At 47.8% G+C, this 68,150-nt stretch overlaps 7 protein-coding genes across 17 annotated transcripts in view; 3 read left to right on the forward strand and 4 right to left on the reverse strand.

Annotated features, from left to right (window-relative positions):
• Positions 1-1,844: 1,844 nt before the first annotated feature.
• On the reverse strand, positions 1,845-6,688 carry EIF2B4 (eukaryotic translation initiation factor 2B subunit delta; the record flags this gene model as incomplete). Of its 4 annotated transcripts, none has more annotated exons than XM_084235731.1 (13): positions 1,845-2,092; positions 2,215-2,395; positions 2,809-2,986; positions 3,137-3,264; positions 3,516-3,618; positions 3,805-3,881; positions 4,084-4,198; positions 4,441-4,532; positions 4,745-4,827; positions 5,349-5,552; positions 5,752-5,887; positions 6,204-6,247; positions 6,658-6,688. In XM_084235731.1, 13 exons carry the CDS (start codon positions 6,686-6,688, stop codon positions 1,893-1,895), a joined length of 1,572 nt encoding a protein of 523 aa, XP_084091857.1. In that variant the 3' UTR covers positions 1,845-1,892. The 4 variants fall into 4 exon arrangements, with proteins under 4 accessions (XP_084091857.1, XP_084091856.1, XP_084091855.1 ...); XM_084235730.1 differs by having other exon boundaries at positions 5,349-5,555; XM_084235729.1 differs by lacking the exon at positions 6,658-6,688 and having other exon boundaries at positions 6,204-6,341.
• Positions 6,689-7,068: 380 nt separating this feature from the next.
• Positions 7,069-12,135, forward strand: SNX17 (sorting nexin 17; the record flags this gene model as incomplete). 3 transcript variants are annotated; one of them, XM_084235256.1, is made up of 15 exons in its annotated part: positions 7,069-7,131; positions 7,582-7,656; positions 8,629-8,746; positions 9,218-9,282; positions 9,572-9,682; positions 9,793-9,883; positions 10,035-10,122; positions 10,367-10,436; positions 10,727-10,819; positions 10,914-11,117; positions 11,228-11,353; positions 11,517-11,594; positions 11,734-11,808; positions 11,887-11,928; positions 12,022-12,135. In XM_084235256.1, 15 exons carry the CDS (start codon positions 7,069-7,071, stop codon positions 12,133-12,135), a joined length of 1,413 nt encoding a protein of 470 aa, XP_084091382.1. The 3 variants fall into 3 exon arrangements, with proteins under 3 accessions (XP_084091382.1, XP_084091383.1, XP_084091384.1); XM_084235257.1 differs by having other exon boundaries at positions 7,582-7,620; XM_084235258.1 differs by lacking the exon at positions 7,582-7,656.
• A 796-nt stretch (positions 12,136-12,931) lies between these two features.
• On the reverse strand, positions 12,932-16,178 carry ZNF513 (zinc finger protein 513; the record flags this gene model as incomplete). Of its 2 annotated transcripts, none has more annotated exons than XM_084235645.1 (4): positions 12,932-13,758; positions 13,848-14,435; positions 15,383-15,544; positions 16,079-16,178. In XM_084235645.1, 3 exons carry the CDS (start codon positions 15,405-15,407, stop codon positions 12,932-12,934), a joined length of 1,440 nt encoding a protein of 479 aa, XP_084091771.1. The 2 variants fall into 2 exon arrangements, with proteins under 2 accessions (XP_084091771.1, XP_084091770.1); XM_084235644.1 differs by lacking the exon at positions 16,079-16,178 and adding an exon at positions 15,789-15,843.
• Positions 16,179-16,924: 746 nt separating this feature from the next.
• Positions 16,925-38,985, reverse strand: PPM1G (protein phosphatase, Mg2+/Mn2+ dependent 1G; the record flags this gene model as incomplete). The annotated part of the gene is made up of 10 exons (XM_084235828.1): positions 16,925-17,131; positions 17,710-17,812; positions 18,113-18,242; positions 18,603-18,837; positions 19,132-19,266; positions 19,779-20,194; positions 20,652-20,784; positions 21,687-21,772; positions 22,204-22,273; positions 38,866-38,985. The coding sequence occupies 10 exons, from the start codon at positions 38,983-38,985 to the stop codon at positions 16,925-16,927; spliced, it is 1,635 nt and encodes a 544-aa protein (XP_084091954.1).
• A 12,058-nt stretch (positions 38,986-51,043) lies between these two features.
• NRBP1 (nuclear receptor binding protein 1) lies at positions 51,044-58,007 on the forward strand (the record flags this gene model as incomplete). Of its 4 annotated transcripts, none has more annotated exons than XM_084235021.1 (18): positions 51,044-51,268; positions 51,586-51,708; positions 51,899-52,000; positions 52,386-52,475; positions 52,620-52,660; positions 53,029-53,123; positions 53,583-53,606; positions 54,561-54,644; positions 54,854-54,912; positions 55,054-55,152; positions 56,324-56,456; positions 56,615-56,720; positions 56,837-56,887; positions 56,981-57,116; positions 57,310-57,363; positions 57,450-57,513; positions 57,764-57,819; positions 57,903-58,007. In XM_084235021.1, 18 exons carry the CDS (start codon positions 51,059-51,061, stop codon positions 58,005-58,007), a joined length of 1,632 nt encoding a protein of 543 aa, XP_084091147.1. The 4 variants fall into 4 exon arrangements, with proteins under 4 accessions (XP_084091147.1, XP_084091150.1, XP_084091148.1 ...); XM_084235024.1 differs by having other exon boundaries at positions 51,059-51,268; positions 56,327-56,456; XM_084235022.1 differs by lacking the exon at positions 53,583-53,606 and having other exon boundaries at positions 51,059-51,268.
• A 608-nt stretch (positions 58,008-58,615) lies between these two features.
• On the forward strand, positions 58,616-59,954 carry KRTCAP3 (keratinocyte associated protein 3; the record flags this gene model as incomplete). Its single annotated transcript, XM_084235185.1, has 6 exons — positions 58,616-58,643; positions 58,782-58,966; positions 59,049-59,108; positions 59,278-59,484; positions 59,607-59,741; positions 59,847-59,954. 6 exons carry the CDS (start codon positions 58,616-58,618, stop codon positions 59,952-59,954), a joined length of 723 nt encoding a protein of 240 aa, XP_084091311.1.
• Positions 59,955-60,288: 334 nt separating this feature from the next.
• The window catches only part of IFT172 (intraflagellar transport 172), a gene marked incomplete at both ends in the record, with an annotated part of 33,636 nt that continues 25,774 nt past the window's right edge, over positions 60,289-68,150 (reverse strand). For both annotated transcript variants that reach the window (XM_084234666.1, XM_084234665.1), the window contains 16 exons: positions 60,289-60,378; positions 60,582-60,673; positions 60,855-61,008; positions 61,336-61,434; positions 61,517-61,576; positions 61,786-61,881; positions 62,383-62,502; positions 62,681-62,791; positions 63,370-63,486; positions 63,765-63,851; positions 63,971-64,034; positions 64,154-64,263; positions 64,435-64,533; positions 67,290-67,419; positions 67,534-67,643; positions 67,883-68,063. In XM_084234666.1, coding sequence (XP_084090792.1) covers positions 60,289-60,378; positions 60,582-60,673; positions 60,855-61,008; positions 61,336-61,434; positions 61,517-61,576; positions 61,786-61,881; positions 62,383-62,502; positions 62,681-62,791; positions 63,370-63,486; positions 63,765-63,851; positions 63,971-64,034; positions 64,154-64,263; positions 64,435-64,533; positions 67,290-67,419; positions 67,534-67,643; positions 67,883-68,063 — 1,720 coding nt within the window. The remainder of the gene's footprint in view (positions 60,379-60,581; positions 60,674-60,854; positions 61,009-61,335; positions 61,435-61,516; positions 61,577-61,785; positions 61,882-62,382; positions 62,503-62,680; positions 62,792-63,369; positions 63,487-63,764; positions 63,852-63,970; positions 64,035-64,153; positions 64,264-64,434; positions 64,534-67,289; positions 67,420-67,533; positions 67,644-67,882; positions 68,064-68,150) is intronic.

The following is a 68,150-nucleotide window of genomic DNA, read 5'->3' on the forward strand; positions in this document are numbered from 1 at the left end:
GAAAAAGGACATGAAAGGGAGCAGGAGCAGAAAATGTAGCGTGGGGGTCGGTCCTCTCTGGTGGCGCAAGGGGTTAAGTGTCAGCACCGTAAAGCCATCTGCAGCCACTGCAGCACATGTTCGATTGCCGGCCAGGGAGCTGATCCACATGGCGCAGCAGACCTCTCCTGCCTTGCCCACTGCTCCCCTCAGCAGTGTATTTCAGTACATCTGCCTGTTCTGCTCCCCACGGTCTCTCGTGAGTCCGCTCACACACACACACCTCTGGCCTACACCCCAGCTCTTGTATGCATACATAAATATAATAAATCTTTTTTAAAAAATAAATGTGGATTTACTTGGATCCTATTCAAATCAACTATAGGAAACTATTTTTAACACAATCAAGAAAGCTTTTATTATAGGTTGGATAATACTAAGTAATGACATGGAAATTCCTATACCTTTTAAGAGACACATGCTGTGTTTGTAAGAGTGTTATAATGTCTGGGGTTTACTCTAACATCAGCAAGTTAAACTGTTAAAAACAAATGTGAAACTTGATAAATAATTGCATCTGGTGATGGGGTTCTTTTTTTTAAGGTTTTTTTTTTTATTTATGCATACAAGAACTGGGGTATAGGCCAGAGGTGTGGGAGGTGAGAGGATTCACCAGGGACAGAGTGGGGAGCAGAACAGGCAGATCTACTGAAATACAATGCTGAGGGGAGCGGTGGTTGAGGCAGAGGAGGTCTGTTGCCCCATGTGGGTGGCTCCCTGATCCGTGATCCACTTTTGCTGCAGTGGCTGATGATAGCTTGATAGTGCTGAGACTTAACCCCTTGTGCCACCAGGGAGGCCCCAGATTCTTTGTATAGTTCATTCTACTACTGTGAGATTTTTCAATAAAATACCCACACATACACGCACACACAAAATGAATACCTCCATTTTTTTTTTTTTTTGGCTGACCACAATAAGTAGACTCTGGTAATCTACCTACCTTTGCTGCTTTATCACGAGGTCTCCAAATGATTCTTGGGTCTAGCCTCACCAACCTACTTGACACTTTGGAACTGGCCGCTATTTTAAGCCTACTCCATCTTTGTGTTCAAGTTATTTCTACTGCTGATCTGCCTTTATATTTCTTTTCATTTTTTAAAATTTTGTTCCATGGAGTGGAACAGTGTAATACCAGGTGGATGCGTGGAGTGGATGGAGCAAGTTCCTATTCCATCTCCCTGCTACAAAAATCCATTTAATGTATTATCCTCAGATAGAAGATACATCAGATATTAAACTGATAAAAACAGATAATACACTTGATCTTAGCCGAAATGCTGAGAAGCAATGCCTTTCCATTCCTTTCCAACTGGAAAACTTACCCTTCAAGGACAAGGTCAGATGTTACCTGGGAAGTCTTCAACCTCATAAAACCTGGCATCATCCTTAGAAGGAACTCCATTCACACTACTAGAATTTATGTCATACTATAGATATTGCCTGTGTTCCTCCTCCAATAGTGCTCCTTAATGGCAGATAGCATAACAAACAATTAAGGGCACAGTCTCTGGATCCAGAATGCCTGAGATCACACACTGGCTTAGTTAATAATACCATGGACTTTCATTTGTCCTTATATTGCTCCTCATATCTAGCTCAGGGTTTGGAATACAGATATTCAATAAATGGTTGATGGTTGGATAGTTTTTTTGACCTCTGGCCCCAAAGCACTGACATGGAACTAGACATTTCAGAGGATCTTCATAAAGGTCTGAGGGTGGTAGCAGATGCTGAGGTGTTGGGATGTCTAGACTCCTAACATAAGTAGTGGCAATGTTAAAAGAGATACAAAGGCAGCAGAGTTGCTGAACATAGAGTGTATGTAATTTATTGACCCTGTGTTCCCCCACTCACTGGTCACTGCTTTTGACTCGGAGGACAACAGGTACAGAACTGCAAGGGATCATCCCCAGCTCTGTGATCACCAGATCCACCAGTTCTGGGGGAGTCACATCATAGACCAGATTCAACAACCGCAGGGACAGGTGGTTCTGCCAGTTAGCCAGGGCTATGTGGTCTCCTTGCTCACACAGCAGATCGTCTGGGTCATCTGCAATGAGAGGTGTACCCAATGATGTCCTCTTAGAAAGTAGGCTGTAGTTCAGTCTCCCCTCTTCCTCCCAAATCTGCTCAGGTCCTAGAGCCTTCTCTTCTGCCCTCCTGGGCTCTTACCCAGCTCGTTAGAGACAAAGGCATCAGTCTGCACCCGCTCACAGAACTTGTATGTTTCACAGCAGACCAGCACCGGCACGTTGTGGGCTCGTGCCACCAGGGCCAGCTGTGCTGTCCCTACCCGTGACATCACAGACCCGTTGGCCAGGAGTGCATGAGCTCCCAATAGCACCTTAGAAACCTATTTGTTTGGAGAATGGGATGGGGGGGAAGAGAAATGCGATTGATGATTATTATGGGGTAAAATTCACCACTCCTGCCCAGCAGCAATATTAAGACAATGAGTAATAAATCTTACTAGAGGCTGTTCATGGAAAACACCTGGCTACTGACCCATCAAACCTCCCACAAGAAAACTAAACTCTAAACTTTACTTTTATCCTGGTCCCTCCTAGTGGCTGTTAGTTTAATATAAAGTTCTTGCTGTAGCTAGAATGTGCTATAACATTTTGCAGATGTTTTTCCTATTACATATAAAAACAGTTATATAATTCTAATTATTTCCAAATAATTACAACCTGAAGAAGATGGGATTATGTCTTTACTACTATACCCTTTTATCTCCAACTTCGGAGTCCCTTTCTCTGCCCTCACCTCTGGGAGCACATAGGAGGCTGCAGGAATCAGCAGGTAGGAGGCAGGGACACCGGCATGGACAAGAGAACGTAGCGTGTGCCTTCCCTCCAGCCGTGGCCGGCTGTCCACCACTACCACCCGAAACCGCCGGCCCTTAGCCCAAGCCTCCTGAAGAATTCGTGATACCAGGGATGAGCTGGAGTGAATGAAGAGGAGGATTCAGTTATAAATGTCACTAACTGGTTGGTGGCCAGCTCGTTCCTAAAGGCAAAGAGAAGTCCCTTCTTCAGATCATTTCACACACCCCCACCCCTGAGTTTTCTCAGTCATAGCTTCCGAACCGTACCATCCATACACCAGGATCACATCTCCATTACTGATCTTCTTATAAGCAAAGCGTGAAATTGCCTGAGCTGCAAGCACAATCTTCTCTTGCACATACCGATCAATGGCTGCTCGGAGTTCTGACTTGGCCTAAATGGAGTAAGATGCTTAAGAAGCAATAAATGAACACATTTCTTCCTCTGCTCATCATGCCAAAGGCTGGAACATGTGTGTAACAATGAACTGAAAGGGTTGCAAAGGGACCCAAAGGTGGCACAGTCAGACAGTCCAACCACTTCTTTAACTCTTGACTAGGGCAGAATGTCTGCATTCCTGGGGGCCCTAAACGTGTGTCTCAGCTCTACCCCCAGGTGTATGTCTTCTTCAAGCATACACATTACCTCCTCTTCCCGCTTGGAGCTGCTCACGCTAGTGATCTCCTTGTTAAGGAACTTGATGGCATTGCACATGCTTGCTGACAGGGGGCGGCACTGAGTCAGGAAGCTACAACAATAACACCTCACATAAGTATAACTCATTACAACTTACAAAGCTCTCACGTTCAAAAACATTTCTTTAAAAAAGACAGAGAACAGAAATATGAAAATAGAGATAGACAGAGGTAAAAGGGCAAGAGAAAGCGTACAGGACCAGACAAGGTGGGAGTGGCCTTATTGTGGTTGTCCTTACCTGAAGTAGGGCTTTAGTTTATTTACGAGGTCCCTTGAGAGTTCTTCATTGGGTGGTGTTGTGTAATCCTGAATCACCTAAGGGATATACAAGTTAGTCAACAAAATGCCCCCTAACAAAGGCTTGTGAATGGGGAGAAGTGTAAGATTTACTGAGTGAAGTATACTGAGGGCAGAGTCATTCTCTCTTAGCCCTAGAGATTACTGTGGGTAACCAAAGCTGGGATAGTGTCAGGGTGGGTGGGATTGGGTCATAAGAGGGGGCAGGAGGGGAGCATACCTGCTGCAAGGCACGGAGCAGGGCAATACACCGGGCATTGGAGCCACTGACCAGGCCCTGGGAATACTGCAGGCCGAGGCGCACCATGGCTGGGTGGATCACAGAGGATGGGATGCTGATGGGATGGCGGTGTCACACACTTTGCAAGGGAGCTTGAGCATCTACTGCCCATCTGCCCCTGATAAACAGGAACTTCCTTCACCGGCATAGACACCCCCATTTCCTTTTTTTTTTTTTTTTTTGCCTTTTATTCACTTTCCTTCCCATTTATTCAACTTCAAGTTTCCAGTCACTTTTAGTACTGAGTTGCTAAAATCCCTCCTACTTAAAAGTTATGACAATTTCAGAGGATCCTACCTCATATACTGGGTCAGAGAGTTTTGTCTGCTGTACTGGGGTAGGTGGGAGAAGAGACTGACTTTGGATCCATAATCCTTTCGTGTAGGAACCTTGAGAACAAGGAAATAGGACCAAAGGCTCAGAGTGTAAATCTTATGGGATGAAGCTAGAAAGGAAGTACACAGTGAGACTGCTTTTAGCTAAATCCCCATCCTTCTCAGCATCTTTGCCCTTCTTTTTGCCCCAACAGAGTACCTTTCCTCCCTTAATCCCATTCCCGAGGCTCTTTCTGGCCGCACACCACACCAACCCCCCTTCCTACCTGTTGTCGCTCTGGTTTTCTAACAAGCCTTCTCAGAAGTGTGAGGTCATCCACCTGAGTCTGCTCAGGGAGACGTTTCACTCCTAAAAAACAACAGTCATGTCTTCAAGCCACAACAGTTGATCATGAGAAACTTGTTTTTAGGGCCTAAAGGACATCAAGAAAAGTTGGGCAGAGGAGGAGGAAAAAAAAGAAATGGAGGGCCTCCCTGGTGGCCTAGGGGTTAAGTCTCAGCGCTGCCACCACAATGGCCTGGGTTCAATCCCTGGCCAGGGAGCTAACCCACATATGGTGCAGCAGACCTCTCCTTTCTCGCCCGCTGCTTCCCTCAGCAGTGTATTTCAGTAGATCTGCCTGTTCTGCTCCTCACTCTGTCTCTGGTGAACCCTCTTCCCCTCCCCCACCTCTGGCCTACACCCCAGTCCTCCCATGCAAAGATAAATAAAATCTTTAAAAAGAAGTGGAAGTAGGATAAGATTAGGAGAAGAATTTTGAACTCTGGGTCCCAAGGCGAAGAATGGGAGGGGAGAGGTGTCTTACTATTGGAAGGCCAGATCAAACAACAATCAGAGTTTATAGAGATGCTGAAATGAAGGAAAAATACCTGAGGGGATTTCTCCAGCTGTGCCAGGACAGGCTTGAGGGGTTGACCCTCCTTGTTCCCCTTTTCTTGCCTGTTTCAGTGCCCGCTGGGCATCCTGCTTGGCCCGCCGCTCAGCACGAAGTTCAGCTTTACTCCGACCAGCTGGAACTTTCTCCCCAGCAGTGCCCAACTGACTGCCCAGTCCAGACAGTTCTTTGGTTGGGCCTACTAAACGTAAAAGGAAGAGGTTCCCAAGCTCCAGGCAGATGATATGAAAGCCCCAGTCAAAGCCTCGCTCCCTTTATCCACTCTTCACTGCTCACTTTTTCAAATGAACTTTGTCCCACCTCCCACTCTTCTCTCCCACACATCCCTCTACCTGCTCCACATCCCAGGCCTTTATTAAAAAAAAAAGTCCCCGCACCTTGACATGGGGCTGCAGATACTGCAGAGCCAGTTTCTGGTTCTGCTCCCTTTTCCTCCTTCCGTTTCTTCTTCTGCTGTTTCTTTTCCTTCCGAAGCTGAAGCTTCTCTTCTTGGGTCATCTCCCTCCCCCCCGCCTGAGACACATACAGAATACTGTTCTTACCCCTGACAATCCCAAAGGTGAAGACGCACTATTGGCTGTCTACAAGATTCCCCCAAAGTTAAGTCTCTAATCCTCCCTCACTCTCTGCTTACAACTCAACATCCCACGGAGATCAAAGCTTCTCCTCCAGGATCAGAGGCACATACCGTTGGGGTTGAAAGAACTCTGTAAAATCTCCTGGCTTTACCGCGAAATAAAGTGAAACGGGAATCAGGTTGGGACAATGTGGCTGACAGAGCCTCCTGCGCACCGTTTGACAGGCGGCTCGGAAGGGCACCCACACTTACCCCGGGCCGAGGAGATAGCTCCGCCTTCATCCCAGATCCCGAGTCTGCATCAGAAAACAGAGCACACAGTGAGCCAGAAAGGCTCCGGGAGGGCTTGGGGGGACTCGGAGTCGGCGCAGCTGGCTGCTGGGTCGGCATGACCAGGGCTCCGCCACCAGGCGGGAGGCAAGCCAGGGATCCGCGTGGGGACGCAGTGCGCGGCAGGATCAAAGGGAAGGCGGGGGCGGGAGGCAGGAGGCGGGAGGCGGGAGGCAGGAGGCAGGAGGGGACACCCACCCTTCTCAAGGGAACCAGCCGGTACGCGGCTCGGGGCTGTGCCCCAGGCAGTGCAGGCCCGGGTCCGGCGCGGAGCCGGAACTCAGTGACAGGGCCCAGAGGGGCTCCGGGCCCAGCAGGGCCCACCCGAAGTCCTTCGGCTCGCGCACCTGTCTGGGCGCCCCGACCCTTCACTCACCCTCGCGAACAGCCACAGCCACGGCAGCCATCACACACCGTCCTCGGCTCCGCCCGCCACGGTCACTGGGACCACAGCGCCACCTGGGCCGACTCCCGCGGCGTGCGGCCCCCGGAGACTACAGCCCCCGTCGTGCACCGGGGCCGCGCCCGGGGCTACGGGTCGCGACGAGGGCCACCTCCGCGTTGGGCTCCCGCCGGGCTGGCTCCTCGCGCCCTGTAGACTACAGATCCCAGCATGCCCGGGGAGCTGCGCCCCGGAGCGGACGTCCCACCGCCCTTCCCACCTCCGATCTCAGCCCCCCAAAATGGCGAATGAAGCTGCCGGGACTCGCTAAGCAACGGAGGCGAGCGCGCAGAGCCGCCGCGGCCCTCGCAGTCTGGAGCCCGACCGGGCCCTGCCGCGGGGAACATGCACTTTTCCATTCCGGAAACCGAGTCCCGCAGCGGGGACAGCGGCGGCTCCGCCTACGTGGTGAGGAGCGGCCGGAGCCGGGCCGGGCAGGGGCGGGGATAACGGGCCGGAGCCCTCTCTGAGCGGCCTCCGAGGCCTGGCCGACGACCCTTTCGGGCATGGTCCCAGGCTGCCGACTCCCGGCGGTCTCTCTGGATGGTTGTAACACGTCTCAGAGTCGTCCACAGGCCGCCGCAGCTTCTTTAGGTCCTTTGTTCGGCCGTGTTGCCTCCCCCGGCTGGGCCTTCGTGGCTCTGGTGGGCGTCACTGGTTTCTTGGGGAGGGAGATTGCGGCAGAGTGCCCGAGTTTCCCCTGGACTTGGCCTTGTACTTTGGAACCCGGCCCTGGGGAAAACAGACTGACAAACACTCAGAGGGGCTCTGCGCCTTCCCCAGGAGCAACACCAGGCAACTTCCGGGGAGTCTCCCAGACTGCGACCCTAAAATGCTCGCCTGCTTTTGTGTCCTCAGGCCTACAACATTCACGTGAATGGAGTCTTGCACTGTCGGGTGCGCTACAGCCAGCTCCTGGGGCTGCACGAGCAGGTGGGACTGCGCCCCTGCCTTCAGGCAACTTCAAGCCCTTTTCTATGTCTGGGCACCAGTGTCTCCTTCCCCGCCTCGTCGCTTTCCTTAGGTTGTAGCTTCCCTTTAATCACTGCCACAGAGGAGGATCGAATGCTCTGGCTTATCTTGTGACATTTCCTGGAACTCCTTAAAAGTGTAGAGTCAGCCACACCAACTGCTGTGCCCCTCCTTATACTCGACAGCCTCCTTCCTGCTTCTCTAGCCCCAGTCTTACTTCAGTCTTTGCCTGAGCATGAAAAAAACCGACCTACACCCCCACCCGCTGCCAAATCATTTTTTCTGTCATCTGAGCTGCAACTTGAAATTCTTTTTCCTGCTCCTACAAACCATCACTGATTGCTTTGTAGTTAGTGCTTGAGTTGTTCCAGTTATCTCTAGGTATCTGTGGTGCATGTCTCTCTGTTCTCGCCAGATTGTGAACTGTTTAATTCAGTAGAGAGCCCTGGTTCTACTGATTGTCTGTGCAACCCTAAGCAAGTAACCTAATTTCTTTGGATTTCAGTTTCAACAAATGAAAAATGGATTAGTTGATCTGTAAAACTCCTTTAAGTCCTAGGATACTTTGTGAACATACTTAGCTATTATGTAACTATGTGTGCACATAAACTTTTCTTCTAAAACTCTTTACTTCCCATGAGAGTTCAATAAATACAGTCCTGCTAGATAATCTGGGAAGTCCCCTACACCCTGGCTCCATACACACCCGCCCCACACTGTGAAGGGGATGGCTTCTACATCAGCTAGGTAAGAACTATGTCGAAGATAGAGGGGTGGCTTTGTCTGCTGAAGGAATTGCTTCCCAGATGACCAGGATAGATCAAAGAGCAGGTACTGAGGGAAGGGAAGCAGAGCCCAGGAGAACACTGTGAGTGGATTGCCTCTTCTCTCTGCCATGTTTATTTGAAGAGTTGTATCTCTTTCTCTAAATAGCTTCGGAAGGAGTATGGGGCCAATGTGCTTCCTGCATTTCCCCCAAAGAAGCTTTTCTCTCTGACACCTGCTGAGGTAGAACAGAGGAGAGAGCAGTTAGAGAAGTACATGCAAGCTGGTGAGTGGTTGGAGAGAACTTTAGGCTGACTGTTGAAGATTATGGGGGAGAGACTCAAAATAACTGGCTCTATGGAAGAATTAATTTCTAAATCTGGGAAGCCTGTTGTTGATCTGTTATTAAATTAGCAAAAGTAAATGACATGCAAGAATATGCTAGATACTAGCAAAGCAACTTTGGGCATGCTAGGTAGTTGTAAAGCAATTTAGATGGGTGGGGAGAATTTAATTGTATCTGATATGCTTTAGATTTACATCATTGTTACTTCCCTAGTTCTGGAAACTATATATTGGTCTCAACTAGATGGCAGCCAAGGGTGTGGAAGGTGAAGAATTTATGCAGTGAGGTGAGGCCAGCTGGGCAATCCAGCAGGCCACAGGAAATGGGGTAGGGTGCAGTCTGCCTGGAAGAGAACTGGGCAGAGCCAAAAGGGAATCATGTTACTGAAACATCTTTCTGTTGTCCCCATAGTTCGGCAAGACCCATTGCTTGGGAGCAGTGAGACCTTCAATAGCTTCCTGCGTCGAGCACAACAGGTAAAATTTTTGGTGGGACCAAGATTTAAGAAAAGAACTTTTCTCAGGGCCATGTCATTTTAATGAGGTAGCTACAGAGAAGTCATCTGGCGCCTTTTTTTTTTTTTTTTTTTTTTAATGTAAAGGACTCTTGTACCAATAAAATTAAGGAAACCTGGCCTGTAATTAAGCTTCTGAGAATAAAGACACCAGAGACCTAGAAATAGAGGGTTGGGCATGGGCCAGAGATGGACTCTGGGCAGAGGCTAAAAAGGTGGTGTCTTCCATTCCTGTCTGTGCTCACAATCAGGAGACACAACAGGTCCCTACAGAGGAGGTCTCCTTGGAAGTCCTGCTCAGCAATGGGCAGAAAGTTCTGGTCAATGTGCTAACTTCAGATCAGACCGAAGATGTCCTGGAGGTGAGGCATTTGTTCTGCACTGCCCTTCCTTTCCCTACCCAAGGGGCTCAGGCTTGAGAGTGATTGGAACCAGCCAGTATGATAAGTTGTATTTCCTTCCCAATCCTCAGGCTGTGGCTGCAAAGCTGGATCTTCCAGATGACTTGATTGGATACTTTAGCCTCTTTCTAGTACGAGAAAAAGAGGATGGAGCCTTTTCTTGTGAGTTTCTGTGGACTTTACTGCTTTCCTGTGCTTCAAGTAGTGCATTTACTCCCCTGTCCCCCAGAATGTAGCACTTCCTCAGGGCTTCACTCTTGATTTCCCTCCCCTTGAGTCTCATGACATTTTCCCTTTTTTTTTTAACCCATAGTTGTACGAAAGTTGCAAGAGTTTGAGCTGCCTTATGTGTCTGTTACCAGTCTTCGGAGTCAAGAGTATAAGATTGTGCTAAGGAAGAGGTCAGGGCTGGGCTGGGAGGGAGCGGGAGAAAGTTGGATTGGGTTATTGGGCTGTGTATTGAGACAGAATAATGTGGAAAAGGGGGTAGCACTGGGTGTTTCTACCAAGTCCCCCAAGCTTCCTCCTACTGCGCCATTAACCTGATAGTTCCAGATTGCTCCTGCTTTGCCTCTATTTTCCTCTCTGCCTCTTGCCTTAGCACAGCTTAGCCCCATGACCCCTTTTCACCCTTTGACCTCACAGTTACTGGGACTCTGCCTATGACGACGATGTCATGGAGAACCGGGTTGGCCTGAATCTGCTTTATGCTCAGGTGAGCTTGGAGCTGCCTCAGAAGCCTTCCCCTGAAAGTGACTGGTGTCCCACTCTACCAAGAACAGCCCTTTCAGGTCTTTACTCTCAGTGCACGGGGAAGTTCCTAGAATACTGTCAGGGAACCTGGCACAACCTCTGCATACCCTGCTTTGTAAGCTGATATGGTCAAGGACTCATTGCAAAGAGGTCACTCAAATACGGCGTAGGGGTCAGTCTGGACAGAGGTGACTGGACACTTTCCTTGGCTTTCTGACTGGGGACCCCCACCCCACTCCATCTCTACTGTAGACAGTATCAGACATTGAGCGGGGGTGGATCCTGGTCACCAAGGAGCAACACCGGCAGCTCAAATCTCTGCAAGAAAAAGTTTCCAAGAAGGAGGTAAGGCCTCTCTCTCTCCCGCCAAGGGATTGCTTTCTGTGGGCTGTCCTGCTTCCTTCCCCTCCTCACCCGCCCCACATGGTGATGGTTTCAGTTCCTGCGGCTGGCCCAGACTCTGCGGCACTATGGCTACTTGCGCTTCGATGCCTGCGTGGCTGACTTTCCTGAGAAGGACTGTCCTGTGGTGGTGAGTGCAGGCAACAGTGAGCTCAGCCTCCAGCTCCGCCTGCCCGGCCAACAACTCCGAGAAGGCTCCTTCCGTGTCACCCGCATGCGGTGCTGGCGGGTCACCTCCTCTGTGAGTTGGGGTGGGAGGGAGAGGCCCTAGGGGTTGCAGAGCAAGCCTGGAGCTTCAGAGGAGGTAGCTTGATCAGAATAAACTCTGCCTAATTCCCCTTCCTCTCTCAGGTGCCATTGCCCAGCGGAGGCACAAGCAGCCCGGGCCGGGGCCGGGGCGAGGTGCGCCTGGAGCTGGCTTTCGAATACCTCATGAGCAAGGACCGGCTACAGTGGGTCACCATCACCAGCCCCCAGGTGTGAGCCCACCCTCAGGCCTCCTCTGGAGCCCATTGCACCGTCTCTCTTAGATACCCAAGTCTAGGGCTTCCAGGACTCCACGTGAGTGGGAGCCTTGTCTTAGGGGTGCTGGGCTCAGGATGACCACTCTGGTCAGGCTGAGCTCTCTTCTTGCCCTCAGGCTATCATGATGAGCATCTGCTTGCAGTCCATGGTAGATGAGCTGATGGTAAAGAAATCCGGAGGCAGTATCAGGAAGGTAAGCAGCAAGCAGGGGCCAAGCAGCTGAGTGGTTGTAGTCTCCTAGGCGCGAGGCTTCACTGAAGAGGGAGGGGAGGTGATGGGCATTTCAAAGGGAATGATCCTGCCCTCATCATTGCCCCTACCCTCACCCCCAGATGCTGCGCCGCCGGGTCGGGGGCACTCTGAGACGCTCAGACAGCCAGCAAGCAGTCAAGTCCCCACCGCTGCTTGTAAGTTATTCCCTGGTCAGTACCCCAGCCCCCAGCCTTGCCTCAGTGAGGTCTCTGACACCTCTGCCTCTTCCCCAGGAGTCACCTGATGCCAGTCGGGAGTCCATGGTCAAACTCTCAGTGAGTTGCCTACAAGGGTTGGTGAAATGGGTGTTTGTAGGGGAATCTCAAGGAGGATCCGGCACTCTGACCCCCACCCTGCCTTTGTTACAGAGCAAGCTGAGTGCTGTGAGCTTGCGGGGGATTGGCAGTCCCAGCACAGATGCCAGTGCCAGCGATGTCCACGGCAATTTCGCCTTCGAAGGCATTGGAGATGAGGATCTGTGATCTCCAGTGCTCGGATGTCTGCCCTCTACCCTGGAATTATGTTCAGAAACTTGCCCTGTGCCTGTATATCCCAAGCTGGGGAGTCGTCCTCTTACCTTCTCCTTTTCTCTTCCTGGCCAGGAGCCTCCTAACCTACCTTCCCTTCTCCCCCAGGCTGGCTGCAAAAAGGACTGTCCTCTCTTTCCAGAGCTGGCCCTCAATGCCAAATTAGCATTTAGTATTTTGCACAAAGTCCAAGGGACCATGGCTACCTGCCTTGGGGAGGAACCACAGCTCCTCCTGGGCTGCTTCTGAGGCCCCAGGCCAAGGGGATGGGCAGAAGTCTCTGTGTGGTCTGGCCCAGTTCCCCCTCATTAAACTCAGCCTGATTGCTGCCTACCTCTGCTTCCCTCTCACTGCCCCGCTCCCTCCATCACAACATGGACTGCTGTGCTGAAGATCAGGGTGAGGCTGAGCTGTACGTGCCACTGCCAACTCAGCATAGACATGGCTTTGTTAGTGTTTCCTTTATTATAAAGCACTGAAATAAGTTAAATAAACAGGTGGGAGGCTGGGCAAACCCCCAGCCAGTTCTTCCACAGCCCCTGGAGATGGAGCAATGGAGGTGAATACAGGACCCTTCTCACTGAGCTCATGAAGTGCACCAGTCAAGACAAGGCCCCCGGTCCATGGGGTTTGGGCTAGGTTAGTCTGTGTGGAGCCCCTGGCCAGCGGGGGAGGAAGAAGGTAGCTTCTAGTCCATCTGTATAAAACATACAGGGTGAATCCGTAGGGCCCTAAAGGAAAAGGACCTGGTTCAGGGCGAGTCGGTATGGACAGCCCGGCTACCAGTGCTGCCCAGGGCCGTTGGACCCCGAGTGCTCAAAACAGAAGGGGGGCTGTGAGGTGGAGCCCAGCCCTCCGAAGCAGAGAGGCCAGGCCCTCCTGCCCCACCGTGGCCATGCACCTTCTGGTGGCGTTTGTAGTTGTCCCAGTGGCCAGTGGTGTAGGCGCAGGTGGCACAGCGAAAGGGCTTCTCGCCTGTGTGCCGCAGCATGTGGCGTTTGAGGTTCATGCTCTGGTTGCAGCTGTAGTTGCAAAGGCTACACCGAAAAGGTTTGTCCCCAGAGTGGATGCGACCATGACGCTTGAGGTTGGCCAGATTGCCACAGGCATAGGGACAGAGGGGACACTTGTAGGGCTTCTCTCCCGTGTGGACTCGCTGGTGCCGCTTCAGGTTATCCAGATGAGCAGAGGCATAGGGGCAGCGGGCACAGCGGAAGGGCTTTTCCCCACTATGTGTCTTCATGTGCCGGGCCAGGTGGTTGGGGTAGTGAGTGGCAAAGGGGCAGAGGCTACAGGCAAAGCCTTTGTCACTGGGGCCCTGGGGCCCCCCACTGGCCCCCCCTCCAGTCTCTCCTCGCATGCAGCGCCCACACGTGGCAGCTCCCAGCCGACTACTCTCCCCCTCCTCCAGTTCTTGTCCACAGTTCCGGCAGGTCCAAGGGAACAGCAGCTCTGGCAGTGGTTCTGCTCCAGTCCCACAGAGGCCCTCCCCTTCACCCCGCAACTGCCCACAGTCTGGCAAGAAACTGGCGCCGCCAGGTGGGACATGAAGACTCAAATCTGGAAGCAGCAGAGCATCTGTGGAGGCAATGAGAGCAGGGCTATGAATCCCAGCATCCCAGGAGGCCCCGCCCAAGTCCCAGGTCCTTTGCTTCCTGGCTCTTTACCTTCAGGTCGCCGGGGCACCGCCCCCTCCTGCTCTGCGGGGCTGGGAGGCCGGGTTGGACGCGGAGCACAGCAGCGGAAGCCACAGGTCGGGCAGGGAGGAGTGGGGGGCCCCGCGTGGGTGCGCTGATGCCGCCTCAGGTTGCCCAGGCTGCTGCAGGCAAAGGGGCAGTGGGGACAGCGGTAGGGCTTCTCGCCAGTGTGGGTGCGGGTATGTCGCGTCAGGTTGACGAGCTGGGCTGAGGCGTAGGGGCAGCGACCACAGCGGAACGGCTTCTCTCCGCTGTGTGTCTGCATGTGCCGCTTCAGGTGGCTCGAGTAGTGGGACACGAAGGCGCAGAGGCGGCATGAGTACAGCAGCCGTGGGGGCAGCGGGGGCCCCCCACCCGGCCCTCCTGCCCCACAACACGGCCCCTCACCTGTCGGCCCCCCACACAGGTGGCAGGCTGGGCCTGGCCTCTCACCCCTGGCCTCCCCTGGACCCCTGGCTGGCTCCTCAACTTCACTGTCGGCACTTAGTGCCCGGCCGCCCCCAGACTCGTCGTCGCTCAGCCCGTAGGGAAGCCCAGGCCTGGCCCCCAGAGAGTCTCCTGGTGAGACAGACATGAGAAGAGACATCAACATGGGGTAGGACCGTGCTCCAAACTCCCTTTCTCACTTGGGGTCTCCCCACTTGGGACCCACTCTTCGCTTCAAAGATCCTGAAAATTCAACATGAACTCTCCCTGGGAAGCTGCGCTAACCTGGCCACGGCGGTTGTACTTAGCTCCACTGAGAGGAAAAGAGCTCAGAGTGGGTCGGACACTGAAATGAGTCAATGCAATTAACTGACTACTGGAATAAGGAAGTAAAACATACACAAGGTAGAGATCCGAGACGCTTTCCAAGCTCTGTATTGCTGAGGTCCCTTGTAATATGGAACCGATTATAAACACTACCTCCAGTGAAGCAAAATTTGGAAGGAAGTGAAGAAAGAGAAATGCAACTAATACCACTTCTAAGCCTAAAGGATGGATTCCTTTTTATATGGATTCCCTCAATGACTTTCAAAAACCTCGTAAGTGGTATAAGTGGTTAGGCAGCGCAGCAAATTAGATGGGGTGATGCCAAGAAATTACAGGGAAGAGAATGTGGAAGGGTACTTGAGGCTGGACTAAAACCTCAATACAAAAGAAGCTTGTGCTGCAGGTGAAAGGGAGTCAGACCTAAGCAGTTGCTTCCCTGAACCTCTTAAAAGTAAGTTCACAAAGGAACTGGCTAGGGAGGGGGACAAGGTTATTAAAAGGGCATTTGCTTCTAACCAGTTGCATCGTGTGATCATCCCCTGTCCTCACCACCTTCGGACCAGGCCTCGGAACTTCACCTAAACAGCCCTAGAGCTGACTGGGCAGAGCAGTAGCCAAAAAAATCTAGTTCAAATCACCTTCTGCGGTGGCAGGAAATGGGGGGTTACTCTCTAGCCCTATACCCTAACCCTCCTCCCGAAGGGCTGAGGTTCTAGGGGTCACCAAGACTGAATCCAATCTCCCAAACCCACCTTCAGAGTCTCTCTCGAAGCCCATGAGCTGGTCACTGTTGCCGTCACCTTCCTCCTCTTCCTCTTCCTCTTCCTCCTCAAACTCCAGATCCTGGCCTAGTAGCAAATCGCTCTCCAATACCAGGGCCCCGGGTCCTTCATCGAGGGAGTCTTCGGTGTCCACTGGAGGGGGGAGGGGGCTTGGAGGCTGGCCCGCAGGAGCCGTGCCCGTCATCCGCACCCGGGGCGCCCGCCCTCGTAACCCGCTTCCCGCACTCGCGGGCCTCTCGGGTCCCCTCAGTACCTCGGCGAGGAGCTCGGAGTCCAGATCGCCCACCCCATCCCTTAGGAGTCCCCCGCCACCCCGACCTGAACTCACGCCACTGTCCCCACCCCGCTCCTCCCCCCGCGGCCCCTGACCCCTGACCTTTGACCCCCTCGCATTTCACGGGCTGCGGGTGGCTTTGCTTCCTTCGGGGCATCGTGACCGGCTCCAGCCCGACGCGCCTCCGGCCTGTGGCCGCCCGGCCCCGCCCCTCCCTGGTCGGTTCGCCCGCCCGCCCCGCCTCTCAGGACCCGCGAGCCGCCCCCATGCAGCGGCGCGGGCCCCGGGCCGCCCCCGGCTCTGGCCCCGGCGCCCAGCTCAGGCCGCTCCCGCCGCCGCCGCCGCGTCCATTCATGGAGCCCCCGACCCCCCCTACGGAGACCAGCTGGTACCTCCGTGCTCGCTTCCGCTTCCGCTTCCGCAGAGCCACACGGGACGCGTAGTCCGTGCGAAGCCCAGCGGCGAAAGCTTCGCTGCGTGACCAGGAAGTGATTGTGACGAAAGAGGGCGCGCGAGCCAATCGGAGAGCAGCGAGAAACCCGGCCGAGGGCGGGCTGCAGGCGGCTGTCATGGGCCGCCTGACCGGTCCTGACCCCTCCCTGGAGGGACGGAAAGATTATCCCTGATTCCAGGAAGGGGCGAGGACGCGTCGTCGCCAAACCAGCCGGCCAGGAGCTACAGCACCCCCCAACCCTCCACACCTAAAGGCACACTCGAAAGGTGGACCGCAGAGAGGGACTCGGTAGATGCTAACGGTGGGGTCAAGTCTTTTGCCAGAGTTCTCTGGGTGGCCCGGAATGGACTGCAGCAGAGAAAAAAGGACACCATGGGCACGATTAGGTTTTGGCCTTTAGTCTGAAAAAGTGTTGATTGAAAGTGTACAACAGAGAGCGGGTGCGAGCGGCTAGGGGCCATGGAGCCGCCAATAAAAAAGAATGTCCTTAAATAAAGTTCACAGAGTAAAAACCAGAACCACCAGTCCTTCCCTCCAACACAACAGCACAGGCACAGAACCGGTGATGAGCCTCAAGGAGCAAGGAGAAGGCTGGGGAGGACCGCAGAGGCTCCTGGGCTGCTGCGTGGAGGGTGAGCCCTCTTTGGAATGGGCTGAGGAAAACACCCAGCTCCTCCCTGCACACCTCATAACCACTGCTAAGGCTAAAGGAAAAAGACAAAACTCAGTCTCAGTTCCAGAGGGCTCAGAAAACAGTCTCGGTGGGCAGGGTTCTGGATAACTGCTAGTCCCGCTTGACCTTCTTCTTGCTGTCACTGTTGCCATTTTCTTCAGCCCCCTCAGTAGAGAGCACATCCTCCAGTTTCCGCTTGCTACTCTCTGGCTGAAGTTCTGCTGTGTTGCGGGGCTTGAAGCAAATGATAATGCAGGTCATGTTGTCACACCCTGTACCGTCCCCAGAAGTGTCCGGTGCCAGGCACTGATCCAACAGCTACAAAAAGCATGGGGAAGTTCAGTTTCAGAGTTTGAACACCTTCCTGGGCAACTAAAATCCCACAGGACTGGCCTTTCCTATAGAGTGCCAGAAGGAGAGGAATAGGCAAGAGGTATCACATACAGTCTACTTACTAGTCCACGGGGTATAAGGATAAGTCAAGGAAATGAGGAGAAGGTGGAACTTTCTGATCAGGGTTTGGCACATATCAGTAATTAACACTACTCTGGTCAGCTCAGGTCAAAAGAGAAAACCTTGGGGCCTCCCTGGTTGCCTAAGGGTTAAGTCTCTGCGCTATCACCACTAAGCCCTCAATTCAATCCCCAGCCAGGGAGCTAACACAAAGGGCACACATGACCTGCATATGACCTCTCTGGTCTCACCTGCTGCTCCCCTTAGCAGTGTATTTCAGTAAATCTGCCTCTTCTGCTTCCTATTCCATCTCTGGTGAGTCCTCTTAACCCCCTGTAGCTCTGACTTATACCCTAGTTCTTCTATGCAAAAAAGAAAAAAAAAAAAAGGGAAAACCTTGGTTGTGCACACTAGACACCCTCTCTGCTCCACCCTAGACTCACCTCTTCCACAATGGATGACAATAACCGAAGTTCCCCATTTTCATCACGCTGGCTGATCTTTGATTGAATAAAGTCTATAACTTCCTGGCTGCTCATCACATTCCTGGGGTCAAAAACAATAGTTAGAATCTTCTTTAATCCCATACTTACTAAGGCAGAGTAGAGGAGCGTGAACAGAGGTTATATTCAAGGCCAATGTAAACACCCACAGAGATTCTCAGGTCTACCTTGAGTTTAGGTTTTTGACTCCAAGATGTCTGCCCAGGCTCTAACTCTACAACAGTTTGATAAAAGGAAGTAAAACAGCCATTACAGGGATGATAAAGCCGAAGCAATTCGGTGCCCTATAAGGAAGTAATGCTGCAGGGAAAAAAAAGAATTTTAGGGCTCCACCAGTGCTCACCAGATGCCATCACATGCGATGACCATGAATTCATGGTCATCAGTGAGAGTCAGCACTTTGATGTCAGGAAGGGCTGAAATCATCTGTTCTTCAGGTGGCAAGTTCTTGTTTCTCTTGTAGAAGTGGTCTCCTAAAGTAAAGAAATGGTTAATGAGTAATTGGATACTTCCACAGATTTATTTGAGGCTGGTCAAGCCATGCCATTCACTTGCCTTCTTTACAAAGTTTTCATAATGGAATGGAATGGAGTCTGTCTGAGTCTGTCTAGTTTCAGCCCTGTCTTCAGGTTGCTAAAATTTAAGTCCTTAATCTACCTTCTTCATCATCCAAAAATGATACCTAGCTTACCTATTTCATAGAGATGTTTAAAGACGGGGAGTAGACACAAGACAGTACTTGAAAAGGTACAAGGGCTATAAAGTTGAAAGTTTCCATAGGTAGTCTGGAACAGAATAAAATTCCCAAAATCTTCCAGTTCCCCAGTCCTTACCAATGGCTCTGGAGAGGTTGAGGCCACCGTTGACTCGCCCATCCATGGTGACCTTGCCACCAGCATTTTTGATGCGTGCTAGCTCCACTTCATCTTCTGGTTTGTGGTCATAGGACATGTCCAAAGCTTTGCCGGCCTCAGATACCACACAGCGAGAGTCTCCTGCATTGGCTACAATCAACTGCTTCCCTCGTATCAGAGCCACCACCGCTGTCGTACCACTATCAGAGCCAGGCTTAAGAGGAAGAAAGAGAACATCATGGGAGCTTCCAGACACAAGTTCCCCATTGGTGCTCCCCTCACTGTTCATCTATGCTTTCTCCTCCTCTCACTAGGACGCAATAAACAGGAGGAGCAGAGATTTAATCTTTCCAGAGACTATAGCATACTCCCTCTCTTTCTGAGATAATTATACCCCTAAAATCTAGTTCCCTTGGCAGAATAACACCCCAAAATTGGGCGGGGGTGGGGTGGGAGGAACACCTGACTTTTAGTTTTTTAAGATTCACTGTTCATATTCCCCACTTACCTCCTCTTTGCCTTCCATCCCAGGCACCATCATCTCTTCCTCTTCCTCATCCTCTTCAGCCTCCTCAGTGTCATCCTCATCTTCTTCATTCTCTACCTCTTCACTACTGTAGCCATCTTCTTCCTCACTGCATTCCTGCCAAAGGGATAATCTCAGGTTGCTGATACTGGGGTGACTCCATGCCACCTTCCCCTCTAACTCATACGCAGAACCAAGAAGCCCTGACTCAACACAGGTCCTCAAAACACCGAAAGATACAACTATAAGATCATGATGGGAAACTGGGGGAGAGCAAAGATGGGTATAACTGATATACTGAATTGGACTTAGCAGGAAGCCTTGGACAAGGTCAGGACAATCAGTCAAAAGCACCTCCCAAACATGACCAGAAGATAAGTTGCCCAGAGAAGGAAAAACACAAATATCCAAAGCAACAACCACCATCCTCTTGTTCTCTTTCAGGGGGACAGACTCAAAGACCAGAACTAGACCTATTTATTACAGTATCAACAGAGAAGGAGGTGAGCGGGCTAGTGGTACCTAGTGGAGATAATGAATTCAAGAAAAATTAGAATATAGTGGGTACTGGGAGATGATGTCAAAATAGGAGAAGGAAAAGTCACCTGTCTGCCCCCACAGGCCCTTACCTCGCTGTCTTCCTCTTCCTCCTCGGCCTCATCTGATTCATCTTCACTGTCTTCAAAGAACTTGGACTTAGCAACTCGAGGCAGTTTGTCAGAGGCTGAAGAGCAGGAAGGCCCTGCCTCACCAGTGGGAGTGCCAGGTTCACCACCTTGGCCTGCCTCAGTTCCACGTTCCGAGTTAGAAGAAGGACCTGTGTGGGTCTTGGCTATGGGGCCATTTTCCTCTGAAGACATTTCCCTAGGTGGGTCCTCAGGTCCTGCTTCCCCATTGAGCCCCTGGGACCCTGGTTCCTCGCCTGTCCCAGCTCCAGATTTGCTGTGGGGCGCACCCTTGTGACAGTTCTGCCCGTAGCGTGTAAGAAGCTCTTCAATAGTCATGGTAGCCTCTTCATGCAGCAGGGCAGCCTCCTCATTGTCCACTGCAGGGAAAGGAATAAATCAGCACTCCCATGCCAGACTCCTTTTGGTATCCGTCCCAGTCACTACCACTGCAGGTCAATTTTCAACTTCCCACCACCTCTCACTCCAAAAGCTCCTGTCACTTATCAAATCTAAGAACACCCTATGCTTCATTCTCCTCAGGTAACACCTGCCTCAGTAGACTTCCTCTGGTCTTTCACTCCCTTCTTATTCAAGGCACATTAGTTACCATATTTTCCCATCACCTCTTTTTTATTATTAGGTTGGACACCCTACTCTGGTTAAGGACGCAGGGAACCCACAGTGCTAGTCTAAGTCTACAGTCTAGGCTTAATGACTGCTGGTACAATCTTGGAAAAAGATGACACTATACTAGGCACTCAGCAAAGGCTATTTCTCACTCTCCTTTTCTCTTAATGTGAGGGAGGACTCTCACATTAAGGATGCTACACCCACCATCATCTTCATCAGCTACTTTCTCTTTTTCATCCTCATCCTCAGTGGGTCGACCTGCAATCTGTGCTAGTTCCTTGATGACTTCCTCAGTGGTCAGTTTGGCATCAATAGCCAAGAAGGCATCTTCCAAAGCCTGAATATAAGCAAAATAGTATGAGTCATGGGCAGGAAAAGTACACAGGTACAAGATAAAGTTCCTGCATACAATCCTGGGCACAAGGATGGGATACAAATTAGTGTCATCTGCCACACTCCTACATAAATAAAAAACAATTCAGAGATATGGGACTATAGGAGAGCCCTAAAAAGGGCCAAGGGAGAATAAACTCATTTTAGGCTTAGAATTTTCAGTAAGAAGCTAGGGGAAGGGTCTGTCTGGTGGCGTAAGGGGTGAAGTCTCAGCACTATGAAGCCATTGGCAGCCATTGCAGTATGAGTTCGAAACCCAGCCAGGGAGCTAACCCACATGGCGTAGCAGACCTCTCTTATCTCACCCGCTGCTCCCCTCAGCAGTGTTATTTCAGTCAATCCACTTGTTCCGCTCCCCACTCTGTCTCTGGTGAATCCTCTCACCCCACCCCACCCTGCACCTCTGGCCTAAATCCCAGCTCTTGTATGCATAAATAAAATAAATCTTTTAAAAAAGAAAAAACAGGGCCTCCCTGGTGGTGCAGCGGGTTGAGCACAGCGCTATGAAGCTGTCCATAGCCTCTGCAGCATGGGTTCAATTCCCGGCCCACCAGGGAGATTCCCACATGGCACGGCAGACCTCTCCTGTCACACCCGCTGCTCCCCTCAGCAATGCTTTCAGTCTGTCTGCCTGTTCTGCTCCCCACTCTGTCTCTGGTGAATCCTCTCACTCTCCCGCACCTCTGGCCTATACCCCAGCTATTGTATAAATAAAAAATAAATCTTTAAAAAAAGAAAAAAAAAAGATAAAAAGGAAAAAACAGAAGCTAGGAGAAAGGAAAAGCCAAGGACTGGAAGACAAAGGAAAGACTACAGAAGTAGAATGCACAGTGTGGGAAGACACACCTTCTGTAGCTTGCCTTCTTTGTAGGCCTTCTGATCTTTGATGATATCAGGAAGATATTTGGCACAGTATAAGGCAACTTCCTCCCCTAGAAGAAAAGTAAGGTCACCCAGCGCACTGCTTCTCACACATGGACAAAAATGATGTATTTATGTGCCAAATTAGAGAAAACACCAAAGCTTGAAGAGATGAACATCTCGGCATAACTGAAACCTATTTGGGAGATTCTGACTCAGAAAAGGAAATTCAGCACCCCTTTCATGGCTATATTAATATCCCTTGTCTTTTCTCCCCTATATACTTAAGTTCTCAGTAAATGTTAATGTAATAAGAGGCCTCATGCGTTAAAACAAGGCCTTGGTGACACTTTGAACCAATGTCCTATCCTGATGGGAAGAAGGAATGGCCCACAATCAGCACTAGGCAGAAAATACTATCTGAGAACCAGAACCCCGGAAAGGAAAAGAATAAGGACCTATTCTAGTCCTGGAAAGTCTGGGACTGATCTGCTAAGATTACCTCCATGTCCATCATACACAGAAAACATGGCTGTCTCACTGTCCAGCTCAGGAATACAGTTGTGTGCATCCTAGGAAAAAGAAGAGCATAATTAGCATTTCTCAAAAGAAGAGCATAATTAGCATTTCTCAATGCGGACATTCTTCCTTGTGCCCCTCACACCATAAGGACTCCTTCACACCTAATTCTCACTACTTCTTCCCTGGTTGACCTATATGACCTAGAAATGAGAAATGAAAAAATAAGAAAAGAAGTACAGGGTGGGGGGGAGGGGAGGAAGGAGAACAAGGGAGGAAAGAGAGAGAGTGAAGAGGAGGGGGGGGAAGGAAGAGAGACGAACCAGACACTACCTCTGCAGGCGAGCAGCCTCAGCCTAGGAAATCTCAGTCCAGATGGCAGGATGTCTGGCTGCCGGAACACTAGACCTGACCCTTTTGGATTTGTAGCAATTATGGGAAGAAAGAACCATAGAAAGAATTTTTTTTTAACGCCCTTTTTAAAAAAAAAAAAAAAAGATTTTATTTATTTATTTATTTATTTATTTATACATACATACATACATACATACATACATACATACATACATACAAGCACTGGGTACAGTCAGATGCGCGGGAGGTTGAGAGAATTCACCAGAGCCAGAGCGGGGAGCAGAGCAGGCAGAAGGACCGAAGTACACTGCTGAGGGGAGCAGCAGGCGGCAGGAGAGGTCTGCGCGCCATGTGGGACCCTCGTCGGTGGCCGTTGATCAAACCGGTGCTGCAGAGGCTGCGGGCAGCTTCAGCTCAGCGCTCAACCACTGTGCCACCAGGGGAAGCCCCACAGAAAGAATCCTTAAAGTCACTTCTAGACCCATTCTATGAATCAGTGAATTTCAAGGAAGAAAATGCTGGGGAAGACAGCAAAAGAAAAACCAGAGGGCTTTATCACCCTGAAAATTTTCTAAGAGAATTCTAAAACAGACTAAGGGAAAGCACTAGAAATTTATAATTCTCACAAATTCTTCCCTGGTTGACCTATATGACCTAGAAATGAGAAATGAAGAAATAAGGACTATTCTTCCCCCATCCCCCAAAAAAGCAGCATCTAAATAAATTATCTAAAAGTTTAACTCACTCAAGACATTACCCTCAGGGTAGGCAGATAATATATTTAAAAAAAGAATAATCTTTCCAACAAATAATGTTATTAAAAGGCACTGTGTTGAGTACTTATTAAATAGAATTTACAGGACCTCCCTGGTGGCACAAGGGGTTAAGACGCAACCTGTGGGGCTGTCCACAGCCACTGCAGCACGAGTTGGATCATCAGTCAGGGAGCTGCCCACATGGCGCAGCAGACCTCTCCTGGCTTGCCCGCTGCTCCCCTCAGCAGTATATTTCAGCCAGTCTGCCTGTTCTGTTCCCCACTCTGTCTCTGATGAATCTTCTCATTCTCCCACAATCTCTGGCCTGTACCTCAGCTCTTGTAAGCATAAATAAATAAATCTTTTAAAAAATCCTTTGTAAACTAGAATTTAATATATAAAGTGTACAAACTCTGCTCTGAAATTCAGCACCTGGTTTACATTTTTCTTCTCCATCCTTTTTCTCAATGAGGAACGCCCAAAATAACGATTCATCTTAGTTTCTTATCTTCTCCTCCACTTGTTGAGGCTATGAAGCTCTATCATCACTTGGAATCACTCTACTTTATCTAGCCACTTCAATTTACCCCATGTGATCTCCAATCATGGATCTAACACTTGCCTTTCTTTCTCTCTGTCTTTTCCTGAGCCAGAGCCAAAGCATTTCAACACTGTCTCTTAGCATCGAGAAAAGTTCATCTAATCTGGTATAACCCGCCCAACTGCTTTCTTTACCCCTGAACCAGTCACTAAGTATTATTGCTGGGTCATAAGATGTCATGAAATGTTGATTGCTGTCACTACTTGCATGCAGTTTTCCCTGTGTATGCTGTATGAATATTCTAATCACTAGCCAGCACAACCCTTTTCCACATGTTCAAATTCTGTTACACTCCTTTCACGCTTAGCAGATAAACTAACCTTTCTTTACTTAGATCAAGATATTTATTTCAAGAACTATTTCATCTTGCCTGTTCAACCTCAAAATTCTCTCTAGCTTCATCTAACCTTCCCACTTCTGCCTCAAAAGCAGTATTTCCTCCTCTTTCTATATTAAATTCCTAATCTCAAACTCTTCTCCTTCAAGACCTTACAGTGCAGGCAACAACCTAAACAGCAATCCAAATAACCATTCTGTGAGCTTCATTCTCCCAATATTTGTATATAAACAACACAAACTGTGTCAGTTTTCCTAAAGGTTTTCTTGGGTCCTGTAAACAACAGTAGTTTGATACCTCTATAAGCCTGTCTCGATAGGCTGTCCCTTCTCCACCTTTGATTTAAAATATATAAACAGGAACTCAGCAGTCTCAAAAAAAACCAGAGCTTCCTTTATAGGTCTATTTCTGTTGATGGAATCTTAACTCCCAGGCAACACCTAATGCCAGCCCTCCTTGATTTTCTGGCTGTCTTCCACCATCCATCACTGAGTTCTGCTGAGTTTTCCTTCATAACTTTGCCCCTAGATTATATGTTATTCTTTTTTTAAAAAAGATTTATTTATACAAGAACCGGAGTACAGGCCAGATGTGCAGGAGGGTGAGAGGATCCACCAGAGACAAAGCAGGGAACAGAACAGGCAGACTGACTGAAATACACTGCTAAGGGGAGCAGTGGGCAAGACAGGAGAGGTCTGCCGCGCCATGTGGGTTGTTCCGCGGCCAGCAGGGATTGAACCAGCACTGCAGAGGCTGCAGAGAGCTTCACAGTGCTGTGCTCAACCACCTGCACCACCAGGGAGGCCCTATGCCTTATTTTTTTTTTTAAAGATTTATTTATTTATGCATACAAGAACTGGGGTACAGGCCAGAGGTGGTGGTGGTGGTGAAAGGATTCACCAGAGACAATGCGGAACAGAACAGGCAGATCGACTGAAATACAATGCTGAGGGAAGCAGCGGGCAAGGCAGGAGAGGTCTGCTGTACCATGTGGGTCACCATCCTGGCCGGGGATCGAACTCATGCTGCAGTGGCTGCGGATAGCTTCATAGGTTGTGTCTTAAGCCCTTACGCCACCAGGCGTATACTTTATTCTTAACAGTATTTCTTAAAGTATTCTATACTTTATTCTTAACAGTATTTTAACTCCACTCCTATCTGTACTTGTTGCCCTCCTATAATTCAGCCTACATATATCTAGCTTCCAGATTAATCTAATATAACAACTGACTGTTAGACCCTTCAATGAATTCTTTTGCATATATTAAATCCATACCATTCACTAGATATTTAAGGCACTCAATCATTTCACCCATCCTTATAAACTGATCTATTAATTCTCATATCATTCCTCAAAAGAAATTATTCTTAATACCCACTCTATTCCCACAAAGTAGTAAACATGCCTACCTAAGAATCTGTCCTCCTATCCTTTCTGCTAATACTTTTTCATCCCTCACTTTTCTCATTTCCATTTATCTGTTATGTGTTATACTCTCTCTCTCTCTTTCTCTCTCTCTTTTTTAAAGATTTATTTATGGGGCCTCCCAGGTGGCGCAGCAGGTTGAACACAGCACTGTGAGGTTGTCTACAGCCTTTGCAGCGTGGGTTCGATTTCTGGCCAGCCAGGGAGATTCCCACATGGTGCTGCAGACCTCTCCTGTCACGCCCACTGCTCCCCTCAGTAGTGCTTTCAGTCCTCCTGCCTATTCTGCTCCCCACTCTGTCTCTGGTGAATCTCTCACTGTCCTGCACCTCTGGCCTGTACCCCAGCTATTGCATAAATTAAAAAAAATCTTAAAAAAAGATTTATTTATGCATACAAGAGCTGGGGTACAGGCCAGAGGTGTGTGTGGGGGTGAGAGAATTCACCAGAGACAGAGTGGGGGAACAGAACAAGCAGACTGACCGAAGTACACTGCTGAGGGGAGCAGTGGGCAAGTCAGGAGAAGTCTGCTGTGCCATGTGGGTAGCTCCCTGGCCAGGGATCGAACTCGTGCTGCAGAGGCTGCGGACAGCTTTATAGGTTATGTCTTAACCCCTTGCGCAAACAAAGAGACCCTATACTCTTTTAAGATCCGGTCTCACTACACCCAAGAGATAGTTCTCAATCATACCGATAATCTATAATCATTCCCTCTTCTAAACTCTCTTAGTATTTATTGCCTCTACCAATAACTTGGCACTCAACATATGCTATATTATTAGCCAACACTCCAAGGGAGAGGGAATCTCAGATCCAAAACTAGAGTGTTTACTAACAAGAAAGTGAAGATTGTCTTAAAGTTCTTTATAGCCCTGGGGCCTAACACTGTACATATTCTGCAACATAGTAGAATATTTGCTTATGATGATGCATTTCTATTTGCTTCAGCAGATCACCTGAAAGGTTATCTATCATAGAATAATAGGTATTAGGATACCTATTATACTATGTATCATAACACAACAACCACTGAGAAGAAGAAATGACTCAGAATACACAAGTGACCTGAGTCAGGGCACTTAGGCCTTGCCTTACTAAATTATACATGCCACATTCCCGACTCACCTTCCAGACAACCAATGGATCTGTATTAATAAAGGGCCTTCCTAATGTCAATCTGCTAAGATTATAAATACATCCATAGAGTTCCTGTGTCACTGGATCAACCATTTAGATTTTTTTTTAAAGATTTATTTATTTATACAAGAACTAGGGTACAGGCCAGAGGTGTGGGGGGTGAGAGGATTCACCAGAGAAAGTGGGGAACAGAACAGGCAGACTGACTGAAATACACAGCTGAGGGGAGCAGCGGTCGCGACAGGAGAGGTCTGCTGCACTATGTTGGTAGCTCCCTGGCAGGCCAGGGGCTTGAATTCATGCTGCTGAGGCTGCAGATAGCTTCACAGTGCTGTGCTTAACCCCTTGCACCATCAGGGAGGCCCCATTTAGATTTATGATACATAAATTTAAGTCTTTACAAATCAAGATAAAAGATACGAAGGTTGTTGGGAAGGGAGTTTATGTTTCTGGTTTTAAAAAGTCACATATTTACTGGGGCCTCCCTGGTGGTACAAGGGGTTAAGACGCAACCTATGAAGCTCAGTGCAGCCACTACAGCACAAGTTCGATCCCCGGCCAGAGAGGTGACCCACATGGCGCAGCAGACCTCTCCTGACTCGCCCGCTGCTCCCCTCAGCAGTGTATTTCAGTAGATCTGCCTGTTCTGTTCCCCACTCTCTCTGGTGAATCCTCTCACCCCCCAAAAAATTCTAGTCTGACCCCGGTTCTTGTATGTATAAATAATCTTTAAAAAAAAAAAAAAGTCACATATTTACTATCTGACTTAAAAAATTATTTGTGGGCCTCCCTAGTGGCACAAGGGGTTAATAAGTCTCAGCACTAGGGAGCTATCCACAGTGGGCAGGAGTTTGATTCCCAGCCAGGGAGCTGATCAACATTGGGTAGCAGACCTCTCCCTTCTTTCCCCCTGCTCCCTCAGCAGTGTGCTTCAGTCAATCTGCCTGTTCTGCTCCCCACTTTGTCTCTGGTGAATCCTCTCACCTCCCACACCTCTGGCCTACACCCCAGCTCTTGTATGCATAAATAAATCTTTAAAAAAAAGTAAAAAAATATGTGCATGTATGACTGACAAAAGTAAAATTAATACTATAATCAGTGAGTACATATCATGGAAGCAGAAGGGAATCTTTTCCTTGTTTTTTTAATCTAAGGAATTCTTTATTTCTACTTTAGGGAAGGATAATGTAAGTTTTGGATATGCAATAGTAATAATAACTGTAATAATAAAAAAACTTTCCTTTCTGAAGCAATTTGGCTCTTAAAATCATGGTTATTGGGCCTTCCTGGTGGCACAGGGGTTAAAGTCTCAGAGCCATCAAGCTATCACTAGCCACTGCAGCATGAGTTCAATCCCCTGGCCAGGGAGCTAAGGCACATGGCTCAGCAGACCTCTCCTGTCTCGCCCATTGCTCCCCTCAGCAGTGTATTTCAGTAGATCTGCCTGTTCTGCTCCTCACTCTGTCTCTGGTGAATCCTCTCACCCCACCCCACCCTAGTACCCCTGGCCAACACCCCAGTTCTTGTATGCATAAACAAACAAAATCATTTTTAAAAATTGCAAATGAGTATAAATTAGATACAAATTAACTAAAAAAAAAATTTATTTATTTATTTATTTATTTATTTATTTATTTATTTATTTATTTATTTATACATACATACAAGCACTGGGTACAGTCAGAAGCGCGGGAGGGTGAGAGAATTCACCAGAGCCAGAGCAGGGAGCAGAACAGGCAGACTGATGAAGTACACTGCTGAGGGGAGCAGCGGGTGGCAGGAGAGGTCTGCGCGCTATGTGGGACCCTCCTCTGGTGGCCGGGGAGCGGCCGGGGATCGAATCGGCGCTGCAGAGGCCGCAGGCAGCTCTGCAACCCAGCGCTCAACCGCTGCACCACCAGGGAGGCCCCAAATTAACTTTTTAATAAATGTTTATTATAACATCTTACTATGTGCCTACACTTCTGGAAACAATGGCTTTAAACTCTTAGTTAGTTCACAACTGATAGCTCTGCAGCATTTGAATTATTCCCCCTAAGATTGACCACCTAGGGGCCTCCCTGGTAGCACAAGGGGTTAAGATGCAGCACTCTGAAGCTATCCACAGTCACTGCACGATGAGTTCGATCCCCAGCCTGGGAGCTGGCCCACATGATGCAGCAGACCTCTCCTGTCTCACCCACTGTTTCTCTCAGCAGTGTATTTCAGTCAGTCCACCTGTTCTGTTCTCCACTCTATCTCTGGTGAATCATTTCACACACACGCATGCACGCACACACACACATACACAGAGGCATGGACCCCAGTTCTTGTAGGCATAAATATTTTTAAAATTCTTTTAAAAAAATTAATTAAATAAAATTCACCACCTAGTCTAGTGGCCACATAACATAAGCTAAATCATTTCTCATTACTCATGTCCTCAAAGATCTTGCAACCGGACTGATATTTCATTTTGTAGGAAAATGACATGTTTGGGAGACTTTTCCTGCACATAGCAATTATTTCACTTCCAGGTAATCATTCATAAGCAACTATTCACAAATAAGATGAATAAAACCTAGAATTACTCTCCATAAAAGCATAGTCCACTTATTTACACTTCACTTAGAAGTAGCTATCATCTTTTACTTTCTATCTGTAAGCTTTAGCCAATCAACACAAATAACCCCTTAATCCCATTGCAACTTCTTAAAAGGTTGCTGACCTTTGGGCCAATATAACCATGGCTTTTCTCTTAAAAGGTGGTTTATTTATAATCCCACCATTACGATATATTCTAACCCAGGAATGACTATCAGATCTGTAGTTCTCACTGTACCCTGTACACCCTTTACATGGAAAAGGTTCATATTGGGAAATTTTAAAAGTCTTCTGGTACAATGACTATTTCACTATCTAACACTTTTTAATCCAATTTTCTTTTTGTAGCACCCTCAACGTTAAGACAGATACCACTGTGCTATAGACTGAATATCTATGTTCTACTAAAGATCAGATACTGAAACATAATCCCCAATAATGATGGTATTTGGAGGCAGGCTAGTCTAGGAGGCAATTAAGTCCTGAGGAAGGAGCCCTCATGAATGAAGTTAGTAACCTGGTGAAAGAGACCCCAGAGAGAGCTCCCTTGCCATCTGAAGACACAACTAGAAGACAGCTGTCTATGAACCAGACAGTCCTCACAGATAATCTTGATTCTGGGACTTCCCAGTAGGGTCTCAAAAAGATAGCCGTATACCCATGTTTATAGCAGCTTTATTTACGATAGGCAAAATGTAAAAACCATTGTATGCATACATACAACTCATCATTAAGAAGGAAGGAAATTCGGTTATTAAAGGAAAAAAAGGGTGAAATTTTGCCATTTAAGACAACATGGATGGAACTGGAGGGGATTATGCTCAGCAGAAATAAATCAGAGGGAGGGCCTCCCCGGTGGTGCAGCAGTTGAGTGCTGGGCTGCGAAGCTGTCCGCAGCCTCTGCAGCGCCAGTTCTATCCCCGGCGGCCAGGTGAGGGTCCCACATGGCACGCAGACCTCTCCTGCCACCCGCTGCTCCCCTCAGCAGTGTACTTCTTCAGTCTGTCTGCTCTGCTCTCTGCTTTGACTCTGGTGAATTCTCTCACACTCCCGCGCTTCTGACTATACCCAGTGCTTGTATAAATAAATAAATAAATCTTTTAAAAAAAGAAAGAAATCAGAAGGAGAAATACAAGCACCAGAAGATTTCATTCATATGTGCAGTATAAAGAAACAAAGCAAAGAAACAGATCAAAACAAAGCCTAGAAATATGACTGCAGGGCCTCCCTGGTGGCGCAAGGGGTTAAGCACAGCACGATGAAGCTATCAGCAACCTCTGCAGCAAGAGTTCAATGCCCAGCTGGCCAAGGAGCAAATCACATGGCATAGCAGACCTTCTCCTGTCTCACCCGCTGCTCCTCTCAGCAGTGTATTTCAGTAGGTCTGCCTGTTCTGCTCCTCACTCTGTCTCTGGTGAATCCTCTCACTTCCCTGCACCTCTGGCTTGATCCCCAGTTCTTGTATGCATAAATAAATAAATCTTTTAAAAAAATATATGACTGCAGAAATGAGGGGGAGGGAGAAAGGTGGGGAGCAAGGGTGGAGCATTATTGATGCTTTGATGGTCGATGTGGTGTAGTTACATTGAAGTGTGAACCTACACCCTACAACTCACAATACTGTAAAGCAACATTACCTCAATACAAAAAAAAAAGTTTAATTAAAAATACAAAGAAAAAAAAGGAAGGAAACTCATATGCAAGCTACACAATATGAACCCAAGGACATCATGCTAAGTGCTATCTGTCTTTATGAGCTACCAAGAATAGTCAAATTCAGAGACAGAAAGTAGAAAGGTGATTGTCAGGGGTTAGGGGAGGAGCAATGAGGAGTAGTTTAATGGGTAGAGAGTTTCAGTTTTGCAAGATGAAAAGAGTTCTGGAGATTGGTCACACAACAATGTGTATATACTCAGTACTACTGACATGTGAATTTAAAATGTTTAAGGTGGCAAATTTTAGACTGTGTATTTTACAATTAAAAAATAAACTTTTCACAAAGAAAAGTCCAGTCTCAAATGACCTTCTACCCAATGTTTAAAGAACTAATATAAAATCTTCATGAACGCTCCTAAAATATAGAAGACTCATGACTTTCCAACTCATTCAATGAGGTCAGTGTTACCCCTCATACTAAAACCAGACCGATATCACAAGAAATCTAAAGACCAGTATCTCTTATGGATATAGGCATAAAAATCATCAACAAAATAGTAACAAATTGAATCCAGGAACATAAAAAAGGGATATACACCATAGTCAAGTGGGATTTATGTACCAAAACAATGCAAGATTAATTTAACACATTAAAAAAACAATTAGGGCCTCCCAGGTGGTACAAGGGGTTAAGATGCAACCTCTGTAGCAATCCGCAGCCACTGCAGCATGAGTTCGAAACCCGGCCAAGGAGCTACCCAGCTGGCCTGTACCCCAGTTCTTTTTTTTTTAAAGATTTATTTGTTTATTTATTTATACAAGCACTGGGTACAGTCAGTAGCACAGGAAGGCGAGAGAACTCACAAGAGCCAGAGCAGGGAGCAGAGCAGGCAGAAGGACCGAAGTACACTGCTGAGGGGAGCAGCGGGCGGCAGGAGAGGTCTGCGCGCCATGTGGGACCCTCCTCCGGTGGCCGGGGAGCAGCCTGGGATCGAACCGGCCCTGGAGAGGCTGTGAGCAGCTTCGCAACCCATTGCTCAACCGCTGCGCCACTGGGGAGGCCCTGTACCCCAGTTCTTGTATACATAAATAAATCTTTTAAAAAGTGTTTAAAAAATAACTTAAAAAAAAAAAACCAATTAATGTGATATGCCACAAGGCCAAAACCACATAATCATCTCAATAGAAGAAAAAGATTTGACACAATCCAATACCCATTCATAATAAAACTCAACCACGTAGAAATAAAAGTAAGCTCCCTCAACCTGATAGAACATACCTAAGAAAAACTTACTGTTGACATCATACTTAATGGTTAAAGACAACACTTTGGGCCTCCCCGGTGGTGCAGCGGTTGAGCGCTGGGTTGCGAAGCTGCCCGCAGCTTCTGCAGCACTGGCTCGATCCCCGGCTGCTCCCCGGCCACCGGAGGAGGGTCCCACATGGCATGCAGACCTCTCCTGCCGCCCGCTGCTCCCCTCAGCAATGTACTTCAGTCCTTCTGCCTGCTCTGCTCCCCGCTCTGGCTCTGGTGAATTCTCTCACCCTCCTGCGCTTCTGACTGTGCCTAGTGCTTGTATAAATAAATAAATAAAATAAATCTTTTAAAAAATAAATAAATAAAGACAACACTTTCCCCTTAAGATCAAGAGTGAAACAAGGATGGCTACCTTCATCACATTTATGCAGCACTGTACAGATGTTCTAGTCAGGACAATTAAGAAAGAAAAAGAAATAAAAGCCATTTAGATGGGAGAACAGGAAATAAAACTAGAAAAAGACATAAAAAAAGACAACTTCTTAAAAAGGATCTAAATAAGCATTTCTTCAAAAGGCCAAATCTCCAAAGATATATAAATGACACAAGAAGGTACTCAAACATCCTAAGTCATCAGGAAAATACAATCAAAGCCACACTGGATAACCATTTTTACAGCCGCTAATATGGCTAAAATAAAAAAAGATGAGATAATAACAAGTGTCAGGAGGATGCAGAGAAATTAAGACCCTCAGATATTGCTGGTGGGATGTAAAATAGTGGAAAATCATTGGGCAGTTCCTCAAAATGCTAAACATGGAACTACTACATGACCCAACAATTCTACTTTGTACACTCAAGTGAAAAGAAAACTTATTTTCACACACAAAAAAAGGTATACATGAATGTTCAGAACATTATTATTCATAATAGCCAAAATGTGGAAATCTAATATCCAGCAACTGATGGATAAATAAAATAACCACAGTGGAATATTATTCAGCCATAAAAAAGGAATGAGTACCAAATGATTCATGATACAACATGGAAAACAGAAAAATATTGCTTAGTAACAGAAGTTAACCTAAAACATGACATTTATGATCCCACTTATATGTAATGTTCAGATTAAACAAAAACCCATAAAAATTAGTGGTTATCGGGGTTTTGGTGAGGAGGGATAGGGGTTACTGTTAATGATCACCAGATTCCCTTTGGGGAGGTATAAAAATCTAAAATTGACAGTGGTGATGACAGCTATACAAGTCTGTGAATATACTAACGGAACACTAAATAGTACAATATCTAAATTATATCTCAATAAAGTTTAAAAAGGGTCCTGTATATACATTTTCAAATGCTATGTAGTAGGTCTCCACTTTACAATTAGTTTGCTATATGATCAAATCACTTTACGAGTCCTTCCTATTAAAATATGTAATGTTCACATTATGACTGCTGCCAACTAGACCATGTAAGTGGGACATGTGAATAACTGTTAGGATATGAGCCAATCAAGGCATATTTATCCACATGACACTCTTTTATCACAGGGGTTCATGTTTTGTTTTTTTTTTAGTATAGAAATGCTTTTTGTGGGGCCTCCCTGGTGGCACAAGAGGTTAAACAACAGCACTATGAAACAATCTGTAGCTACTGCAGCACAAGTTAGATTTTTGGCCAAGGAGGTGACCCACATGGCATAGCACCTGCTGCTCCCCTCAGCAGTGTATTTCAGTCAATCCACCTGTTCTGCTCCCCACTCTGTCTCTAGTGAATCCTCTCACCTTCCCGAACCTCTCGCCTACACCCCAGCTCTTGTATGCATAAATAAATAAATCTTAAAAAAAAAAAAAAAAGGCAGGGCCTCCCCTGGTGGCACAAAAGTTGAGCGCTGGGCTGCAAAGCTGCCTGAAGCCTCTGCTGTGCCGGTTCAATCCCTGGCCGCCAGTTGAGGGTCCCACATGGCACGCAGACCTCTCCTGCTGCCCACTGCTCCCCTCAGCAGTGTACTTCGGTCTTTCTGCCTGTTCTTCTCCCGGCTCGCGCTCTGTTGAATTCTCTAACCCTCCCGCACTTTTGACTGTACCCAGTGCTTGTATAAATAAATAAATCTTAAAAAAAAAAAAAAAAACACAATGATGGTGTAAAAGTTTGTGAATTGGTACAAGAATGGTTTTTTCTACACATCCCATTAGCAAATGTTAAGTGATTCTAAAGTAACCTTTTCCATTTTAAGTTACTTATTTTTAATTTCATCCTTTTAATGTAAAAAATGTTTTTTATTGTTAATCAGTTGCATGTAAACGTAATTACACACCATACCAAATTTTTTAAATGATGCCCTTTTAGAATAAATTATGGAATATCAATGTATTATCAGGTTAATGTTATATTTTCATATATGATCACATCTATAGAACAGGTTATATGATTAAACAAAAAAATTCCACTGGACTCAATACTCAGTCTACAGTATGCCATTAAATATCAGCAATGCTTTGAAGTTCAATTCTAAAGATTTATGCTTCCAGACAGCATAAAATTAATGACAGCTTTACTGATTAGTTAAATTTCTACACTCAAACTCTTAATCCTCAAAGTACAATTCCAAAATGATAACCCAATAGAGGGTCAGGGTTGGAAAGGTAGTAGTAACAACTTCTAGGGGGCTGGGCAATAGAAATAATTTATGTATAACATTCTTGAAATCTCTATGAACAAGTTCTGATGGTAACTTCCAATCACTTGAGAATTTAAAGGGGAATAATACTGTAGAAAATAATTTTTCCATATTCATGAGCATACATTTGATATCATACTATTTGATATCATACTATATGCTAATCATACTATATGCTAATCATACTATTTGATATCATACTATATGCTAATCATACTATTTGATATCATACTATATGATATCAAACTATTTGATCTCATACTATCTTTGAATTATGAAGAATAGGTACTGAACACTAATCAAGCAAAAGGAATACTCTTGTAAAAGTTACTTAACTGCATTCTAGACAAAGGAATTTTGATCTGGTTCAGTAAATTAAAAGCGCCTTTAACTAAAGTGATGAAACACTTTAGATTGGATAATAAATGCTCTTCAGGCTCTCTCTCAAATGGAACCTCATATCATGTTTAGAGTATTTCATTTTATATTTTCCCCCATTAACATAGTGATTGAAACTGTCATGCACATATCTTGAGAATAATCTGCTCCACATTTTTTATATTCAATTCTAGGTGACCCTCTCAGGCCATCAACTGAATCAGCTTCAATAAGGCAACAAGTAGATAACCAACTCAAAATTACATATGCTCTAGGAATTTATACTGTCTTTAAAGTGGGGGAGGATAATCAATGAAAAAATCCTAACTTGCTATAAAAAGCAATTTTGTCACTTCCAAAGAACTTCAACCAGGGCCTCCCCGGTGGCGCCCCACATGGCGCGCAGACCTCTCCTGCCGCCTGCTGCTCCCCTCAGCAGTGTACTTCGTCAGTCTGCCTGTTCTGTTCTCCGCTCTGGCGAATTCTCTCACCCTCCCGCACTTCTGACTGTACCCAGTGTTTGTATAAATAAAAATAAATAAATCTTTAAACAAACAAACAAAAAAAGAACTTCAACCAAAAATTAAAAGTACCCTTTTCCCTTTTAAGACTACATCAACCGGGCCATCCCCGTGGCGCAGCGGTTGAGCGCTGGGTTGCAAAGCTGCCCGCAGCCTCTGCAGCGCTAGTTCGATCCCCAGCTGCTCCCCGGCCACTGGAGGGGGGTGGTCCCACATGGCACGCAGACCTCTCCTGCCGCCCGCTGCTCCCTTCAGCAGTGTACTTCGGTCCTTCTGCCTGCTCTGCTCCCCGCTCTGGCTCTGGTGAATTTGCTCACCCTCTCCCCATTCTGACTGTGCCCGGTGCTTGCATAAATAAACAAACAAACAAACAAACAAATCTTAAAAAAAAAAAAAAAAAAGACTACATCAACCAAAACTGTTTGCAAATTGAGCTTCTCATGAGCCAGGAAAATCTCAGAGCTTTTCCTTATCTATTTCTCAGGTATCCTTCCACAATCTACCTCTTAAACCCCAAAATACATACCTCAAACCAGCTTGAGGGTCCCTCCAAAACATGGAAAAGGAAGAAGGGAAGCGATTCATTACCCTGCCTGAAAACAACCCAGTTTCACAGCAAAGGGGGTTGGGGAAAGGTAGAAAGTATAAAATGCCAGCTATTGCTAGTTCTCATCCTTGCCTCCAAAGGGTTTGTAAAATAGTACTTAGGCTGAATCTGTGTGTCAGGATTTTAGCAACATTTGTAAGGTATACAGGTATACCTTACAAACTTACCTCAACTGAATCATTAGAACCAAGCAAATGAAGTCAAGAGACTTAATAAATTGGTGGAATTAAGCTCTAAAAGTTAATAGGAGTACACTTCATTAAAAGATAAGATTCTCTTAAGAGGCCTGAAGTCATAGTTATTTTCTTGCCATTGCAAAGAAACTATGTTGTACTTTAGGGGAGAAAGGAAACAAAGTCAGAAGGTGAAGTATCAATGAAGCAGAACAGAATCCCAAACAGGACTCAGAGAGGATTAGGCTAATTTAACTATTCAAAACTAAGGTAAATTCAGAACAATCTATTAGAAAGATTTAAAAACCCTAAGTGGTTACCTCTCAGGTGGATGATCATGGATCTAAGGAATAGTCTACCAAGATCTCTACAAACCAATCAGCCCCTGATGGAAAAAACACATTTTCTAATTACCAAAAGAGAAACCAAAAATAAAGGGAAATATCTTGCAGAAAAGCAACAGACAGCATAGAATCACTGAGTAAATGACTTGGAACTGAATAGACAAGCAACCCAACTCATAAAGAAAACCAGAAAGATGAGTACCCCCTCCCCAAAAGGGGGGAAACCACCATAGAGAAGAAAGGGGGCAATATTTCCATATTTTTGTGAAACCTGAAGGAAGTCTTCCAGTCACCTCAAATCTCATATTAACAAAAAATGTCATAGATGTGGAATGTCCAAATTATCAATGAACAAATCCCAGTCTGACAATAATGTTCTCCTTTTGAATCTATATCCAGATATTTCTAACAATTACATCCTTCAGGCCCCCAGGACACTTGTTCCATACTGTGCACCACAATGAAATATGAATGCTATACTTTAGTTTACCCAGATGACAACATCATCTAGCAAACAGCTTGAATCATTTCATCCTACAGATCTTTCCACCAGGCACAAGTGTCCTAATCTTTCTGGGACTCAATTTCTGAGCTGTAAAATGTGGGAGCTAAAATAGATGCGATAAACTATACGATCCCCTCTATTCTTGAAATTGCATACTTAAGGACACAAGTGTTTAAAAGTTTTGCTGTAGGTATAAATTTTCAGCATGAGATCATCTCAGTTTATGCTGTCATTCCAGAGCTAACCACAGGGAGGAGCGAGGGATTTGAAGACATTCCCAAGGGAGACTACTTGGCTGTTAGCTGAAGCCCACCTAGGACGTGCATAAACCCTCAATCTCAGACATAATTCGAGCATCTTCCTGGCCTCTCTGCCGCTATCTCACAACGCTCCTCACAATGCCACTTCTTACATTTCTTTCTCACTTTCCTTCCTACCACACTTTCCCCTGCTCTCCTTTGTATTATAATTCCACATCCATTTTGCCCCAAAGTCTATCCCCCCTTTTATTTATCTCGAGTGGATTTTCTACAAAAGAGAACCAATGCTCTTTAAGTTAAGGCTAGACGTTTATTGAAAATCAAGGAAACTACGAACTACCACAACCCAGGCAAATGGTACGCGTTAAGTTTTAGAAAAATCCCGAGGGCGGGGAGGGAGGAGGGGGTGGGAATACGCTTGCAGAATAAAAAGAAACTATAGCGATTGACACCGTCCAAGTTCCCAAAGACCGTAAAAGATCCCGAAGAGAAACCAAACGAGTGACAATTCTTGGAGGGCAGGTCGAGCCTCAGAAACGAAGACCAGGGCCGGGCGACCGAGCGTAAAGAATGTGAAGTACACGCTTTGCCCGGGCTTCCCGCACTGTCAAACTCCTCGCCCATCGAGACCTCGCACGCCGCATTTTTTTTAAGTACAGTCATTCACACCCATTCGCCTCTTCCTTGCAAAAATAAATGAACAAATAGTCCCTCTTTTCATCTTCACTCCCACACTAAACCTCACGCCGTTTACGAGCCCGGAGGGCTGGGCTGGCTCGCGACGATGGCGCGAAGGCGCGGGGCGAGGGCGCCCGGCGGGCGGAAGGCGGCTCTCCCCACATGGCCCGGCCTCGCCGCCCCGGCGGCCCCGGCGGCCCCGGCGCACGGCCCCGGGCCCTGGCAGCTTCCTCGGGGGCCCGGCCCCGCGCTCGCAGCCGCCCCCCAAGCTGCCGCCGCGGCCGCCGGCTCTCGATGCGGACCCTTCCCCGGGGATGCCCCCTCCCCCGCTCCGGTGCCCCGGCGGGTTCCCGCCCTGCGAGGCCAGCCCGCGGGCCCCCCCGCCTCACCTCCATGGAGACGCGCCAGCCTTGCATGGCGGAGAAGCCGTAGGGCAGCGGCAGGCGCGGGGCGCCGACCCCGTCCCCGGAGCACTTCACCGTGTTGGGCTGAGAGAGGTAGGCACCCATGGCGGCGGCGGGCCGGCGGCCCGGGGGGCAGGCGAGCGGGGCGGGACCCGTGCCGGCGCCGGAGCCGGAGCCCCGGGGGCGCGCGTGGCAGGAGCGGGCCCGCGGCGCGGCCGACGCAAGGTGCCGGTGAAAGGCGCGAGGCCGGCCAGGAGGCGGTAACGGGACGGAGCTGCGAGGGAGCGGAAGCGGAAACGGCGCCCTGCAGACCCCGCCCGGCCGGCGCGGCGCGGCGCGGCGCGGCGCGGCGCGGCGGGCGGTCATTTCCTTAGCAACTCGCCCCGCCCGCGGGCACAACGGCCCGCCCAACCGCCGCTCCCGCGAGACTGCGCGGCCACGCCCACCAACCGCGCGGCGCCCCGGCCCGCCGCCGACGGAGCGGCCCGCCTCGGCGCGTCCATGGCCGCTCGCGCGTTTGTGTGAAGTGCTTTTGTGTGGGCCCGGCGCTTCCGGCGCGTCCTGCAGTGTGGCCGCCCCCCTGCCCCCCCCACCACCCTCAGACTCCGCAAACGCTGCCCGACTCGGCTCTATTGAAAGGGAGGAGGGGGGCCTCCCCGGCGGCGCAGCGCTTGAGCGCTGGGTTGCGAAGCTGCCCGCAGCCTCAGCAGCGCCGGTTCGATCCCCGGCTGCTCCCCGGCCACCGGAGGAGGGTCCTGCATGGCGCGCAGACCTCTCCCGCCGCCCGCTGCTCCCCTCAGCAGTGTCCTTCGGTCCCTCTGCCTGCTCTGCTCCCCGCTCTGGCTCTGGTGAATTCTCTCACCCTCCCGCGCTTCTGACTGTACCCAGTGCTTGTATGTACCAATCAATCAATCAATAAATCTTTTAAAAAATTAAAAAAAAAAGGGAGGAGTGGTGGTTCTGAGACCCACACGCACAGTGTGTCTCCCGACAAAGGGAGATGGAGACCTGGGTCTGTGACATCATCGCGCTGACACAGTGCACGAGTGTCTGACGCGGTCAGTGCAGGGCGAGGACACGTCGGGAAGGACGGAGCTGAGCCTTGTCCTCGGGCGCCGCAGGAGGAGCAGCAGGGAATAATGTTACAAGACTGCAGGGAGGAAGAACATGAAAGCTGCGGCTAGGGGTTTTTTTTTTTTTTTTTGAGGAAGCTGGCTGGCCTCGCTGGAAAGTGACTTTAAGTTGTGATACTAGATGGTACTAGAGAGTAAAGACGGTCTTAAGCGTCACGATGGGTAATTTAGACTCCACGGTTATCCTGGTGTAGCATGTAAGGCCTGTTGGTCTAGTCTGTGTGTGCAGCGTGCGTGGAAGGAGGCCTGGAGACTAACTGGTTAAAGCGCTTTTGGTCTCAGCAAGAGATGAGAAGAACTGGGCATGAGATGATGACGTTGGGAAAATAGAAATGAAAGAACAAATTGGACATAAATCAGTAAGATTTAGTGATAGGCTGGATTCCAGGGATGGAAGGGAAAGGAGAAATTACATACTATGACCGAATTGATGCTTTGAAAATACAAGTTTTAAAAGATACTGCTTCCTCCTGCTCTTCAAATAGTCTAAAATCCTTAACATAGATGACCAGACCCTTCATGCTAGAATCCATCCTGGCGTGTGTCTCCCACTTCCTCTCCATTTCCCCGTGACAATTCATTTTTTCAACAGTATGGCTTCGGGTTCCTCCAAAACTGTTCTTTCTCTTCCTATGCTTTTGCCCATGGGTGGAACACACCTCCGGACCCACCTGCCCTCTTCACTTCCTCCAGGAAGTCTTCCCTATGCCTACTCTAGTTTGGTTCCCTAGTTGTCTGGTAGACTGTAAGCCTTTTGAAGGCAGAAACTCTTATTGCATAACACCAAGGTTTTGACCGTGAAAGACAAAAATTGGTGGTGCCCTTAACAGAAAATGGTGTGGTCTTTGTGGCTAGGTAGGAGAGAAAATTGTGAATTCAGCTTATGCACTGAAACTATTGGATTGAAGTTAGGCTATGAGAGTAGAAGATGTTAATCAGCCTGTGAGTCTTCAGGAACCTGTAGGACATCTCTGACAAAGACAATCTATAGGGAGCATGAAGTTACTCAACAACCTCTTTTTTTTTTTCCCCCTCTAAGACTAAAATGTGTCATTATGAGAAGAGCATGAGTTTTGACGTATATTATTTATATGGTCTTTCACAAGTTACTTATCCTCTCTAAAGCTCAGTTCCTCAGTAAAACACTATCTGCTTTTTCCAGTTGTTTTTTTTTTTTTCATTTTTTGTTTTTTTAAAGATTTATCCACTTATGTACACAAGAGCTGGGGCACAGGCCAGACATATGGGGGGGGGCGGTTGAGGGGGGTGAGAGGACTCACCAGAGACAAGTGGGGGACAAGCAGACTGACTGAAGTATACTGCTGAGGGGAGCAGCTGGCGAGACAAGAGAGGTCTGCTGCACTATGTAAGTTGCTCCCTGGCTGGCCCAGGATAGAACTGCAGAGTCTGCAGACTGCCTCATAGTGCGGTGCTTAAGCGCTTGCGCCACCAGGGAGAGGCCCCCCAATTGTTTTAAAGATAAGAGGAGCTGAACATAAAATGCTGAGTTTGCATCTTGTATTATGCAACAAAAGACTGTTACTAAGTATCCATGCACACATGCTAAATATGGGCTGTAAATAACATATGTTCACACAAAAAAATTCAGAGATGACCTGAAACAAAATGGAAGAAAAATAAATGAAGGAAAAGATAGAAAAAAATATATATGACTCAAGGAAAAAGTGAGCACTAGGAGGGCAGTGTGTCTCAGAGAAAGGAAATGGCGTTACACAGGGAGCTCACAGAGGTGACAGAAGAGTCAAAATAGTTGAAGATTTCCCCAAAACCGCTCTAGTAGAGCTTCAGTTCCCCAAAACCACTCTAGTACATGTTCAAGGACACAAAGATTTTGTACTTTGAAGGGAGTTCAAAAAAACATTTTTTAACTTAAAAAAAAAAAAACCAAAACACATTCACTGATTGAATCTTTAAGGGCTTCAAAGACTTGACTACCAGCATAGTAAAAGAAGCAGTTCCTCAAAATCTGTCAGGAAAAAAATGGACAAATATTGGATGATTTCACCTATATGTGCAATATAAGGAAACTAAGCAGATAAATGGAGAAAACAAAACTAGGGAACAGTGACAACCAAAATGAGGTTACCAGAGGTGTTTTTGCGTACAGATAATCACACTGGAGCCACCTTGAGGAGTGTGCCAATTTTATCTCTACACTTTTACTCACATGAAAAGACAGACTAGCCTGCACTACTAGAATCTCACCAAGTAGTGTTATGTAAAGCCAGATTATTATTTTTTTTTAATTTTTTTTTTTTTAGAGGCATGTTTTATTTATTTGTTTGTTTTGTTTATACATGCACTGGGTACAGTCAGAAGCACGGGAGGGTGAGAGAATTCACCAGAGCCAGAGCGGGGAGCAGAACAGGCAGAAGGACCGAGGTACACTGCTGAGGGGAGCAGCGGGCGGCAGGAGAGGTCTGCGCGCCATGTGGGACCCTCCTCCGGGGCCGGGGAGCAGCCGGGGATCGAACCGGCGCTGCAGAGGCCGCGGGCAGCTTCGCAACCCAGCGCTCAACTGCTGCGCCACCGGGGAGGCCCAGATTATTATTATTTTTTTAAGATTTATTTATTTTATACAAGAACCAAGGTACAGGCCAGAGGCGTGGGAGGGTGAGAGGATTCACCAGAGACAGAGCAGAGAGTAGAACAGGCAGACTGACGAAGAACACTGCTGAGGGGAGCAGTGGGCGAGGCAGGAGAGGTCTGCCGGGATATGTGGGACCCTCGCTGGCCAGCCAGGATCCAACCAGCGCTACACAGGCTGTGGACAGTTTCACAGCGCAGTGCTCAACCACCTGTGCCACCAGGAGGCCCTGTAAAGCCAGATTATCCACACTCTGGAAAGTGTCAGTGACTCCTGGAGTTGCATCAATCAGGCCAAGGCGAAGGTAAGTTTTTTCCCCTGAAGGAAAACAAGAGTCACTTGATCGGCCATTCTAGAGTGGAAATAAGCAGGCCTTGAACTGGAAATGAAAAATCATCTTTGGATTCATTAGGATTCCAAGATGTCTCACAATCTGAAGATTCCTTTTGGGGGAAGTGAGCAGCCTGAAACAATTCTGTCTTATCAGGAATCTAGCAAAAAGCCACTTCTTGCATCAGTTGTGGGCTACTCTTTATTTTTTTTAAATATTTATTTATGCATACAAGAGCTGGGGTACAGGCCAGAGGTGTGGGAGGTGAGAGGATTCACCAGAGACAGAGTGGGGAACAGAACAGGCAGATTGACTGAAATACACTGCTGAGGGGAGCAGCGGGCAAGACAGGAGAGGTCTGGTGCGCCATGTGGGTTGCTACCTGGCCAGCTGGGGATCGAACTCCTGCTGCAGAGACTGCAGACAGCTTCATAGGTTGCGTCTTAACCCCTTGGGCCACCAGGGAGGCTCAAGTCTTTACCTTTTAATAAGTGAGATTAATATGTTAACATTTATTTTGATTACTGATATACTTGGATTTGTTTCTGCCATCTAATTTGGGTTTTCTCCCCACCATCCTTATCCTTTGCTTCTTTTTTGCCCTCTCTTCTGCCTTATTTTAAATTGATAGTTTCCTACATTTCTGTTTATCTCTGCCAGTTAATAGTACATTTCTATAATGTTGTGATTTTCTCTTATTTTTTAGCATTCACACAATATATTTATTATAAAATCATAAATATTTTATAATATTTATTATAAAATATGGAGTTACTTAGTTTTTCTAGTCTCATCATAAAAAGACCTCAGCAAGTTTTAACTACCTCATAAGCACCCCAGTCTTGCTATGGTTATCTAGCGTTGTAGTTTCAAGTCACATGAACATTTTTTTTATTGTGGTAAGTAAACATAAAATTCTATTTCTTTCATAGATAGATGAGCAAACTTCCAAAAATTACCAAGACTCCTGAAAAATAAAAATAATCATATCATATATAAAGACCTGTTATAAATCTTTATCACTAGTACAGTGTGTTATTAGTTCAATGGTGTAATATTGATAGTGTAGCCATTTTTTTTTTTTTTTTTTTGTGGGACCCTCGCCAGCTGCTGGGGAACGAGCTGGCGCTGCAGAGGCTGCGGGCAGCCTCTGCAGCCCAGCGCTCAACCACTGCGCCACCAGGGGAGGCCCGATATTGTAACCTTTTTAAGTGCACAGTTCATTTATGTGCTATAGGAAATCTTATATATTAGTTTCCTATGGCCACTGTAAGAAATAACCACCAATGTGTTCACTTAAAACACCAGTTTTTTTCTCTTATCGTTCTGGAGACCAAATGTCTGATATCAGTTTTACTGGTTTAAAGTAAAGATGTCACCTGGTTTCTTCTGGGGGGCTTTAGGGAAGAATTCTAGCTTCCGGAGGCAGCTTGCATTCCTTGGTTTCTCTCCAACCTCTTGCTTCTATGATAGCATTTCTTTGCCTTCTATTGTCAAATTTCCCCCACCCCAGTCAGGGAATCTAATTACTTTTAGGGCCTATTTGATAATCCAGGATAATCCCCCATCCCCAAATCCTTAATTACAACTGCAAAAGTCCTTTTGCCATCTGAGGTAACAGTCAAGAACTTTAGGGATTAGATGTGAATATCTTTGGGAGATATCATTATTCAGCCTTTCACATCTTCCCAAAAACCTTTCTTCTATGAAGTCAACAAGTCCTTCTCCATTAGGTTTCTGGAACTTTGCAGTTCTTCTCTTGTTGCTTGTTAAGTATTATAACTTTTTTGTTTACACAGATATTTTCCCAGATAAATACGACCTCTTTGAGGACAGAAACTTTGTCTTATTCATTTGTTACCCTCCTAGCCTACCATGGCGCCTGGCACATAGTCAGCACTATTTATTTAACTATTTATTTAAATTGAATTTTGCTCTCTAGTTCAAGCCTGGCAGTAGAGCTGTGAACTGTGAAATACTGGAGTCTTAGACTAATAGCGCTGAAAGGGATCTCCAAAGTTCTTTCTGAAAGTCTGAATCTGGTTTTTAAGGAAATCATTTTAGATTTAGGAAAAGTGTCTTTATTACTGCAACAAAAACTAAAGTATTTGAAAATAAGCAACAAGTTTATATTGAGATTTTTCTTAGCCCAGAAAGATCTGTGGGATGATCTGCTAATTAGTTTAAACTCTAAACATCTCCCTGAGTAAGACAATTATTACCTTTATGCCAGTAAAACAGAGCAAAATAAATAATAAGTTTGATTTGAATGTAATTTTGAAAATCAAACAATCCCAGGTGAATTCTTTTTTTAAATTTTTTTGAAAAGATTTATTTATTTATGCATATAAGAACTGGGGTACAGGCCAGAGGTGTGAGGGGTAAGAGGATTCACCAGAGACAGAGTGGGGAACAGAACAGGCAGATTGACTGAAATACACCTCTGAGGGGAGCAGTGGGTGAGTCAGAAGAGGTCTGCTGTACCATGTGGGTAGCTCCCTGGCTGGGTATTGAACTAGTGCTGCAGTGGCTGTGGATAGCTTCATAGGTTGCTATGAAGCAAATAAATAAATTCTTATTTAGATGGGCTGTTTATTTATCCCCCCAGAGCCCTTATTTATTTATCTTTTATGTTCAATCCATTTCCTCTGGCATGACATAGAGGTATTGCACTAAATAATGTTTACATTTAATAACTTAAATAATAAAGCTCAGAGACCTAAGTTGGAAGGCAGTGTCCCAAAGAATCATTCCTAGACAGAGATAAGGTAAGAGCTGGAGTGATGGGTCCCACTCTTCAGCTTAGTGACAGATCAGACTACCTGCATCAGAATCACCTGGGACCACATTCTATGTCACATATGTAGTAGATACCCAAGTCCTTCTCTCCCTCACATTCAGATTCATTTGATCCAAGGAGCATCCTTGGTATATGTATGTTTTAAAGGACTTCAAGTAATTCACAATTATCAAGAAATTTAGACTATTTGAGATCCTACAGAAATGTAAATGTTCAGCTTAAGATCAAGGAGCATTTTTATACTTTTGATTGTGTTTGAAAAGACTCTTTTAGAAGAAAAGCTCCATATCACAACCCTAGAGGGGAACGATCACATGGGAGGGAGATGTGACTAGTGAGTTTCATATGGAGGAAGAATTTAGAGCAGATATCCAATAGATCTGCCAAATGCCTTCATCTGTGGCAATCAAGATCTTGAAAGATTCTGGACAGTTACATTAAGGTGTTGTTTTTACATCATAAGATTCACTTACTGTGAATTGATTATTAGTAAACCTGTAGAGTTGTGCAACCAGCATGTCACGATGCAAGCTAGTCCACTTGGGAGTCGGGTTCAGCAAGTCACTCAGGAGACTTAGAATTAGGCAAATAGATATAGGTAGTTTCAAGGTATTGCTTTTCCTTGTTTTATGGTTATTCAATGAATTTTTCATTGAAAATTTCATTTATTTTTTGAATAAAAAATACCTACACATAGTGCAAAATTTAGAAGGCATAAATGGGCATGTAATGTCTCCCTCTTACTCTGTCACCCAGGCTTCTATTCTCAATAAATTGGTTCTTGAGATGGATTACTGACCTGCAATGGCGATCTTTAGGCAAATAAAGTTGGAAGCCACAATGGAGGATCCAATATTATCTTGGAGTTTATGCAAGAGGTAAGTAATAGAGATATATTTAACTATCATTCAGGTGACATATTGTAAGTTCATCAGTGAATATATATTTATTTTTTCCCTAAGAATGGAACAAAGGATTTAATTTTGGACACATTAACAGACACATTTAATATTTAGGTGGGAGAAATAGAAAGTAAAGATGGGGGAAGGGGGTGGGTAAATTGGGTCAAAAAAGAAAATTGTATGGTGATGGATAGAGATGAACTTTTAGTGGAGACCTTAATGTAGTACATTCACATGTGGGTTTTCAATGATGCACACCTGAAACTCATATAATGTTATAGTACAATGTTACTTAAAAATAATTTGTCTCTTTCTGGGAATGTGTCTTGAAGCATTTAGAAAGGTTCAGGGTTTTACATACCGTCGCTGGCTATCCAGCAATACAGCGTCTAACAAAACTAGGCTGAACCCTTGGTAATAGCATTGTTTACCTTTATTCTTTTAAAATTTTTATTTTTTTATGTATACAAGAACTGGGGTGTAGGCCAGAGGTGCAGGGGGTGAGAGCATTCACCAGAGACGGATTGGGGAGCAAAATAGGCAGATTGACTGGAATGCACCGCTGAGGGGAGCAGTGGGCAAGACAGGAGAGGTCTGCTGCACCGTGTGTGGGTTAGCTCCCTGGTCAGGGATGGAACTCAGGTGGTTGAGTTGAGAGCACTGAGACTTAACCTGTAGGCCATCACAAGTCCCCTGATTTTTACTTTCTATAGTATTTGTTAATTCACAATATTCATGGGATAGTTGTGAGGATTATAACATATCATAAGGCAATTAAGAGTGGAACATAGCACATAGAAATAGCACATAGAAGCTACTCTATAAATAATATCATGTATATAATATTTTATAATACCTTAATATTTTTGGAAATATTCTGATTTTTTTACAGTAAGTATGATTTTTAAGCAAGAAAAATAAAGATAATAAATGAAGTGGTGAAAATACAGGCATAAATGAAAAGTTGAAAAGAGTTTGCGAATGCCAGTGGGTCCTTTATGTATATTTGAAAGGAGGAACTGTTTGAAGCCAAAAGGTTGATAATGCTAAGGTTCAGGCAGAAGGGAATGGAAACTGTAATATTATTTAATGTACATTTACCATGGCACAGGGGCCCCAGTTGCTTTTGGAGGGGTGGGGAAAAGAGGGAAGAGGACAAATAACCTTTCTTTGAAGTTAAAACGAAGATTGTTAACCTCAACTCTCAGAAATTACGCGCTATATTTGATGGACAAATGTATTTTTTAAATTCCACAACAAGGTCCACAACTTTCATCAGGTTTTTAAAAGCGTTTGAGCCCTCTCTTTAAAGAGAGATACTTCTCACCGTGAAATGGCATTAAATATTCGCTAAGTACAGTGAAATTTAGTAATTATGACATGACATTCTCAAGTTCTGGTTATTGATTCATCCACTTTCCTACATAATGTGCTTAATGGCAGGGTGAACCTCTCTCTTCACACTGTCTTTAGTTTTCGCTGATCAGTGGGACTGCCCAGAATAGCATCTTTTTCTCCCCACCTCCTCGGGATCTAAATTTTTTCCAAACACCTTTCAAGTAAGTCATTTCTGATGACTGACTGCTTCTCCATTTGGTTCTCATCGACTTGGGGCGAATAACTTAAAAGCTATGATTCGGCTTTGTGCAGTTAACTAACACTGAAGGACAATTTCAATTTTTAAAGAGAATCAAATGAATTAATACACGTGACAATAATCTGCAAGCGTTCGGCAGATACCAACACTGCGCAGCAACGAAGCGATAACTACTGGTTTTCAGTGTTAATGTGTTTAGTCATTTTTTAAAAAAGTTCTCTGAGGAACTGGTCTCCGGCGCACAGGCTCGGTCCCAAATAAAGAAAGCGGGTGGGCGCTCCCATCGCGCGGGGGTTACGTCTTTCGCTCCTTTTGTCTTTGAGGGGGACGCGGCCCGCCATGGCGCCTCGAGGAGCGGGAGGAGGGCTTCCTTTCAGGCAGCAGGACGTCCGAGGGCCCCTGGCCGGGCCGGGCGGACGGACACAGGGAGAGCCCCGGTGAGGAACGAAAACTCCGCACCCCCGGGGAGGCCCCGGCCGGACCGGATCGCGGGGAGGAGACCCGGCGGGGGACCGGCCTGCGAGCCGCGGCGTCCCCCGGGCGCCGCCCCCCGGCCGCCTCGGCCAATGGCAACCCGAAGGCCGTGCGGCGCCGCCCACTGTTGGTCGGGACGCCGCGAGGGCGGGGCCCGCAGTTCGGTTGCGCTGCGAAGCGCAGCTGTGAGGGAGTCTCAGATCCGGGGCCCCGGAACCTGAGCTGGAGCTGAGGCGCAGGCTGCGGGGAGCAGGGTGGGGAGGTGAGCGCCGGCGGGGCTGAGGGGCGGGGCGCCTCGGCGGGAGGACGGGGCTCGGGCTCCCGGCCTGGGATGGCGGGACCCTGACGCGCGGGTGTCCGGGGGGCGGCCCTGCTCGCCCAGCGACCGGGCCTGGCCCGCCGGAGCCGCCTCGGCCCCCGCCCCGCCCCGCCCTCCGGCCCTCCCGGGAGTGGCGGCGGCGGCGTCCGGGGTTCTGCGGGCGCGGGGCGCGGGGCGCGAGGCCCCGGCGTTCGCGTCGAACTCGGGCTGCGGGAGGCGGGGCCGCGGGGGCGGGGGCGGCGGGCTCGGCGGCCTGCGGAAGCGCAGCGCCGGGGCCGCGCCTGCTCGCGGCCGACCGCGCGGGGGCGTGGCCTGCGCCCCGGCGGGCGCCCCGCGGCCCGGCCTTTGATGAGGTGGCCGCTGGGGGGGCCGGGCCGGGGGCGGCGGGCCGGCGGGCGCCCCGGCCGGGACCTGTTGGAGTGTGCAGCGCCCCGAGCTTGCCCGGCTGCCGACGAGCGGCGGGCGGGCGCGGAGCCCTCTTTGTGGTCCTGCCGGGGTGAGGGCGCCGGGAGGCCTGGGCCTGCGCGCCGCGGCCGAGGCGTGAACGTGCGGAGGGGCTGCGGCCCGGGAGCGACAGTCTCAGAGGAAAACTTTGCAGGCCGAGCGATCTGCGTTCGTCAGAAGTGAACGCGCGGTGCATCAGGGTGACTGGAGGCGGCGAGGCGATTCCGCTTAGGTGTGAATAGCCTCTGACTTGGGTTAAATAAAGTGTAGGTTGGGGGCAAAGATGGGCAGAAGGGGGCACCCGTGAGTCTGCAAATCAGTGAGGGCTTTCTAAAGGACCGGTGTTGGTCAGAAGCTTCTGCTCTGCGAACTGACTTAGAGGAGCGAATGGGGTTGCCTGGATGTCTGGAAAGCGAGCACTCCCTGGAGCCCAGGGCCCGGAGGCTCCGGTTCGTTCCCAGCTTTTGTTCCCAGAGATAGGGAATAACATTCAGTGGTCGTGCTGTGACTATTCGGATGAGTTAGTGACATTTAGCTTTTGAGAATTCTTTCTCTTCAAGTTGCCATGTGCCTGAAAAAATGTTGTGCTATAAAGTACCATTTCCAGTGGCTGTATCTTGAGTTATTTGTAGTTGAAAAGGAATTCCTAAGTCAGATCCTGTGCCCCCAGAGCATGGAAGCTTTAAGCCATGTGAATGAAATAAGAGCTGGAAGCTTAAGGTCTTAGATTTGTCATAAACTTGTGGATCCATGAGTGTGGATATCTCATTTAATTTGTATCTCATGTACCTAACCCAGGGCTTGACCCACAATAAGTGCATAATAAACATTTGCTGAGTGAGTGAGTGAGTGAGGAAAAAAAAGTTAACCAATACCCATATGCCACACTCACATCACAGGGAAAGTGAGGTCATCAGGGATGACATCACTGATCATTGCCAGTCACCTGTTCCAAGGGTAGCCTCACCATGGACTGGCAGACTCATTCTCTCTATGGCAGGGATGGATAGTTAATGCCAAGGTTAATTGTAGTGGGGCTATATCAGCTGAGGGTTTCAACTGGCTACATTGGCTAAGGGTAGCTACAGATCAAGCTTAGGGGCTTGATCAGTAGAAGACTTTGGGGTTTGGAGTCATCTGTTCTGCCCCTATGGCTTATTACCTATGTAGCTTAGCTCTTGAGCACAGTGCAAATAGGGTAGAGGGGGGACTCAAAGGGAAAGCTATGGTGAGTGTTTGCTAACAAGGAATGGGCCTCTGATTTTGCTGTTCATTTTGGACCTTACTAAGAGGGAAGTGGGTGTTTACTGCTATCAGTCTTGTGTTTGCCATTGCTGGGTGGGTCATCTTTAAGATAGCTCTGTTCTCTAAATAGGGAGAGCAGTTAATATTTCCGTGTTCAGACAGCACTACAGATTTTGGATTTAAAGGAAACATGTGGTGTAATATGTTTTCTTTTTGACCCCAGAGGAGGTTATTAGGATTAACACTTTACAGCTCTGTCCTGACCCTCTCTGCTTTCTCTCTTCACCTTGCCCCAACTAATGCAGGCCTGAGTGTTCATTCCAGCATGTCGGAAGGGGAGTCCCAGACAGTACTAAGCAGTGGCTCTGACCCAAAGGTAGACTCCTCATCCTCAGCTCCTGGCCTGACATCAGTGTCTCCTCCTGTGACCTCCACGACCTCAGCTGCTTCCCCAGAGGAAGAAGAAGAAAGTGAAGATGAGTCTGAGATTTTGGAAGAGTCACCCTGTGGGCGCTGGCAGAAAAGACGAGAAGAGGTAAGATAGTGGGAGTGTTGCTCTTGAGAGAGAGCATTCTAAGAGATAAGTGGAGGGGCAGAGTCTCAAAGGGACAGACCAACCATAAGAGGTTGGCTCCTAGGAGAACATGATTGTATAGAATGTGGAGGATTCCTACCTGTTCTGCTCCCCATTCTGTCTCTGGTGAATCTTCTCACCCCCTCCCCATTCACCCCCGTACCTTTGGCCTGCACCCCAGTTCTTGTATGCATAAATAAATAAATCTTAAAAAAAAAAAAGAATGTGGAAGGTTCATGAGATAATTATAATTCCCTTTCATTTTAATTTCTCCTCAGGTGAATCAGCGGAATGTACCAGGTATTGATAGTGCATACCTGGCCATGGATACAGAGGAGGGTGTAGAGGTTGTGTGGAATGAGGTTCAGTTCTCTGAGCGAAAGAACTACAAGCTGCAGGAGGTAGGTAATGGTGAAAGAATGTGCCTGTGTGATATTAGAACACTGGTGTTAAAAAGAAATTAGTGTTGGGAAGCTGACTGTTAAGGGGAATATGTAGGGGTTAGATCATTTTTGGGGAGAGAGAGGGAATGGCTTTCAGGAGTATGGTGATTTCTCAGTCCTGTTATCCAACTCTCTCTTTTGCTCCCAGGAAAAGGTCCGTGCTGTGTTTGATAATCTGATTCAGTTGGAGCATCTCAACATTGTTAAGTTTCACAAGTATTGGGCTGACATTAAAGAGAACAAGGCTCGGGTAAGAACTTTTCCCTGAGCTTTCTGCAAAGACACTAGCTACATTTATTGTTCCTTTTACATTCATTAACTAAAACAAGGTGGTTTTGAAACAGAGCTGGAATTAGCTGCTATGGAAATGAGAGCAGGACTTTGACTACTACCTATGCCTTTTTTCTGGTTATAGATGGGGCTAAAATGAGCCAACTTTTGTTCTTTCAAAGCTCTGATTGCTAAGTAATTTTCGTTGTTTACTAAATTTAAGGAATTGATGTTAAGAATGAAAGGAGAGAAGCTTAAAAAAACCCCTAAGCTTCCAAATCCGATACATATATCTCGTGTATTTGTCACCAGGTGGGGGATCATTTCTACTGTAAGGCCTTACTTGTGTGCTTTGTATCTTCTAGGTTATTTTTATCACTGAATACATGTCTTCTGGGAGTCTTAAGCAATTCCTGAAGAAGACGAAAAAGAATCACAAGACTATGAATGAAAAGGTATAAAGAGAGCAGACAAGGTTTAAGGCTGGTTGGATTGAAAAATAAGTTGAAAAATAAGTTGACCAGGAAGGGGTGAAGAGAAGTGGTTGGAGGCTTAAGAGGGGGGATTACTACAGACCCTTTGATCAAACTCTCTTCCAGGCTTGGAAACGCTGGTGTACACAAATCCTCTCTGCCCTAAGGTAAGTAGAATCTGGTTAGTTTCTTTCCCTATTTCCTGATTTAGTTCCTCCTAGCAGATTTCAGAGCACCACTCTGCTGTTCTTCTCTGCCTCTCCCCACTCTGAATCATATATTGTCGAGATTAGGCCCCTCTGGGTCTTAAAAAAAGGGTCCATTCCTAATGCCCTAACCACGATACTGTATCTCCCACCTCTTTCTCCTAGTGCTTATCCAGCTATTTCACTCATCAGGCATAATGGAGATTCAGAGTGTGGGGATTATTTTTGTGCTGACCAGCAGGAGACCTGGCCCTTGCTCCTCTTAACCCTTGGGTTCCCCCTGCCCTTAATTTCCCAGTGGCCCCTCTAACAGCCCAGTGCCCCCACAGCTATCTGCACTCCTGTGACCCCCCCATCATCCATGGGAACCTGACCTGTGACACCATCTTCATCCAGCACAACGGACTCATCAAGATTGGCTCTGGTGAGGGGAGGGAGAGGTTCTGGGCAGGGGAGCCTCGGGAATTTGGGGACCATGGGGGTAAGAGAAAAGGAATGGGGGAAAACAGTAAAATTCTGAACTGTGGCTGGTGATGATAAGGACCTTGCTAGGGTAATTCTCAGGGAAAGGCCAATTAGTAGAGAGGGGGTAGGGCCTAACACCTTTTTGGAGGGAAACTGGAGTTTATAAAGAGATGTTAATCGGTTGGAAAAGGTCTGACTTGAGCCCCTAGGGCCAGACCCTACCAAAGGAGGTTCCAGGCTGTGCCTGTTGTGAGTGCTTTCATTTGCTGTGTATCTGTGTGCAGTGTATATAACATTTCTGTGTGCTGTGTCTGTGTGGTGTTTGTGTGTCCATTTGTCTGGGGCTTGGCTGCTCCATCGCTCACAACTTTTCTCTGTTTTCCTCCCTCCCGCTTACGGGCTGCTCTGTTCCCAACAGTCTTTCATAGGATTTTTGCTAATGGTGAGAGCTCCCTCTGCCCCACTCGGGGCTCTGTTTGTGCTCCTTCTGCTCCCCTTTGCGGCTGCCCAGTGCATGCAGTCGTGGGAGCAAGCCCTGTCCCCCTACCTCCCCTGCCTAATTATGCCTGCTTGGCTTTTGCCCTACCAGCCTTCTACCTGCTTGCCCCTCCATAACCTGCTTGTTTTCTGTGGATTCTGCCTGGCTGGCCACTTACGTCCTGGATTCTTATTCCCCCTCATCATCAGGCTGGTTCCCTAAATCATACTGTGCTCCCAGACTTTCTGTGACTTGTAGTCATCGTTTATGATCCAAGTGACTCCAAATTGGACCCGGCTCTGGTTCCTCTTTCGGCCCTGTGGCAGGCAATGTTGAGACATAATGGGGTAGAACAGGAGTCTAAAAAAAGAGTGTTGGATTCAGACGAAAACTGATTCAAGGGTATTGGTTCCATTTTGAGTTATTACTGAGTTTTAGTAAGAAAAGGTTGGTGAGGAGGCGGCGGCTCTCTGCCTGGTTGCATGATTCTGAGGTCTCTGAAGGGCTGCCTGTGTTTTTCTGCTCTTTGCAGGGTAGGTGAGGGAACTAGAACAAACATTTCCATGTACTTATGAATTGGATATATCTGAGCTTTGGGAAAGGTGAACAGGTCACAAGTAAAAGTTTTTCCTTAGCCTGCATTGCTCCTTGACCAGTCCAAAAGCCTGGTTTGCTTTAGTTCATTGTGATGCCTTTGTTGCCGCTGAATTAGGGACTTTAAGTGAGAAGCAGTCACCCAGAGAGAGAAGTATGTGGTGTTCTTGCTTAGTCTGTAGTTCATGATGGGAAAGGGAATGGGTTTGTGCCAGTTGAGGGTTAGAGAATTCAGGAGAGAATGTGGCTTTGGGGGCCTCTCTCTGGAGTGAGACTATGCTTTGTTGATGGTGGTCAGATTGTGGGTATCTCCCCTACTCTCAGTGGCTCCTGACACTATCAACAATCATGTGAAGACATGTCGGGAAGAGCAGAAGAATCTACATTTCTTTGCACCAGAGTATGGAGGTAAGTCATCCAGTTTCTCTGCCCTGTCTCCACCTCCCAGGTTCCTCACCTTATAACTTACACCTCAGGAAGAGGTAACATAATTGAAACTTATAGTTCTTCTCTACTGGAATACAAAAAGTTGTGTGTGTTTTTTTTTTTTTAAAGCTATTTCTGCCATTCCCCGCCCCCATTCTCTGATTCACCAAAACCTCCTCTGTTCTTCCTAGAAGTCACTAATGTGACAACGGCAGTGGACATCTACTCTTTTGGGATGTGTGCCCTGGAGGTGAGGAAATCAGAAGGGGTGGTGGTGGAAAGGGGTGAAATTAGAAGAAGGAAGGAGGAAGTAGAGGGGAGGACAAGGGAGTGATGGTTGGAAGCACAGAGGCCCTTAGGTGTACTTTTCCTTTTTATTCTGTCACTACAGATGGCAGTGCTAGAGATTCAGGGCAATGGAGAGTCCTCATATGTGCCACAGGAAGCCATCAGCAGTTCCATCCAGCTTCTAGAAGACCCATTACAGAGGGTAAGAAGTTTCAGGATCACTCCCTCAATAGCCTTTAAAATATCTTCTGGTTTTTCTTCCTTTCTACCTACTAGAAATACATTCTTCTAAGAGCAAGAGAATGTAAAGCAGAAAGGATAAGGAAAAATAAAGAAAATTTCCCTACACGGTGCCTACTGCATTTTAGGTATACGCATGCACGGGTTAGGCATTTCAGATGGGCAATATTGGGGTTAAAGGTTATGTGTTATTTTAGGTGTGTATCTGTGGAGGGAAACTAATTTGATGGCTACTTGAGATATTGATAATATACTTTCAGCCACCTTGATATTTTTAAACAAAGCAATCAGTTTGAATTAATCAACTCAGTCATTTAGGGTTTTATATTTATACAGCTTAGCTAGGGAAAGTGCGCTGAAATAATGAGGTCAGATTTAAAGGACATACAGGTTATGAATCAGCAGCTGAACTATAATAACTAGAGTTAGGCTGGAAGGGCCAAGTGTGAAAGGGAGCAGGAGAGAAAAGGAGGACTAGTGGGAACTCTTGGCCAGTGTGAAGTATGTTTCTGGTTCAGTGATAAGGTGTGATGGTCAAGTGAGACAGTTAGTATGTAACCTTGTTAGCCTTCAAGACTGAAAGAAGGAAAGTAGGTTAATTGTCAAGGGATCTATGGGAGGTGGAAAAGGGGGTGTTGAGAGGAAGCATGAGGAAATCCGGTGAGTTTAATAAATGATTATAGTGAACAAAGAAAATTGTACTAGGCTTGGAAACTAAAAAGATGGTGAATATTACTGACTACAGTGGGTATGTTTGGGGAGAGAGAAGGTAAATTTGGCCAGGGTTAGAGAAGAAGGTAGGCAGTAAGTGAGCTAATGCAGCAGAGATACGGAAAAAGGAAATGTAGAAAAAAGAAATCATTAAATTTGAATTGTTAAGAAGAGAAAGCTTGTGGCTTGAGAGCAGAAAAATTGTTAAAGCCAGGTAGTGAATGAATGATACCTTTTATATAATACCTTACATTTTCAGAGCCTTTCAGATCCATTTATCAATTTGTCCCCTTAACCAGTGCTGAGCACCTATTCTATAGGTGCTCAGGATAAGCCTGTGCTGAGTATAAGGAGAGCTACACTGAGGAACACAATGGCCTGCTTGTCAGACACCCGCTCCACCTTCTTGTTCCTTTTTCTAGGAGTTCATTCAAAAGTGCCTGCAGTCTGAGCCTGCTCAAAGACCAACAGCCAGAGAACTGCTGTTCCACCCTGCACTGTTTGAAGTGCCCTCGCTCAAACTCCTTGCTGCCCATTGCATTGTGGGACACCAACGTAAGTCTGTTTGAAACTCATAGGAATTTACTTCCAGTCTGGAATCTTGTAACTCACTAGCATGCTCTCTTTCCTTTTCTACTTCCAAAGAGATTTTTTATACCTCAGGACCCTTGTGCCTAATCTAACCATCCCTCTACAACTTCCTATTCATACAGACATGATCCCAGAGAATGCTCTGGAGGAGATCACCAAAAACATGGATACCAGTGCTGTCCTGGCTGAAATCCCTGCAGGACCAGGAAGAGATCCAGTTCAGACTTTGTGAGTAATTGAGAGGGTCTAAAAGGGACAGGTCACTACCACCCTGAGGGTTGTGTCAACTTTCCTTCTTTGAGAATGATTGGATCCTTCCTTCTTCCTTCTTTCTTCTCCGCTAGGTACTCTCAGTCACCAGCTCTGGAACTGGATAAATTCCTTGAAGATGTCAGGTGAGAGAAGTGAGAAGAAAGGCTTCCTTCAGGAAGGAGTGGGTGTCCTCTGACATCTGCACAGCCCAGGTGACCTTTCTGATCTCTCTCCAGGAATGGGATCTATCCCCTGACAGCCTTTGGGCTGCCTCGGCCCCAGCAGCCACAGCAGGAGGAGGTGACATCACCTGTGGTGCCCCCCTCTGTCAAGACTCCAACCCCTGAACCAGCTGAGGTGGAGACCCGCAAGGTGGGGCATTGTTGGTGTGGGTGTGTCTATGGTCGTGGTGCAAGGGAGGGAAATAGGACACCTCAAATAAGGCTTTGTCTTTTAGAGAGAATGATTTCTGCTCTCTGGCAACCATGTTCTGCGGCCTGGAAAGGCTTCCAGCTCTTGGGGGTTTTTTACTGACTGGACTCTACTCTTGTGCCCCTCTCCATAGGTGGTGCTGATGCAGTGCAACATTGAGTCGGTGGAGGAGGGAGTCAAACACCATGTAAGGCTCAGGGCCAGCCCTGCATAGGGCTGGGTGGTCAGGGGGTGGGGATGGGAGGCTCATTTTCTCACTGTCCTATTCTCCAGCTGACGCTTCTACTGAAGCTGGAGGACAAACTGAACCGCCACCTGAGCTGTGACCTTATGCCAAGTGAGTCTCTCCTTTCCCTCAGAGGACGGAGAGTCTGAGCCTTATCTGTGAGGGACATGTTCAGGGGTGGGGAAGGTGACAAGGCAGTTAGCACACTGACTCTTGTGGAATGAGTATCTTAGCCCCTACAACTGGAGGGTGGATCTGGCAATTTCGGTTTATCCTTCTTTCCCAGCCAGGGTAACCTGACTGGGCTCTTTGAAGACCCTAAGTCCCGCGCTGTGCTCACCCTCTCCTGTTTCTCTGTCAGATGAGAACATCCCTGAGTTGGCGGCTGAGCTGGTGCAGCTGGGCTTCATTAGCGAGGTGAGATTTCTGCCTTCAGCTGTCCTGGTTGTGTCCATTCTTCTCTCTTCCCAGCCGGTCTCACTGAGCTCTTCTCCCCCCAGGCTGACCAGAGCCGATTGACTTCTCTGCTGGAGGAGACCCTGAACAAGTTCAATTTTGCCAGGAACAGCACCCTCAATTCAGCTGCTGTCACCGTCTCTTCTTAGAGCTCACTCGGGCCAGGCCCCTGATCTGAGCTGTGGCTGTCACTAGAAGTGCTGCAGCTTTCCTGCCCCTTCCCCCCAGTCAGTATTACCCTGTGAAGCCCCTTCTCTCCTTCATTATTCAGGAGGACTTTGGGGCTCCCTAGTTCTGAGCATCATTCTCCTTCTCCCCCTACTCTTCCTCCCCTCTGCACTTTGTTTACTTGTTTTGCACAGACATGGGCCTGGGCCTTCTCAGCAGCCGCCTTTCTAGTTGGGGGCTAGTGGCTGACTGCCGGCTCCTGCCCAGCCTGTGTGGAAAGGAGGCCCGCGGGCACTGTGGGAGCAGAATTCTACAATCCCGGGGACTGGCGGGAGAAGGGTGGTGCTGCAGTGGTGGCCCTTGGGGGGGGGCCATTCAATTCGCCTCAGTTGCTGCTGTAATAAAGTATACTTTTTGCTAAAAGCGTGGTGTGTGTTTGCGCCTTCCCCGCTAGGGGGAGCGGCTGGCGCCCCGGCGGGGCGCGGAGGTTGGGCCTGCAGGTGGTGATCGCGGAACTGGCCGCAGGGGCGGGGCGGGGCCAGGTAGAGCTGCCGGGCGGCGGCGGCGGCGGCGGGCGCGGAGGGACGGGATGAGGAGCTGCCGTCTCTGCCGGTTTGGTAATTTCCGGCCCCTGGGGTTTCGGTCCCCTGCGCTCATCTCGGCCCGTCCTACAGCCCCTGGTTAACCGGGGGCGGCCGCTGGCGGCCTCCGGGTGCCTCTCGGGCTCAGGCCTGCCCCTCCCCCGTGCTTTGCAGACGCGGCCAGGGGCCCCCAGCGGCTTATGCGCGTGGGGCTCGCGCTAATCCTGGTGGGCCACGTGAACCTGCTGCTGGGGGCCGTGCTGCACGGCACCGTCCTGCGGCACGTGGCCAATCCCCGCGGCGCAGTCACCCCCGAGTACACCGTGGCCAATGTCATCTCCGTGGGCTCCGGGCTGCTGGTGAGCGCGGCCGGCGGGCGGGCGGGCGGGCGGGCGGGCGGGGCGGGGCGAGCAGGGCCGGCCTCAAGCTTTTGTCTTCCAGAGCGTTTCCGTGGGACTTGTGGCCCTCTTGGCATCCAGGAACCTTCTACGCCCTCAACTGGTGAGAGGGGACTTTGGAAGCTTTAATGAGGAAGTCTTGAGTCAGGGAAATGGGATTCACTCTGCTGCTTTAAATGGGGAGAAGACGCAAATAGAAAAACCGCGGCATCTAGTCAGTGGGAGAGTCAGCCACCCTCAGGCCGCTCACCCTGACCCTTTGCCCCCGTCAGCACTGGGCCCTGCTGGCAGTAGCTCTGGTGAACCTACTCTTGTCCGCTGCCTGCTCCCTGGGCCTCCTCCTCGCAGTGTCACTCACTGTGGCTAATGGTGGCCGCCGTCTCATTGCTGACTGCCATCCCGGGCTGCTGGATCCTTTGGTACCGCTGGACGAGGGACCTGGACAGGCTGACTGCCCCTTTGACCCCACGAGAATCTATGTGAGTGCTTTCTCTTCTCAATCCTTGCAGTCCACAGCCCGGGACCTGCACTTTTCATCTCCCCTCCTTGCCTTGCCTGCCGTGCTCTCTCAAGTCCCCCTCCCTTCCTCTTTGCCTTTTAGGATACAGCCTTGGCTTTCTGGATTCCTTCTTTGCTCATGTCTGCAGCAGAGGCTGTTCTGTCTGGTTACTGCTGTGTGGCTGCACTCACCCTTCGTGGGGTTGGGCCCTGGAAGAAGGAACGGCTGCAGATACAGGTAAGGAAGATGCCCCGGAAGGGCTCCTGCACACGGATGGGCAGTGTTGAAAAGATGCTGGACTACAATTCAGGGCCAGGGTATTAATTACCCCTTCTTCTGCAGCTGGAGGAACTGACAGAACTTGAACTTCCTAAATGTAAAAGTCAGGAGAATGAGCAGCTACTGGATCAAAATCAAGAAATTCAGCCACCACAGAAAAGCTGGGCGTAGGGCAAGTTGTGTCATGAGGCTTATGGTCTGGAAAAAGGTGGGGACAGCAAACTGCTCTTAGAATTGGGTCTGGTCCTTTGCTTTCGGCTACTTGCCTTATAACCTGGGCCTTCTCTATCAAGCAGGCTCGGCCACAGGGTTTTCACTGACCTTTAAGATGAGCTAAAATAACTGAAATAAAATAACTTTTTTCTACTTGATAATGATTTCTTTTGGGGGAAGAGGCACCAGGTTGTGCTGAGGGTGACCATGATCAAAGAATACAGTGGGCTTAGTTACTTACAAGACTTTAATGAGGGAGAGCACCTGAAAACTCTTCCCTGAGCTCCACCAGTCACTGAAAGGAAAAGCTGGTGCTGGGAAGGCCGCCACACCACTGACTGATGAACTTCAGTACATCCTGGCACACAGGGCTGTGGGAGGTCTGTGAGCAAATGGAAAACATGAGAGGAATTCACAAAAAAGAAAAAACACTCTGTTATCAAGAATATCATGCCATCTCAGTCCATGAGGAGCAGTTCAACCTGCACCTGGCTTCTTAACACTCCCACCCACCAGCCTGGTAGTTTGTTGTTTTTCTTCAGTGCTGCTCTCCCTGCCCTCGTCCTTCACATCTCCCTCTCTAACCTTGATAGCCATAAGGAACTTGTTCCAGTTATCTTTGTTAGCTGCCCTCCCCGGCCGCTTAAATTCAATTTTGTTCCTCAGAATGGGGTATCCTGTAGGGGAAGAAAAAAAGATGAACTGGGGTTTGAGAAGGACTGAGGAAAGGAAGTGAAGAAAGTAGAAGGCTCCTATCTTCTGCATCCTTGACTGAATCAGTAAAATCATTTCCCGACCCTGTTGCTTTTCCCTCCTTCCCACCTACCACAGAATATGGGGTGGTGTTGGGTTCTGTACCTGTAATGAGGCAGGGAAGTGCCCGAACTCCAGTGCTTGCTGCCACCAGGGAGGCCTCATAGGCACCCCGCTCATCCCGAGGCAGAACCTGTTCCAGCCGCTGGTCCATGGAAACTGTGAGCACCCAGTCTCGAACCTCTTCTCTCTGAGCCTCCTGGGAAGGATGGGTGAAGTAGATTCATGCCAGGCAGGGCAAGTGTAAGGTGATGACTAAAGGGGCTGGCTAGGCCCACGTCCTATATACCACCTTTCACTCACAAATGATCCTTGGATTGGCAATTACAAGCACAGTCTTAACTATTGCCTCTGTTTCTACTGCCATTGAAGGAATAGTGAGGGTTCAGGCCCTTCCAAAGATGGCAGCGCAAAGATATTGCTGACCAATGCCCATTACAAACTTAAGGTGCCCAAGCGAAAACGTCCTCCCTTCTCAACGCACCCACACGGTGAGGCCTCCCAATCTCCAGACCTCTGCCCTTACCAGTATGTGTTGTTTGGCTGGGAGTGGCACCTCAAAGGGAATGTCTGTATCCTGAAAGTCAGAGTGGTCAAGGGCATCCAGTGTCCCTTCCTCAATTGCCTGTGGCAGAGTGGGTAGCCATGAGATGGGCAACTGTCACAGGCAAAACCTCTCAGCCTTTGGGCACAACTTCCCTACTTACATCAGTCAGGTCCAGGAAACGGTTGAGGAAGATGAATGCCATGTTTTCCCAGCCAACTGCCTGCCACAGAGAAAAGTTGCAAGTGGGAGTGAACAACTGGGTGTGGGTGTTGCTTCTGACAAAGCGGGGGGAAGAGTCCAGAAAGATAAAGGAAAATGTTATCTTCTCCATTGGCCACCCAAAGGTTTGTTCTGCCTGAGCAGATGGGATAGGCTCTATCTTCCAACTTCTGATTTCCTCAGCTCAGCCCACCCATTTTGGCAGCTCACCTTGGCAGCAATGCCTGCTTCATAGAAGGCCTTGTCTGCAGGTAGTAGCTGAGTGTGACGCAAGAGTGAAACAGAAAGCCTGGCAGCCACGGTTTCCTGTGGATTCAAGTCCAAGCGTTACAACCCTAGCGCTACGGTACCTGAGTTCCCAGGCTGTGAGCTTACAGCTAAGGCAATTGCACAACCAGTAAACTGGCCATATGAAACTACTCTGCATCTCAAGCAGCTCTGAGTCTTAGTTTTTTTAAAATCTGCCCAGGAGAGCTAGGTCTCTATTATTTCTAAGTTTCCTTCCACTTCTAGAATTTTACCATCCAAGTACATGAAATAAATATACATTATTCTAACACGAATAAAGCAAAGATAAACATATAAGTAGCCAACCCAGGAATCACCAGAAATGGAATTTGAATGTTTCAATACAATGGGGCTGAAGCTCTATGGGCAGAAGGTCGAAGGAACGCAGGAAGAAAGCCATCACAGCAGAGGCTAAACATGTATTTGAATAACAGAAAAGCTAGACAACAAGTGGGCCAAGCTTGAGAGTGTGAAGCTTGAACGCATCCATGGGCCAGCTCCCCCGCTGCGCTGTCTCACCAGCTGTTTCACGCTCTGAGCCGCAGAGCGAGTGGCATAGTAATGCGCGATCAGCAGCATCGTCTCGAACTCCTCATGGGCTGGAGAGTTGGCCTCACTGGACTTGACCAGGTTTTCACACTAGAGCAGGAAGAGAGCACAGTCTGGGCCAGGGGAGTGCTGGGCACAGCTGGTGAACTAATGTCACCTGCACAGAGGACGCTACAGTACATCTGAGGGTGAAGGTTAATGTGCATGAAAGAAGAGATAAGGACTGGGGCAGGCAGAGAAGCCTTTCACTGGGCGACGACATTCTCACCAGGTTGAAGAGGACGTCTCGAAGATCAGCCCAGCTGTGATAGGCCTCGGCACTGTTGGTCCCGGGTGAGCTCACCATTTCAGTGAAGATCCTTTTGTAGATGTTGAAGTTCTGGAGGTAGAAGGGAAAGGAGAGCTGGGAGAGGACAACTAGAAGAGAGCGCCAGTAGAAGAGGCCAAAGAGGGGAAAACAGGCTGTAGATGTGTGTATGGAGAAGCCGGAGGAAAGCGATGGACAAGTTATTATTTTCAGGGAAGAGAAAAAAGAAAAGAATTTTCTTAAGCCAGGTGCTTTGTGAGTGTGGGTAAATGCGATGCACAGTCACGGTGGTCATGGGCTAATATTCCAGAGAGCTTGATGCCTAGCGAGGGGAGTGGTGTTTCTTCTCTGGAGGGAGTTAAAAAGGCCCTGGAGGTGTGTGAAAAATTCATCTCTGAAAGGCTTTTCCCTGTGTGTTAGCTAAAAGCACAGGGTGGTTGCTGGGAATTTCTTTCTGCAAAGGGTAAATCCTCCAGAGAGACTGCACATTTTGGAGGAGGCTGGGTAGGGTCTCAGGACATGGTGCTCTCTGAAGAAAGAATCCTTTGGGAAGACAGTTCCTGACAGGATGGATAGTTCTTAAAAAGCAAGAAAAAAAACAAAAAAGAATTTCCTTGAGGAAACATTCACCCCAATGAGCAGGCTAGTACCTGTGGGTTGGCAGGGGCTCCGTGTTGCACATACAGGGCCAATGCCTGGGCATAGCCACCCTCTCGGATCAGGTGAGTTGCATACAAAGCCACATACTTGTGTAGAATCTTGTAGTTCTGTCCGGGGGTGGAGGAAAAGTATGGGGAGGTTGGGATTAGCGCGATCAGGCAGTGAGGGTGGGATGGTGACTTGAAGCCACGGATTTGTATAGAAGGCAAAGGACATATGCAAAGCAGGCCCAGCTAGACATCTGACCGCAATTTCAGAATGTGGAAGACTGAGCTCTCTGATGTATCCTAGGGTTTGGGCTTTGGAGGAAGAGAGAGAAAGCTCTGGGGCAGGTAAGGAGTCAAGGGAAAACGTACAGAGAAGCTGGGATGGGGAAGAGCAGTACCTGCTTGGTAGCTGTTTCAATGCACTTGTCCCACTGGCCCTGCTCCACATACAGGTCCAAAGCAGCCACCACATCCACACCCACCAGCTAGGGATCAATTAAAAAGACAATTACAGGGGAGAAAGCTGACATGAGAGGGAAATGAGGGAGAGGATTTCTTGAGCTTCTCCATGCGTTCTGCCTCCTGATAACTCTGCAAGTCTCACCGAGTCCACTTTGCCCTGGTTCTTGAGGAATTCTTTATAATGCTGGTCCACATAGTCTTCATACCTGTGAAGTGTGCAGAGATCTCACACACAGGATGCCATAGCCTTCCCATGAGAACTTTCTCCCAGTCTTTACAAAAGGAAGTAAAAGAATTTCCCATGGGAAGGGGCTCTTATTCTTACCGGGGATCTAACTCCTTGGCCACTCGCTTGGCCTTGTTCCACTCCTCACCCTTGATGAAAGCATCGATTGCTTCCTTGACTAGGTCCAGGTTCAGGTAGAGCTCCGCAGCCTGCAGGGCGGGAAACCAGAGACTGGAAAGCAGATTGCTCCTCCACTCCCCACTCTTCTGCTTGTCCAGCACTGAATGCCAGGTTTGCCACAGGGCCCACCTCACACACACTCCAGGGTGTAGGTATCATATCTGTGGAATCTTTCTTTTCATTCCCTGCACCCTACTTACTGCACTGTGCTTCCCAATTCCAATCAGCTGGGGTCCCACAGCCCGAACTACTTCTAGACTTCGTTGGGGAGGTAGAAACTTGATGGAGAGTTCAGCTGCCTGGTGATTGAACAGAACATAGAAAATGAGTGGAAGAGGCAAATTACCACTTGGGGGCGGGTCTCAGCCTGATTTATTTTTTTTCCTTCTGGTTGTCAACTTTCTCTCTTGCATTGTACCTCACCTCCCAATCTCCTGGGAAAAGCTCTCTCTTGGTCCAACAGAACCTTTATTTATTTATTTATTTTTAAAAATTTTATTTTTATATTCCCCATACAATTGCAACCCCCTTATTTTTTTTCTTTTTATTTTAAATAATAAATTTTATTTTTATATTCCCCATACAATTGCAGCCCCCCCATTCTGACCCCAATCCCTTCCCTCCCACCCCCGCCCCCCTAAAAGTGTCTCTGGTTCATAGTTTTTTGTTGATTTTGATTTTCACTTTCTTATAGTTATTCATTTTCCTGGTCCCTTATTTAAGTTTTCTAGATTCCTGCTATGAGTGAGACCATCCGGTATTTTTCTTTTTCTTTCTGGCTTATTTCGCTGAGCATGATCCCTTCCAGCGCCATCCATGTTGCTGCAAATTGCATGTGTTTATCTTTTTTGAATGCTGAGTAATATTCCATGGTGTATATGTACCACATCTTTTTGATCCAGTAATCTATTTTTGGGCATTTGGGTTGTTTCCAAAGCTTAGCTATTGTAAACAGTGCTGCTATAAACATAGGGGTGCAGGTGTTCTTTGGAATTGATGTTTCTGTGTCCTTTGGGTAAATACCTAGGAGTGGAATTGCTGGATCCTATGGAAGCTCTATGTTTAGCAGGTCCAGAAATCTCCACACAGCTCTCCACAGTGGTTGGACCAGTTTGCACTCCCACCAACAGTGCAGGAGAGTTTCTTTTTCTCCACACCCTCGCCAACATTTGTTGTTGCTAGTTTTTTTAATATGTGCCATTCTCACTGGTGTAAGATGGTATCTCATGGTAGTTTTGATTTGCATTTCCCTGATGACAAGTGATGTTGAACATTTTTTCATATGCCTGTTGGCCATTTGCATTTCCTCTTCAGAGAAGTTTCTTTTTAGCTCTTCTGCCCATTTTTTGACTGGATTATTTTCTTTGTTGTTGTTGAGTCTCATCAGCTCTTTGCAGATTTTTGTGATCAGTCCTTTATCATTAGTGCTGGGTGCAAAAATGTTCTCCCAGTTGGTGGGTGCAACCCCCTTATTTTGACCCCAACTCTTCCTTCCTCTCCCCCCCACATAGTGTATCTCTAGTTCATAGTTGTTTATTGATTTTGATTTTTTCTTTCTTACAGTTATTCTTTTTCCTGGTCCTTTATTTAGGTTTTCTAGATTCCTGCTATGAGTGAGACCATCCAGTATTTTTCTTTTTCTTTCTGGCTTATTTTACTGAGCATGATCCCTTCCAGCGCCATCCATGTTGCTGCAAATTGCATGTGTTTATCTTTTTTGAATGCTGAGTAATATTCCATGGTATATATGTACCACATCTTCTTGATCCAGTCATCTATTTTGGGGCATTTGGGTTGTTTCCAAAGCTTAGCTATAGTAAATAGTGCTGCTATAAACATAGGGGTGCAGGTGCACCCTATGGAATTAAAGTTTCTGTGTCCTTTGGGTAAGTACCGAGGAGTGGAATTGCTGGATCATATAGAAACTCTATCTTTAGTAGTCCAACAGAGCCTTTAAATGACCACCCAGTTGACCTATCTGTTCCTCAGCTCGTCTTTCAGACACTCCTTATGATCTGAGGTCACTGCATTAGGTCCTGTCACTTCTGACAAACTGATTTCTCAAATTCTTTGTCACAAACAGCATCGACCACAGGGTGTAGAGAAAGAACCCCTAAAATAGGAGGCCAGAGCATTCTGCAACTCTGTGTTGGGCTTTTCTGAGTCTCAGTTTCATCATCCAAAAGAGTGATGGTTGCGGTGGGGGCTTCCCTGGTGGCACAAGGGGTTAAGCACCGCACTATGAAGCAATCTGCAGCCTCTGCAGCACAAGTTCGATCCCTGGCTGGCCAGAGAGCTGACCCACATGGTGCAGCAGACCTCTCCTGTCTTGCCTGCTGCTCCCCTCAGCAGTCGTATTTCAGTCAGTCTGCCTGTTCTGTTCCCCACTCTGTCTCTGGTGAATCCTCTCACTGCCCCCGCACTTCTGGCCTGTGCCCCAGCTCTTGCATGCGTAAAATACATAAAATCTTTTTTTTTTTTTTTTTAAAGTGATGGTTGGGGCCTTCCCGGTGGTGCAGCGGTTGAGCGCTGGGTTGCGAAGCTGCCTGCAGCTTCAGCAGCGCCGGTTCGATCCCCGGCTGCTCCCCGGCCACCGGAGGAGGGTCCCACATGGCGTGCAGACCTCTCCTGCCGCCCGCTGCTCCCCTCAGCAGTGTACTTCGGTCCTTCTGCCTGCTCTGCTTCCCACTCTGGCTCTGGTGAATTCTCTCACCCTCCCGCGCTTCTGACTGTACCCAGTGCTTGTATAAATAATAAATAAATAAATCTTAAAAAAAAAAAAAGTGATGGTTGCTCTAAACTTTTCTTTGAATCACACACTTTAGTCTTCACTCAGATATAATATTAATTAATTGAGCCGTGTGTTAGTCCAACTTCCCCCAATCAGCATGCTTTATTTCTCCTTTTACAGTCTTCAAAGGTTCTGGATCTAGCGTCCACTAAGCACTCAACAGATACCTGCCACCTGATTAACTACAAAAAGACACAGGCAAAAAAGATGAATGTCTGAGGAGCTGGATATGAATGGAGGCCCGGAAAGGCCTGGCGGACTTACCTTCATCCAGCACTTTTCCACCAGGCTGCTGCTTCCTGAGTCCCGGACTTTGAGGTAACAGTCGACTGCACGGCTGTACTCCCCAGCCAGCTCCCACTGTCGAGCTTGTTCCACTAGTCCCTCCATGCCCCTGTGGAGGAGAGTGCCTGTGACTAGAGCAGGGAGCAACCGCATGGCCTGTTCTGTGCACACCTTGCGCTCCACCCCCGGCCCTGCCACCACTGCTTGGTGCCTGGATTCATACCTGGCCCCCTTCTTGGTGGCTTCCCGCTCATACTCTTCCTGCAGTGCCTCCAGCTGGCCCGGCACATAGTCCTTGCAGATCCTCAGGGCATCGCTCCATAACCCGGCTTCCTGCTCAGATGTCCAAGGATCAGGGGGGGCAGCTGCAGGCGTTATAGCTTCCTAATGGCAGGTGCTACGGCCCACGATTCCCGGGTGCTTGGCCCTCTTTTGTCCTTCCTCTGGTTTTTCCTTCTGCCTCCCCAATGCTAACCTCCTTGCTCTTCCTCAGCACCAGGGGTCAGTACAGTGCTCTGTGGGTGCTCAAACCCTTTTACTGTCCCCTCAGGATTCTGAACCCTGTGCCCCACCTTGTAATAATTGAGGGCCAGGCCTGGTCTCTGGGCTCGAAGCAATAGTCCTTCCGCTTTCTGAAAGTCCTTCTCCTCCAGGGCTCCCCGGGCCTGCCCCACAAGCACCTCGGCGACGCTGTCAGGGTCATGGGCCTCGGCCACACGCTGCGCTGCCTCCCAATCCTGGTTATGGACAAACCTACTCCCAGAAGGGGACAGAGTGGGGCTGAGTACAGGACTGAGGGTTTGAGAGTGGGAGGACAACAGACATGTTGCTGAGGGGATA

This window comes from Talpa europaea (assembly GCF_964194135.1).
Source record: "Talpa europaea genome assembly, chromosome: 6".
NCBI lineage: Eukaryota > Metazoa > Chordata > Mammalia > Eulipotyphla > Talpidae > Talpa > Talpa europaea.